We start from the raw sequence: 71,590 nt of genomic DNA on the forward strand, positions 1-71,590 counted from the left end.
TTGTTCTTGAGAACATAATGTGTTTTCTTAGTGTGCATTCAGAATAAGTTAGCTTGATATCGACCATTCTCTTCTGGATATAGATATGGTTGACCAAATATTTGACATATTTTATTAATGTGATTGTCATCTTCATGGGGAATATTGTTTTATCATGGCAATACTTGGATGGTGCTACACCTTGTCAATAAGAGAAATTATTTAAATTAGTTTCTCTTATTTTGATTGGTTTAGCCACAAGTTTCTAGTGTTTTTGGCATAAGTTCAAAACCCTTCTTCCGATTGATGTAATTCCAATGGCTAATAGAGAATTTCCAGGGATGCCTTTTTCAATCAGGATAGTCCAAGTCCTAGAAAGACTCCTCAACGAGTGGAGGCTCTTGAATTTGCAAATTGGAATAACTACTTATCAATAGGCAACTCTTCATGGTTTTGCAGCTTGCAAGCTACTACCCCAATACTCTTCCACACAAAATACAAACTATTGTAGTAACACCAAACATTCTTTTATTTATGTTTTACACAAAAGGGGTATTTTGCTCACTTTGAAATGTTGGGGGTATAGGCTAGTAAATATCCAAAGAGAGTTATGCTAATCAAATGAAGACATACAACTGGTAATTCAAGTGGCCAAAACTCTTGCATAGAAGGATATGTCCTCCACCTTTATCTAGTACATATATATGCTAGAAGCCATAGATATATATGCTAGTACATATATACTAAGTTGAAGCCAAAAACAATATTGGACTAGAAAAGAAAAAAATGACTCTTTATTATAACAAGAATAACAAGAATAACAAGAAGTACAATTGCAATTTTGAACATATTAGCCAAAGATTGTGTTAAACCAAAATGATATGACAACCTATGAACTTCCTTAGCTATATAGTCTTCCTCTTCTAATGTCTATGGATGCTCACCACTATCCTTAATCCAAGGGCACATGTCTTGCCATCTCTCTATCATGCCTAGCTATGATATGAGGTGGTGTGATAACTATCACATTGAACGATAGAATAATGTGGAAAGTTATACTCTATGTGAAATGTAATAATGATTATCAACGTATATCGAGGTGTTTATGGGTTCAAGTTTCCCTAAGAATGTATGAAATTTTGTATTATTATGATACCATCCCCCTCCTTTGATCACAAGTCACAATGCAAGAATTGGAACGTTTCTTATTAGAATATTAACAATGAAAATTTTCTACAAGAGCTTGGGCATTAGCATGATTCTCTACAAGTTCCAAAGACTAATTGCTAGGTGTATGACCTAACCAAACCACTAATAAAGGTGGTCATGCATGACCTTGGAGTCCAAAATGTCTTTAACATCATAATCCAGTCCATCAACAAATTGAATCAAAGGTGGTGGATGATTAGTGTGATATGGAATGGAGCTAGAAGCACAAGGTTCTAAAAGTGAAACATGAAACACTTTATGAAGATGCATATATGAAGGGGGATGTAGATGAAATGCAATGTCATTGTCATTGTTTGAGTGAGATACAACAAATGAACTATCACATTGCATCTCAACAAACCTTGATCCTCAATTTGAAACTTCGGTATTTCTTCAAAATTAGACACAATCTTCAATGGAAAACTAAAGTTTTTTGGTGAGGAATCAAGGTGATGATAATTTCTAGCAAACTTGAGTATTGTGTGAGCGCTATGTAATTGGTGAGAAAGCTTGCCTTGATTTGTGTATTTAGTTTGGTTGTCGCTTTGCAAACAATAGTACAAAGAGTTACAAGAAATCTATTAGCTTGGACCAATGATTTCAAATTTTTGAGATGGGAGACATTCAAGCAATCATCATTTTCAAAATAATATTATAATAAATTTGTTGCCTTCTTACTTGTGCATAGAGGTAATGTGAGTCGTGACATCTTAGTGAATTAATCCATTATTGTCAGAATGAAATCAAAACCTTTGGAAAACAATGGATTTCCATATACTTTTTGGAACCAACAATATCTAGAACAACCCATGACTAACACCAAATATATATATCATGTGCAAACATAATCCTCAATAAAATTATAAATATGTCTAAATGAATCTAAAAGTCACCCCAATATGTCTAAATGTGGTTGTTCTATGGGGAAGCAAGAAACAAAATAGTGTGGCATTATCAACAACAAATGCAAAACAGAGGCAAAATATATGGCATTAGCATATGGCGTCAAAAAAACTTTTGGGCATCCAACTTGATCAATAAATTAGGTCTATATATTAATAAACCCATTCCAACACTCAATGATAATCGAGCTGCAGTGTTTATGGCCACACATTCAAGAAGTACAAAGTGTGCTAAGCATACTTTACTCAACCATCGGATACACATAAATTTACAAAATGTAGGGACATATTGGGCTTGAGCTCTCACAACATGCTTGAGCATCCTCCATGTGGGGGGATTGAAGTACCATTTGCGCCGTGGAGGATGTGTCACCTGCCTCACGTAGCTCCCACAATTAGGGGTTGCAATCTCACTTTCTACATCCTCTCCTTCCTAAATCATCACCTTCAACTACTTTTCTATCCCTTCTTTTGTAATTATCAGCAATCTTCTTAGCACACCCACGTGCAATGTGCCTCTTTTCTTGGCAATAATGACATACCAGTTGAGATGGATCCATTAGTCGAAAGGCACCTCCATTTCCTTCCCATCCTTTTTGCGAAGTTCTCTGAAATTTGTCATGCCAATTCTTAATATGATCATGTCTCTTACCTAGATGTAATCGGAGGGCATGTTCAGTGATAGAACCCTCTTTTTAGTGTAAACTTTGTTGTTGCTCCTCTTGTTCTAATACTGCCATAAGTTTGTCACTTTCTTGAACCACATCTGAACCATGCATTGAAAAAACCACAAGATGCCCGCCCATACGAACTAGGCAAGCTGTTAAGTAAAATATATGTTTCCTCATCCTTGGGAAGTGTATGGCCAATCACTTGACGTCGAGACACAATATTTCTAAGTTTTTGAGAATGTTCACAAACTTTATCTCTTGGCTTCATTTTTTTTGCTAGGAATTCTCTTTCGAGTCGGATGACGTTTGCTATTGTGCTTGATTCATTCAACTTCATCAATGTATCCCATGCCTCCTTAGATGTTTTGGTGTGTCTTTAGCTTGTCCAACCCCTAAGTTAGAGTCCAATGAGTGCATATGCCTTCTTCTTTGTTTTGGTGTAGGCTTCTATATCTTCTTTTTCTTTTGTCGGTGTCACTTCCTCCCCTTTCACTATGTATCTTGAAGAGTCCCTTATCATCCAGTAGTATCTCCATCCTCCATTTCTACAATGGGAAATTATCACCTCTGAACTTGTCAATAATACAATCTTTGAGGTTTGTCATCTCAAGCTTCAAATATTATGGATGCTATAAATAATGGGTTACTAATGGAGGGCTATAAGTGATGGATTACAAAATTTAGCAAATGGTGCTTCGATCTGGTTGTGCCATTTGAGATATATTTAGAGAGAGGAGCAAAGTTTATATATAAGCTTACCATAGAAAATCTGAACAAGAAGTCCATCACGTGTGACCCGCAGGGAAGTCTTTTTCTACATCTTCTTATCCGACTCCTTCCCAGAAAAGAAACGGTTGAAAAGAGGGACAATCAGTGGAAGCACTTGAGAAGTCCTGCAAAAAAGGAAAGAAACGGTCGACATCTCATTCATGATTATAAGAAAAAAGAAGAAGAAGAAGAAGCAGAAGAAGCTGATGATGAAGAAAACAGACGCACGTAACCCTAATTTGTTGCTTCGCTGAAGACTGAAGTCTTCTTCGTTGTGTTCTTTCTTCCCCTGTTTTCGTTTAGGTGTTCGAAATTCAAATTTTCGATAGAAATGGAATTCCTTCTCCATAAATTATACTCGAATGCATTGGGAAACATTCTTTTTCATACGAATGCGTATGTTATCAAAACATTCTTCTTTTTACACTTTTTACCTTCATTTTCTTACCTAATACATAATAAATAATAATGAATACAAAAAGTATGATAAATACCATACTTCGAGGGTGTTTAGCGTACGCGAATGGTTTAAAAGTTCGAGAATGCGAATGAACGTATGGTTCATACTATGCATAATATCATCAATGCGAAGCCACCAAGGATCGAACCTGCGACCTCTTGGCTCACCGAACTAAGCCTTGCCTTGATCAAACCAAAAAGAAGCTTAATAGGTGCCAAATTTGGAAAGTTGGCTAAAAACGAACTCTGCCCCCCCCCAAAGACAAGGAACAATAAGGACCTTCCCATGACTAAAAAAACATGTCTATCATAGCCAATCGATCCTATCATCAAAGCAAACCATAAACTCTATTATCAAACGCAAAGTAGCCCGAAGCTCTCGAGATCGCAGAGAACTCTTGAGAGAGTGCCCAACACATAGAGCAACGAAGAAACCTCGGTTCTAGGAACACATGTTTCCCTAGCGAGGAACTTGTATTGAGCAAGGCTCAAGGCAAAGAAATAGATTTGAAACCGAGAATTGAATCCATCTGTATGACAGCCTTTGTCGATAGAGTAATCACCGGATGGTACAAAATACACATGTCATCATAACAGGAGTGAAAACCCAAATTAGTAGCCAACACAACCATGACCGAATCATATACATTGTATTACAACTACATCATTATGGCTTTTCTTGTTAAAATTGTCTCGTTGATGACTAGTTTAATTTATTGCCACATCGTGGGATGTTTATTTATTTGAGTCATGAATGTATATCAATGGCCAACTGTATGTCTAGGCTTTGGAAACCCTTTCGCAAACATAACTAGTGCCTAGAAAACATTATAAATATCTCGATCAAAGACAACGCTCTCACTTTTTAAGTAAACAAGATACTTTATTGTAAGGTACATTTGCCAAATCATCAATGATTCTTTATTTAACTCCTATGAATAAGAATATTTCACTAAGCCAAACCTCTTTCAAGTTCTTAAGTTAAGTCCTCAACATATTTTACTAGGCTAGAGCAACTCTAGTAGTGATTATCTTCTTGAATGTGATCACAAAAATATCAATTCCTTTCCAATTGAATCAATCGTGAAGTAAAGTCTATTGAACTACTCAATGACTCAAGACACTACGATGAAACTTTCACCCTAATTGTCATAGTAAAACTTTCAATATCCTAATAAAAGGTTATTTCTTCCTTAGGCGTTCTTCATGAGAACCACCTCGAGCCTAGTTTGTGGGGATGTAACCATCATGATCTACACTTTTGTTTACAAGACGATCTAGAGTTGGCATCAATTGCTTTCAAGCTACTTATGTGCACACTAGGTACCAAACCAACTCTAATCCTGCTCCATGACTTAATCATACATGCAAAACAAAACTTTATATTTAACCATGAAGAGACTCCACCAATTTTGACATGCTCAATAGAAAAACAAAGAGACACAAACTCGATATAGCTTCCACTAGTCCACTTAATGCGATTACAAGTTACTAAGGATACAAAGAGCAACCCTTTTACTAAAATTTAGAGAAAGGACTAAGGAAAGAGAAACGCTTAAACTTTGACTTTAGAGACTTTTATCAAATGAGGAAGAACCCCTATGTCAAAAGTTTTATAAATTCACCTTTTTTGTTCTTCCTTTTTTAACTAAATTGCAAAGATGTATCTTTACACTTGTGAGGGTAGAAATATTTACAGATATTGCCTTTATACCCCATTACAATGTTAGGCTCTCTCACAATTGCCTTCTATAACGAGCTTTCATTGTGTCATGGACCATATTTATTGGATGTAGATGTCTGATGGATACTTAACAAGTTACACTATTACTGTTTTGTGGCCTCCGCCTTTCTAATTACAATATATTACTAGCTCATCTACATGATGATAGCATTATTGTAGAACCATGCCATAGAAACATTATTGATAACATAAAGCATAGTCCAAAGCAAATGATCATTGTCTTTGTGTCCAAAGTGGTTGGGTCATTGTGTGTTGTCTTGTGGACAAGCTTGAGATTGTGGCATAGGTCCAACATGCAAGGGTGTGCATGGATTTCATCATTGTCATTTTCGTTGAGCGAGTCACGAAGGGACTCGTAAATATGATCATCTACAAAGAAACTAATGAGGGAAGATAGTTGGTAAGAGGCAAAAACACAAGGCACAAGAAAGCAATTGGGCACGGAAGTAGGAGCTCTATGTGCCCAAAGGACCATGATTCATGATGGGTTGTATATTTACCAAAGCCAAATGAGATGCCTCACCTAATATTTACTTTTTTGCATGTGGAATCTTGACGCAAGCCTTTGACACTTCACAATAATGATTCCTTTTTGTTTGTGGAGAGGTTGTCTTGGTCTTTCCCAAGTGGTTAACTATCTAACATTTTACTTGTAAGGTTTAAGTTTTATCTTCCATTGTATGTAAATTGGTGGTAAACATTTAAATGCTTATAACTCGTTTCAAGTTTAAGTTGATGGGAATTGGTGTTAAATATAGTATTATGGAAAATTTCAAGTATATCCCTCATACATATTGGGGGTAATTCAAAAGTACCACAAATTGTTTGAGAACATCACTTAACATATTATCTTTTAGTTAACAAATATATATGATTTGCACTTGGTTAGAGAATTGCTTTGGTTTTTTATGCTATTTATTGCATTATTTTAGCTAATTATGCATGGGCCTTTCTAATGTTAACTATCGTGTTATTTCAATTATTTGTCGTGTTGTGCTTTATTGCTAATCATGTTGATGATGATGCTGGCCTTTTCCGATATTGGCCCAAACATGTGTTTTATGTTTGAATATAGCTTAGGTTTTACACAGCCATTTGTCCACAATTGTTTCCATACAGGATATACTTGATGTTTTCATAAGCTTCGATAGGCTAGACATTCAAAATAAAAGGAAAAGGAACTTGCAAGAACAAAAGTAATGCTTTGGCAAAAGTCTTTCACCGGCCAATTTAATGCGTGAAAAGGCATCACACATGATTGAAGAAATTTATGTACCCTTTGATGGATACAGAAAAGAAGAAGAAGAGGAAACATGACAACCCACACTAGAATGTTTCGACCATAGTACATGAAATTCATGTTCGTCTAGCATAACATTCGTTTTCCTACATTGGAAAACGAATGCGAATGTTTGAATTATTCAAACATTCTTGTGTTTTTTTTTGTTTTCCCCCCTTTTTTAGGTTTATTTACCTCATAATAAATAGTTAATCCAAAAGTATGGTATTTACCATCCTTTGAGGGTGTTTACTATACTCGAATGATTGAAGCATTCACGAATGCGAATGTACGTATGGTTCATAATATGGTTTTGACTATTTATTTTTATAGCTCAATATGTAAACAAGCATGCAAAATAACTATCCTTTGTTTTGATCTATGCTCGACTTTGTTTTTTCTCATCTCCCTTACACACAACACATTGAACACATGGATAAACATTATATATACATGTGTATGCAATGCAAGTGCATGTTGTGTTTTTGGAAGCCCATATATTGCGCAAATCAAGCTTTTTGGGTTTTCTACAATGGTGCCATACTTAGAACAAGAGAGATCATTCTAAAAAGCATTAATAGGGCATTTAGGGTTTATGTTCCAAGTACGTATGTTCCGACAAATGTGCCCCACCCCATGGTCATTCTAAGGAGCATTAACAAATTGACAATTCACATACATATATAATAAAGTGAAACTAAATATCTCGATACATTTTCCTTTCCTATTAGACTTGCATACCCTAAAGAACGTGGGAGGAGAATTGAATGCCATTTATTGCTTGTGTTTCATAATTCTAGTTTCAGCTTAGTTGTGGGACGTGGATCAAATGCTTCCCAATAAAATTGTATCTAGTTTTTAAGGTCTACCACCTTTTGAAACAAGGATAAGGAAGCAATTGGCCTTCAAAAGGGAAGGATTCGAAACCCATTGAATATCTGTGATGAACACTATTTTTAAGCATATACAACCCGATCTTTTTATGGGGATATCACGATAACAAATTACGTTAAACGAAAAGGGGTCAAAATGTTATTTGTAAAAGGTGGTTGATTGTCATAAAGTTTTAACCTTTACGAGAAAGGAGCGGATGACATAAGATAAGGATGAAATCACGAGAATGAGTTAAGTGAGGGTGTTAACAGTTATTGAAGAAGGGGGATACAAACATTTTCTATGTTAAGGGGAACGTCGAAGCAGTACACTAGTGATTAAAAACTCAGGTACTCCAAAAGCTATCGTAGCTGGTTAAGGAGCAAGTGCTCAACAATGGACTACACATTTATGTGAATGGTTACGAGCGAAGCGAGTTTAGTAAATTGCATGAAGCTCGATATGATGAGAAAGGAGAGTACCATCCGTCCATTCGTCCATCCGTTTGTCTGTCTGTCCATCCATCTGTCTGTCCGCCTGCCCGCCCGTCCATTTGCCCACCTACCCATCCATCCATCCATCCGTACCATCCGTTTAGGAGAGTACCATCCGTCCATCCGTTTGTCTGTCAGTCCATCCATCTATCCGTCCGCCTGCCCGCCCGTCCATTTGCCCACCTACCCATCCATCCATCCGTTCGTCCATCCATTTGTCCATCCATCCGCTCACTTGCCCGTCCATTCGTCCACCTACGTGTCCATCCGTCCGTCCATCCATCTGTCCGTCCGCCCGTCCATACATTCGCCTGCCCGCCTCCTAGGGTTAGGGGTTTCCGGTCCCGATAAGGTTTCCGAGGGGGCAGAGTGAATAAAAATAGAGGTCACATGGAGAAAACATAGGCACACGGATCGAATCCTGACAAAGCCATGATCCCATCGATTTCCTGTAAAAGAGCAAGTACCTCCTCCCTTTTTGGCTCTTCTGTTTACTGCTCGCTCGGCGCCACGATCTCTCCGTTCTTTTTTGTCTCAATCTCTAAAGCTTTTATAGATGTATATATATATATAGAGAGAGCTTGCTTTGGGGTGAGACTCTTTGTACCTTCTTCTTCTTCTTCTTCTTCTTCTTCTTCTTCTTCCTCTTCTTCTTCTTCTTCTATTGGAAGCTTTCATAGATGTAGACTCTAGAGCACAGAGTCCCCTCATACATAGGTGAGCAAGAAAACCTTATCAAAGAACAGAAATGGTTCCCAGTTTTCCAGCCCTTGTAAATGGCTCACAAGCGAGGGCTTCTCATTCTATCTCTGACCTCCTTGGTAACACCGATCAAAGCCTGGTCATCTCAATCACTCTTATGGTTAGCTTGCTCTGTTTGTGTATGATTATTGGTCATCTCCTTGAAGAGCACAAATGGATGAATGAATCCATAACCTCCCTCATCCTGGTATGCAATCTATCCTCGGTCGTTGAAAAGATTTCAAATGTATGTTAGGCAATGGATAATTTACTCTCGATCTCATGGATATGAGTAGACTGTTGTGAATAATCACTGTTTCACTCTAATTACACATTTAATACTACTATACAGTAGCTAAAATTTCATAAATTTAGCATACATTCTAGTCTCTTTAGCTAATTTGTAGGAGTACTAGTTGATTTCCTCCTATGACCTTCAAATTTTATCCTCTGCAATTATACATGATGTAGATAAGATAATCACACTAAACAGAAGAAATAGAGAAGACAAGATAGGGGACACAACTGAACTCTCCCAGAAGGAAGCCGAGGTATGTGATTAAGATTGTAAAATTGATACATTGAGAGGAGAGAAAAAGATCTCAACTAGAGATGGGCTATAATTAGAAACAGAGGACTGAGAATGATTAATGTCTGAAGGAGAAGAGATCTCTAATGTTCAAACAGATATGTGATGCTGATTGGTAGAGCTCGTATTTAAGTGGGTATGGCTTTTGATTATACAATTCTCTAGCATGGTTGTTTAGGTACCCATATTTAACGTTTAAATACGTATAGTACCTCATGATTTGTATAGTACATACTATACCTCAATGTTGTTCAGGCAAATATCATGTACATTTGTCCATATACGATATTTAACGTACATTTGAAAAAATAGGTATAATACGTATTCATAAAAAAATATAAGTAAAACCCCAACAAAAAGAAAAAGAAAAAAAAAGATTTTAGTGAAAAAGAAGAACATATGAGACGACAACAAAGAAGAAGAAGAGAGAAAAGAAGACAGAAACCTGTCCTGACTTTGAGTGTGATAATCAGAGAAGATAGAAGAAGAAGAAGAAGAAGGAGAGAGAAACCTATCCTGAATGTGATAATCGTAGATGATTCCTTAATCTATGAAGGCATAATCGTACATAATTACAATTTGAAGTAAAACATTATGATACACACTTACACTAATTTATAGAATAAGTGAATGTCAACATCCATATTATTACAAGCATAATACGTAAATTTTGTGTTCATCTAGCATAACATTCGTTCCTACGTTGGAAAATGAAATGCAAATGTTATTCAAACATTCTTGTGTTTTTTTCCCATTTTTTAAATAAAATTTTTTTTTCTTCCTTTTTTTTTAGGTTTATTTACCTCATAATAAATAGTAAATCCAAAAGTATGGAATTTATCATCCTTTGAGGGTGTTTACCATACTGAAATGATTGAAACATTCGCGAATGCGAATGCATGTATGATACGTATGGTTCATACTATGATTACAAGTATTTTAGGATGTGAAATGTTTGAATGTCTTATATGCATTTTAGGATGCAGAACTATATTATGCATCAAGAATTTGAAAATTATTTACCTTTTTAAAAAATATCTATGTTTACACAATTTTGTGATGCATAACATATTTTATAAGTATTTAACATATTAAAAAACATTGTTAACGTATTTTTAAATTGGGAGGTACTATACGAGTATTAATATGTTATATACGTATGGTATCCGTACCGTATCTAACGTACCTAACAACCTTGTTCTCTAGAAGGATTTATCTAGTTTGGCTAATGAGGCACACCCAAATATTCATAAGGCAGACTTTTTAAAAAACGATTGGAAAGAATTTACGTGTCATGATGCTACAAGCACCCCACCCACACTTATCATCAGGGACACACACAAGCAACTGAGATTAGTTGAAGATGTGTGGGTAAAGTTGTAAATTGTATTGCATTGGGGAAGATGATGATGGCATTATCTGAAGAGACACAATATGTGAGAAAAAGTCTTCAACAATCTCACACTCCCCAACATAATCATATTGTACTTCAATGTGCGTGGTGTGGGCATGAAGTATTGGATTCCATGCAATAGAAATAGAGCTGCAATTATCACAATGGAGAGTGGTGGATCTAGATTGTAGACGCAATACAAAGAATGAAATGTCATTGTTATCATAGTTTCTGCTTTTGGCTGGTTTAGGGGGTGGGATTTATACTATTTTACATTGCTTATCTGACCTCAAATCATTAATTTAACATTGCTATTCAAGCTAAAATATATGTTTTACCATAAGATTTAATTCCTTTGGATGTATTTTACTTAATGTTCTATCTATTTTCATTCATGGAGTTTATATGTAAACCAGGGAATACTATTACCATTATATTTTGTCTGACCTTCGACAATGCATTGCATTGTAATATAGGTACGACATAGTCTCTTTAGCTGGTTTATTTACTCTTTGTTTCTTGTATAGGGCCTATGTACAAGTGTCTTTGTGTTGATTATAACCCAAGGTACCAATTCTCTACTCCTTCGGTTTGATGAGGAGTTATTCTTTATCTACCTGCTACCGCCCATCATCTTCAATGCAGGGTATTTTCCATTTAATATTTTCACTCCTTTGTTTGGTAATTTTTGGTCCCACTTGGGTTGTGAATTGATAATGTGTAAACAAAGCTTGTACTGGATAATGTGTTAAGGTGACATACCTTTATCTATGCATATCCTTAGTACTTACCATGACATATCGACGAGAGATTCACTAACAAGTTACAACATTAATTGCGTGTTAAGCACATACACTTCCATAGATCCAATATTATAACTCAATGTAGAACAGTATGTGGCTTACTTGACCTAAAATCTTGACCTTAGCACAAGTGGGCAAAACTGTATGATTCTACTCAATTCAAAGAATTAGAAGTTAAGAACAATAGGCAGGTAGGCCAAAAAGAGAAAGATCGAGAACTGTGCTAATTTTACTACTCAAAATTCAAATGTATTTGCATAGGATGTCTTGTTACTTTGAGAATGGCTCTGACAATGTCCATTCATCCCTCTAGAACGATACATATGCTTGTATGGAATGCCTGCCAGCTTCACTACCATCGACCCACTCTGATCCACAATGAGAATCTTCTAGTTTTCTCAACTGCCACTGAAACGGATCTGATTATTACAATCGATTGATTCTATCACTACAATCAACGACTTCTGTAGGCCTTTATCTGCCACTCTGAAGCAAAGGTCCTCAAATCCAGAATTTGTCTCATTGTTGTCAGTTTTATCTGTTGAAATGTTAATTTATATCTCTTGTCAAGAAGTTTCTAAGGTTGCATTAAATTTACTGGGAATTTGGAAGGTTCTTAAATCCAAAGATTCTCATACAGGTTCCAGGTAAAGAAGAAACAGTTTTTTGCAAACTTTGTAGCGATAGTGCTATTCGGAGTTATAGGGGTCTTCGTTTCTTTTGTAATTATTGGGGGAGGTATATAAACCCATGTTCTTAAACTCTATTAATGGGATTGTCATATGATGACCTAGCATATGTTGTCACTTATCTCATTTCTCTTGATATCCATTATTTTTAGTGATCAACTTGACACGCTAAGATGGTATATATGAATTCCTTGCACAGGTTGTAGTCTGATGTTTCCACTTGTGGGTTTTGAGGGTTTGGAACTCCGAGATTATATGGGTGAGAAGAAAGTGTTGTATATTTGGCTAATTATCTTTACCATGTGTACCATAATCTCACTAATGTTGAATCATTGGTCACTTCTTTGTTTTTGCCTTTCATGGCAATAGCTCTTGGGGTAATATTCTCTGCTACAGATTCAGTGTGCACTTTACAGGTAAAAAAACACCTTAACTATTCATTAACCTCATCAGCTTGTTTTGATTGCATTTGCAATTTGTAATAATGTTTTCTACATTCAGGTTCTTCATCCAGATGAGACACCCCTGCTTTACAGTCTTGTATTTGGTGAAGGTGTTGTTAATGATGCAACATCTATTGTGCTATTTCGAGCTGTTGAAAGTATCGACTTGACACAGATTAATGTTTTTACTATCCTCCAAGTTCTGGGGGAGTTCATATATCTCTATTTTTCTAGCACAGTGATGGGAATTGTTGTAAGTAAATTTGCAGAGTGATGATTTTTTGTTACTTCATTCTTTCAAATTAAGGAAAATCGATGCTTTACTAAATAAGGAGGTTCTTTTATGCAGGTTGGACTTGCGAGTGCTTACATAATAAAAAAACTATATTTTGGAAGGTAATTGCTTTTGCCAAGTGGTTTGCATTTGCATGATATGGGAGGCAGATCATGTTCAATTCAAACTGTGGATGTGATTTTGGAACTCGGACAAATCATTATATTGTCATAGGATTAATGATTTTTACTTTAAATAGTTTTACAGTCATTTTATTTTCGTAGTTGCTCCATGTACTCAACAGGCATTCAACTGATCGGGAGATTGCAATAATGATCTTGATGGCCTACTTCTCCTACATGATTGCCGAGGTAAATGTGCTATGATAAGTCAAAATATTCCCATTTCCAAAGATCTAGTCGATGGGTTTTTACATATAATGGCTATTAAGCATACCATTATTGCAGCTTCTTTACCTGAGTGGGATTCTTACGGTCTTTTTCTGTGGAATTTTTATGTCTCATTATACATGGCATAATGTGACTGAAAGCTCAAAGATAACAACAAGGTTGGTACCAACATAAATCCTTAACAGTCATTGTTTGATGAAACTGAGCCTAAAAATTTAAAGTATTTGTGATTTGCTTGGTGGCTACTACAGGCATACATTTGCAACTCTGTCGTTCATTGCTGAGACCTTCATATTTCTTTATGTTGGAATGGATGCTCTCGATAAAGACAAATGGAAAAGAACAGATATAAGGCAATGAATCGTTATATGAATGAAAAACAATATGTATATTGAAAACATGTCTGGACACTGAGAATGTTTTATATCCAATGTAGTGCTGCCACATCGGCTGGTCTCTCTGCCATTCTGATGTTAACAACATTGCTGGGGAGAGCAGTTTTTGTTTTTCCACTATCTGCCTTGTCAAATCTATTAGGGAGAGGTTCACGTACGAAGATAAGTGGCCGTCACCAGGTAAATTTTGATCATATAGGGTTATCTCTATTTGGTGTACAAGTGCAATGAAAGCAGTTACCTTGAAACAATGAAAAATAGCAAGGAAAGTTAACCGTCAGAAACCAGAAGTTGCAAGGATGAAAGTAACCTACTGAGATAGATAGATAGCTAGATATCTTTTTAACATCCTCAGGAGATGAATTGTGATCAATGGGGCAGGGCCTAGCCCATGGTAAGGGTGACCTTGTGTTCTCTCAATTTTATGACTTTGATGCTATGGTGTAAACCACCAAGACAATGATCAGAGAGAGAAAGCCCATATGGTTGTAGCTCAATTAGTAAGGTTGTCCAACAGAGACCAGTGCATTTCAACCTCTGCATTTTGCAGTGGCATCTAGTAAAGTAGTGCATTATTGAGATTTTGAACACAGCTTAGTAAGAACTTGGGATACCACTAGGGTACAGCCCTGAATGACAAAGAAGAAGAAGAAAGAGAGCCATTTGAGCCAAATGGCTGTCTCGACTTCTCGGAGGCTGTGAGGTCATTAGTTTGATACACTGATGTCACATGTAATTTAGGAAAAATGATATATGGCGTAACAAAGGCATGTAAAAGTAAGGATTTGAATCCATGACTTTATGTTAGATATACTGGTGTGGCATTTAGGATTTATGGGGTAACAAAGATGTGTGAGAGTAAGGATTTGAACTCATGGCTTTGTGCTGATAACCTAATAGTTTACCATTATGGTAAGGATTATAATAGTTAATTATCTTGAAGAGAGAATGCTAATAAGAATGTTTACAGCTAATTATCTGGTGGGCTGGTCTCATGCGAGGGGCTGTGTCGATTGCTTTGGCATACAACAAGGTTTACTTCTCAAATAATTCCTTTTAATGGAAACACAAACATGTTTTAATGGCAATTTTATTTGGGATGTTTGTTTGGCTTTTGCAGTTCTCAGCCATAAGCTCAGTCAATGCAGCGATGCTCACGAGCACTGTAATTGTTGTCCTGTTCAGTACAGTGGTAGGTTAGGACTCTGTATTTAGTGTGTTTGTGCCTATATGCATACACTTATATTAAGCCGTAGGTGATTTTCTTGTGTATGATGTTCTATTTGTTCCAAAGACATGAATTATTGATCTATGATTGAATGTCTCATTTAACTTCCACATTCCTCCCTTTATGTATGAATATGAAAGGCTTCAAGATATTTTATTTCCTTCTAATTTTTGCTTTGTATTACTTTATGTAGGTCTTTGGACTTCTAACTAAACCCTTAGTGCAATGGATTCTTCCCCACCATGTTAGAAGTGAACATTCTGACTCGATGAGTCCAAAGGACTCGTTTAGCTCTGACATTCAATCGCCTCTGCTCAGGCATGAAGACTCGGAGCCGGAGATTTCCATGAGAAGTAGTTTACAAAGGCTATTGAGAACTACGAGATCCTCTACGATTCACAACTTTTGGAGGAAGTTTGATGACTCTTATATGCGCCCGATGTTCGGAGGTAGGGGGTTTGTTCCACATCTGCCTCGTGTCGTGACGGTAGACACCTTAATTGAATCTCAAGTGATGGAGAGGTCTTGATGTTTCTTTGCTATGTACAGAAAGTCAATTCTTTCATTTGTTCAATTTCTTGGGTTCAGTTTTGAACTTACCCTAACCCCTAAACCTTTGGTATTCTATCAAGATTTGTTATTATAAACCATATTGTTTTGTTCAGTTTGAACTCTGCGCTCAAAACTCAAAAACCATAACCAAAAACCCAAAACCAGCGTCCAACCCAAAACCTAGGTATTGTATCAAATATTGTAATTGTGATACAGTACAATACCTATTCTAGAAATAGTCAATCATGCCTTTATGTTGAATATTCTGTTTTGTGGTTGGCCTTATGGCAACTCTCCCTTAGAATTAATTCATTGTTCATTTGTTTGGCTTGATGAAGCCTTTTATGTATATTTCTTATCTAATTTGTTACAAATAAAAATACACTCTTTCGCCTCTAGGAGAAGGTAAAAAATCTCTCAAGGTATCCATTCCATGGAAGATCCTAGCAACCATTTCCTTAAAGAGGATGTGTGAGAGTGGATGAAAATTGGCTTTATGATGATTGATCTACATGGCAGTGATGGAATGTAGAGATTCAACACATGACCAGATGGATGTACCTCGGTTGCTAAGATTGTTCAGTGGGAACCAGAAGGTTGTGTGTCCAACTGCCTGCATTCTGCATTGAAATCTAATACATCAGAACAATTAACCAGATCAGAACCCAGGTTCATAGGTTAAAGAAAACATAATGTAAACCTCAAGTTTTTTATTTTATTTAAAAACTATCATTATACACTAGAGTAATCACCGTTGTCATGTGTGCTACTCGAGCGGGACCACAGGGGGTCTTGGACGAGGGAATCAGAAGGGGCTTGACCTTCAACCTTTTAGCTCGTCGACCTTACACTTGTTGACTCTTTCACTCGTTGACCTTTCACCTACTTGAGCGGGACCATGGGGATCTTGGACCAGGGAGTTAGAAGGGCTTGACCTTCGAGCTTTTAGCTCGTTGACCTTTCACTTGTTGACTCTTTCGCTCTTCGACTTTTCACTTTTGGTGACCTTTCACTCATCGACTTTTCAGCTTGTTGACTTTTCACTTGTCGACTTTTCAGTTTGTTGACTTTTCATTCTTGTCAACCTTTCACTCGTCGACCTTTCTTTTGTTGACTTTTCAGCTTGTCGATTTTTGAACTCGACTTTTCACTTGTTGGCTCTTCAGCTCATCGACCTTTCACTTGTCGATTTTTCACTCATGTCAGCCTTTCACTTGTTGACTTTTCAACTCGCCGACTTTTCACTCTTGTCAACCTTTCTCTTGCCAATTGAAGGATTTGATATGAACATCGACGCGCTAAGCGTGTCGGCTCAATGAAAGACTAGCACAAGTACGAGATGAGATCAACTCATGACAAACGATTAAGCACTAGATCAAGCACACAAGTTGTACAAGAACTACAAAGAGATTACACCGGGGAGTCCCTTAACATATATTAGGGCTTACTTGTTACAAAATATGATAACAACAATGAAATGGAATACAACGGAGGTAACCTTGAGCTAATCTCTAACGTAAGTGGGAGAAAGAAGAGAGAGGGAAAGAAAGAAAACTCTAGTGAGTGCGAGTTTAGAGAGTTGTTGAGACCATGGCTACGTTGCCTTGAATCGGAGTAGCTCTCGTGCCACTATATCCTCCCCTTCCAACCACTGGTACGCTTGTCGACCCTTCTGCTTTCCTTCACTTGATTGCTGACACTCTAACCCCCAAAGAGTCTAAATGGAGATGCCCCCGAAGAAGAAGAAAAAAGAATTTGCCTTAAGCACCCAAAACCCAAAACACCAAAAGAGCTTTTAACCTCTCCAAAACGCCCAACAACCCTCCAAAAAAAATGACAAACCCCTAAACTGAACTCCCCCTTCACCTTTTATAGGAGAAAGCTTCCTCATTTTCATTAAATGCATTTATTCCTCCCCCCTTTCAAAAAAGAGGAACGGAATAAAGCCTCCTTAATCCACGTTGCATCGTCAAAGATTCAAAATCTACACCCATAGTACTTAGCGAAAATCATATAATTATTCACATAACTATATGTGCATAGTCTGTCCCCCTTTTTCTCTTCACATGTTGCACATTCTCTCTCTTACTTTTTCTCCAGCTCACACTCCCTTCTTTTGCCCTCATTCACCTGCGTTTCTTATTGTCAGCACGCCACATCACGACACCGCAAATGCAACTCGATCATATCCTTGCAAGTTGTTATTGGAGGCATGTGCCAATATTGGAGAAATTCATAGCCTACGATTTTTGCCCTACAACTTGATGAATACATCTTGTTGAGAGACAAGCTCAACATTTGTGCGTAATCCGATGTGTAAAACCGGTACGCAGACCGGTGTGTAGGAAGGCCGTATCGGTGCGTAGACCGAAAGGCCGTTAGAAAGATATTCCTCGTAAGGAATAGTTTTGGGAGTAAGAGTCGAGGCTCATTTATAAGCAGTCAAGTACTGTCAGTACTTGTGTCAGCCCATTGTCAGGGCTTGTATAAAAGTGCTCATTGAGCACATCCTATGTACAGATTGAGTATTATCGTTTTGAATTAAGCTCTTGTGCTTACTCTCTCTCTGTCTCTCCCGTGCATACTGTGCAAACCTAAGCTTTCCATTAAACCTGCGTTTTCTGTTGTTCTGATTTCCTATATTGCTTCCGCACACCATTCTTTTCATGGTATTAGAGCGCGAGGGTTGAGAACCTCTGCAACCGACTTTGCGTGAAGAAAAAAAAAACCAACGAAGAAGAACAAGAAAACCGATGGAAAGAGGTATGGCTAGCTCGCTTCCAACGGAGAAGCTCGACAGAACCAACTACGCATCTTGGTCCTACAAGATGCACCAGTACCTGCTCGGATACGGTTATTGGAGCTATGTCAATGGAGCAAATGACACAGCACCCGATTCGACACACAAAGACTTCCCGGTGTGGGAACAATCGGCGAGCAGAGTGCTATACTGTTTCGCGTCTTGTGTGGGTGAACAACTATTAAGCTACGTTCGGGATGCAAAAACGCCGAAGGGTGCATGGGAAAATCTGAAGAAGATCTTCGCCGCAAGCACCACAACCAGGAAGCTTCAGCTTCGACAGGAGTTGAGTAACCTACGAGAACGCGATTTGTTGGTGGCTGACTATACCTCGAGGATTAAGAACATATGCGACTCCTTAGCTTCCATCGATGTGAACATCGAGGAAAGCGAGATGGTCCAAGTCTGTCTCGGGGGTTTGGCGTTGAAGTTCGGGGCGTTCCGAATTGCTGTGTGTACCCGGGAGAATACGCCGTCCTTTTTTGACTTACAGTCGATGCTCATGGTAGAGGAGAACCACGCGGGTGCGTCAACAAGCATGCACACCGACAACAAGATGTTGTACACGGAGGGAGATAGGCCCCATGGTCGTGGCGAACGAGGCGGCCGGCGGGATCAAGGAAGAAGGCACCGAAGTGATGCCGACAACAATTCCAGACCTTCCGGAAACAGGGGGAGTTGAGGCGACGAGAACCGGCAAGGGAAATCTGTTGTGGAATGCTGGTACTGTGGCAAGAAAGGCCACAAGGAGAGCGAGTGCTGGAAAAAACGCGCTGATTCGGAGAGAACTGGGTCCGTAACATGCTCCGGACAGACCGAGAGAGGAAATCGACAACGATCACACTACGCCGAAGGATTCGGAGAACCCGGAAAAGGGTTGGTCTTCGTGACGAGATACGAAGCAAACTCAATGAAGCAGACCACCCCGAAATTGGACGAGGTGTGGTACGTTGACTCCGGCACGTCAAATCACATTACGAGCCATAAGGAGTGGTTCTCGTACCTAGAAAAACTGATGCAACCGGGAGTAGTCGCAACCAGAGACGACACTCCGCATCCGATCGTGAATGTCGGAGAAGTTCCCCTAAGACATGTCGGGCAGAAAGGGAAACTCATGAACGTGCCACACGTTCCGACAATAACGAAGAACTTGGTGTCGGTCGGATAGATCGTCGACCAAGGGATGGAGGTCCAGTTTACTCACCTCAGGTGCTTCATTGAGGAAGAAGACCGTATTATTGCGCAAGGGCGCAGAGATGGGAGGATGTTTATCCTTGACTCTACTGACGGTGGCACCGCAATGTTCGCGAAGGGACAAAAAGTCGAGTCGGACATCGACTTATGGCACAAGCGGATAGGCCACGTCAACTACCAACAGCTTCAAGACCTGCAATCGAAACAAGTGGTGTTTGGATTGCCGAAATTTAGTGGCCGGAAGGCACAAATTTGTGAAGCCTGCCAGCTTGGGAAGCAACACCGACTTCCTTTCCCCAATGAGCGTAACCGGAGCTGGAACAAGCTCGACTTGATACACTCTGATGTGTGGGGGCCGACACAAAATGTTAGTCTTGGTGGGAGCCGATATTTTGTATCCTTCATCGACGACTACACGCGGCACACGTGGATCTACCTCATTGATAGGAAAAGCGAAGTCTTCGACTGTTTCCGGGACCTCAAAGGGTTCGTGGAAACGGAAACAGGAAGAAGGATCAAGTGCCTGCGGTCAGATGGCGGAAAAGAATACTTTTCCGGTCAGTTCACCTGCTTATCTACAACAAATGGGAATTCGGCACGAATTCAGTTGTAGATACCGCCAGAGCAAAACAGCGTGGCCGAGAGAAAAAATCGGTCGGTTGTGGAAGCGGCACGGGAAATGCTGGAGGAGAAGAGCTTGCCCAAGTTCTACTGGGTTGAGGCGGTAAGGACCGCGGTATACATCCAGAACCGGATCGGAGAAAAAGTGTCGGCGCATGAGCTTTACTTCGGAACGAAGCCGAACTTGCGACACCTACGAGTTTTCGGTAGCATTGCGTATGTGCATATGCCGAAGGAGAAAAGGAGGAAGTTGGACGCAAAAGCTGAGAAGTGTATCTTGGTCGGCTATTTGGACAAGCAGAAGGGTTATAAGTGCTATAACCCGTGTACCAAACAAGCGCGCGTGAGCCGCAACGTTGTGTTTGATGAGTCCGCGTCCTGGTACTTGCCTCCGACTCCGGACCTCACCTCCAATCTGAGTTCTGACAATGAGGACAGCGAGGCCAAGGTGCCTTCGGCTCAGCCTGAAACCGGGACCCCCGAAGCGAGTCCGATTTCGTTTCGGTTAAGTGGACCGAATGGACGACTGAGTCGGTACGACCAGTCCGATGAAGAGCCGGGGAGTAGTGAAGACTCGGTCGTGCATTCCCCGCATAGGAAGCCGAGGAGATGGCTTACGCGCAAAGAGAAAGGGAAGAAGAAGATGTCGGATTCCAGCACGGATAGGAACGAATCAGACCGATGCAAGTTCGACTCCGAGGGAAGCGGCGACGGGCCTTTAGGAGCGAAGTCCGCGTCGGCCGAGAAGACCTTGACATCGGCTAATGACCGATTACGCCGATCTACCCGCCAAAAGAACCCAGTTGTGCGGTTCGGATACAACGAGTACATGGCGCATCATTATGCCTACATAACCCGAGTAGTGGAAGTGCGTGAGCCGGAGAGCTACGCAGAAGCGGCGAAGGACGCGAATTGGCGCGCTGCGATGGAGGAAGAGATGCACGCATTAGCGGAAAACAGGACCTGGGACCTGGTTGACACACCGAAGGATGTGAAGCCGATCGGATGTAGGTGGGTGTACAAGGTCAAGTACAACACCGACGGCTCGGTCAACCGATAGAAGGCCCGATTAGTGGCAAAAGGCTACGTGTAGAAACACGACATCGACTACGATGAGACGTTCGCGCCGATCGCGAAGATGACGACCGTCCGTGTTTTGCTCGCGGTAGCCGCGGCCAAGGGGTGGCACTCACATCAGATGGATGTAAAGAATGCGTTCCTACAAGGTGACCTTGAGGACCAAGTCTACATGGTACAACCCTCCGGATTTCACTCCGGAACGAACACGTCGGTAGTGTGCCGATTGAAGAAGTCCCTTTACGGACTGAAGCAAGCCCCGCGTGCCTGGAATGCGAAGATCACGCATCGGCTCCGTCGGATGGGCTTTGCAATGTCAAAATCAAACTCCTCGTTGTTCATTCGGAAAGGTCGACTCGGGCCGGTCAGTATTTTACTCTATGTTGATGACTTGGTCATCACCGACGCCGACCTAGGTGAAATCAACCGCGTGAAGCTCCAGCTTGCGGCATCATTCGACATGAAGGATCTAGGGGACCTTCATTACTTCCTCGGGATCGAAGTGATCCGCACCCCCGAAGGCATACTGATCAGCCAACGTCATTATGCGCTGAATATGCTCTTCAAATTCAGGATGGCAGACTGTAAGTCCGTGTCGACTCCTCTGGATAGAACTGTCAAGCTTCGCCCCAATTCCGGCAAGGTTTGCGATCCGACAAGGTTCTGACAAATTGTCGGAAGCCTTATCTACTTGACAATCACCCGACCCGATCTCAGTTATCTGGTCGGGTGGATCAGTCAGTTTATGGCGTGACCTACCGAGGAGCACCTTCAGTGTGCGCAACGCGTACTGCGGTACGTAAGCGGCACTAAGGACCGGGGACTGCTATATCGGACCGATACAGCCCCGCAGTTGGTCGGCTACACCGATGCCAACTGGGCCGGCAATGTCGCTGATCGCTGATCCACGTCCGGATACGCGTTCTCTCTTGGGAGTGCCGCAATCGCGTGGAGTAGCAAGAAGCAACCGACAGTTGCACTGTCGAGCACCGAAGCTGAGTACCGAGGAGTGGCTATCGCGATATGCGAAGACATATGGTTGAAGCGGCTACTTAAGGATCTGCAGGTGGAGGTGTCTGATCCGACGACGATCTACTGCGACAACCTCAGTAGCATCCAACTCGCGAAGAACCCCGTCTTCCACGCACGGACCAAACACATTGAGGTGCACTACCATTTTGTCCGTGAGTGTGTCCTTTCTGGTGAAGTCGAACTTCAGTATGTTCCGACAGATCGGCAGACCGCCGACATCTTCACCAAGCCTCTTGGTCTGGACAAGTTGTGGCAATTCTCGGTTGCTCTTGGGTTGCGTCACCTCGACGTGTCGAACTTGAGGGGGAGAAACGTCCCAAATGACCACGAAAGGGAGCAGGAAAGGAGCGGAAAAGACCGTGGTGCCGAGTTGGATGACGAATTCGACCTCGGATCGGCTGAAGAAGCCGAGTGCGGATCCGCGGAAGAGTCTGAAAGCGGACATAAGGGGAGTAGCCGAAAGAAAATGCCGGAGCCAACCAGGCATGGGCGAGATGACACCGTCAAGGGCGAGAAAACCGAAGACGAGTTGGAGACAGCCAACTCGGACGAGAGCGAAAACCGATCGGAGGTAGCCGAGTCGGTTTGGATGTTTGATTCAGGTACACTGAATCAACCGAGGACCAAGCGGAAAAGAAGGCAGCAGGAGAAGCGCCAACACTGCATCAGCAAGGGAGTTGTGAAGGGCCATGGGAACAGACAAGCCGACCAGAAGGGTCGAAGCGCGCGGAGTCAAACAAGCCAAGGAGCGCGAGCGATGCATGGAGCCAGGAGAAGCTGGAGCGTAGGTCCGGTAGAGCAAGTGGAACCTCAAGTTGAGCTTGAGGGGGAGTGTTGAGAGACAAGCTCAACATTTGTGCGTAATCTGATGTGTAAAACCGGTACGCAATGTTGGAAGCGAGGTCGTCAGTGCGGAAGATCAAGTAGCATTCGAGTCTTGCTGAATACCTGCGTATGACAGTTTCTATGTCGTTGCACAGAGAGAGAGAGAGAGAGAGAGAGAGAGAGAGAGAGGCACAAAAGAGTTTCTTATTTCACAAAGCAATAATACAACAACCAACCTTACAAATAGGTTACAAGGTCACTATATATAGTGACCGACTTAGGGCAACTACCCTTTATGCTAATTACATAAATGGCCAGAACAGGATAGTGTGAATACGTCCATTATACATATGTATTCGACACTCCCCCGCAATGGGCGTATACATGGGTTATCTAAGATTACAGGTATAGACTTAGGTTCTCGGACATATCAGCTTTGTTCGAGTCGGCAGGGTCCGAAGGCAGAAGACCGAACTGGTCGGGTTGGAACAGTTGAAGCCGATCATTAAGGAACTGATGTCGGTTGTCGGGAACCATCCTGCTCTGTGTCCGGCTCTAACCGGACTGGTTTGTCGTTACGCCCATCTGATGCCGAAGAGACCGAAAACGGTCTGCCGAAAGACACTTGGTCATTCCATCTGCGACATTGTCGGTTGTGGATATTTTCTCTAGACCGATTTTTCCTGAAATGATGCAGTCCCGAACGAAGTGATATCGAACGTCGATATGTTTGGAGGCGTTGTGGTGAACCGGATTTTTCGACAAGGCAACAGCACCTTGACTGTCGCTGTAGACAACTGGAGCCGAGTCATGGTCGACTTGTCGAAACGTGTGCGCCAGCCGACCGAGCCACAAAGCTTCTTTTGCTGCGTCGGACGCAGCTACATATTCTGCTTCGGTCGTTGAGGTCGCTGTGCACTCCTGAAGTTTCGACTTCCACGAGATTGCTCCATTGCCGAATTTGAAGCAGTATCCGGTTGTTGATTTCCGACTGTCTATACAGCCGGCGAAGTCCGAGTCGGTGTAACCGACTACGCCTGAGGTTCGGTTCGGACCGAAAAGAATGCCATGGTCTTTTGTGCCAGCCAGATATCTGAACACATGCTTGACTGCGTTCCAATGCGATCGGCCAGGATTGTGCATAAATCTGCTGACGACTCCTACGGCATGAGAAATATCAGGCCGTGTCGCGACCATGAGGTACATAAGGGAGCCGACTGCCGGTGCATACGGTACCGACTTCATATCTTCCCCCTCCGGACCGGATGTCGGGCAGTCTCGCTGAGAGAGCCGAAGATTCATAGGGAGCGGGGTTGAAGCAGATTTGGCTGATTGCATGTTGAAGCGTTCTAAGACACGTCGGATATAGTCGGTCTGAGACAGAAAAAGATGTTGTTTATCGCGATGCCGACTAATCTTCATGCCGAGTATGTGTCGTGCCGGACCGAGGTCCTTCATGGCAAACTTCAACCGCAGTTGCCGAATGAGATCGGCAAGTTCGCCCGTGTGGCGTCCAGAAATTAGCATGTCGTCCACGTAAATGATGAGAAAGATGGGTGATCCATCTTGAGCTGTGTTGGTGAAGAGACAATGGTCCTCATCGCTTTTTGAGAAGCCGATCGATTGGATGAAGTCGTCGAACTTCTTGTACCATTGTCGTGGTGCCTGTTTGAGGCCGTATAGACTCTTCCTGAGTCGGCAGACTAGATGTTCTTGACCGGTGGCCACGAAGCCTTTTGGCTGCTCCATATAAATTTCCTCCTCAAGATCACCATGGAGGAAGGCTGTTTTGACATCTAGCTGAATCATCTCCAAGTTGTCGGCTGCCACTACGCCGAGTAGGAAACGAAGGGTTGTCATTTTCACCACTGGTGAAAAAATCTCGTCGAAGTCGACGCCGTATTCTTGTCGGAAGCCCTTCGCAACTAGTCTGGCCTTGTACTTTGGGGTGGTCGAATCAGACGTCTCTTTTAGTCGATAAACCCACTTGCAAGGAAGAGCACGTCGGTTCCTAGGTAATTCGACCAGATCCCAAGTCTTGTTTACCCGTATGGAGTGCATTTCCGACTCCATCGCCAGATGCCAGGTGGCGGAATCGACAGATGTCGATGCTTCTTCGTAAGACGTCGGTTCGCCGACGTCGGTGAAGAAAACTCCAGGAGAATACCTCTCCGGAGGTTGCGACAGTCTCTCGGATCGGCGAGGTATGATTGGACTGGTCGCATCGGGTATCGAGGTCGGATGGTCCGAAAGCGGATTGTTCTGCTGTGCCGAGTCGGAGTTGTCCGAGTCGGTAGTGTAAGGTTCAGCTACCCGTGAAGCTGACCGTGTGTTGAGAGCGGGGCCTTCTTGAAGGGTCGGCACATCGGAAAACGTTACCCTTCGGACTTCGATCGGTTTTTCGACTGATGGATTCATAGCCGACTCGTTGAACACAACGTCCGAACTTCGAACGATTTGCCTGCGTTCGGGGTCCCAGAGTCGGTATCCCATTTCGCCGTCGGATCCGTATCCAAGGAAAATGCATTTCCTGGACCGAGGTGCAAGTTTTCGGCGATCATCTTTCAGAATAAGGGCGTACGCCTCGCATCCGAAGATCCTCAGCTTGTCGTAATTCGGCTTACTGCCGATCCATAGTTCCTGAGGAATTTGAAGTCCTAGAGGTCTACTTGGCGACATATTGATTATGTGTACTGCCGTGAGTAGAGCCTCTGCCCAGAAGCCATCCGACAGTCCGGAGTGTTGGAGCATGGAAACTATCCGTTCTTGGATTGTCCGATTCATGCGTTCGGCAATCCCGTTTTGCTCCGGACTGTGTGGTGTCGTAAATTCACGTCGGATGCCGCGTTGTCGGCAGAATTTGACGAATTCTTCTGATTTGAACTCTCCCCCATTGTCGGTCCGAAAGCATTTCAGTTTTCGGTCGGTTTGATTTTCTACCATAGCGAGCCAATCGGAGAAGATCGAGAAGACCCGATCTTTGGTGCGAATTGGATAAGCCCACACCTTTCGAGTCGAATTGTCAATAAAAGTGACGAAGTAAGAGGCACCGCCTAGAGACTGATGCGGCATTGGGCCACAGACGTCCGAGTGGACCAAATCGAGAGGTCTCGTTTCTCTTGGTGCTGATGTCGGGTGTGATGCGGCTGCTTGTTTGCCATACTGGCAATGCTCGCAAAATTGATGGTCGGAGAAGGAGAGTTTGGGGATGTATCCGGCTCTAGATAGGTGCGTGATGCCGGCCTTGCTGAGGTGTCCTAATCTTCGGTGCCATAGAGATGACACAGGAATATCCACCAAAAACAGGTTACCCTCTCTGAGCGTAACATGTAACGGATACAGGGAGTGTATCTTGGGTCCTCTAGCAAGCAGGAGGTTCCCCCTGTGGAGTGTCCACCCTCCCGAAGAAAAACCGGCACGAATGCCGTCTTCATCTAGTTGTCCGACTGAGATCAATGGCCTTGAGAGCTCGGGTACATGTCGAACATTGTGGAGTACAAGTGTAGAGCCACCTGCAAGGTTGAGCTCTACTGTGCCGATTCCGATGATGTCACAGTGTTGTGAGTTGCCGACTCGAACTGAGTCGGAGTGACGGATCGTATATTGCCGGAATTGGGATCGATGAGGAGTCACGTGAAATGACGCGCCCGAATCTAAGAGCCATGTGCTCGATTCTTCAGTCGTGAGTAGAACTTCTGATCCGACTGGATTTTCGATTGATAGTATATTCGGGTCGTCCGGTAGTACATCAGCTGAGAAGCTGACGTAATTGATCTCCTCATGCCGGCCACTCTTCTTGTTGTTCTTGTTCTTGAGTGCGCGGCAGTCTGCTTTGATGTGTCCGGGTTTCTTGCAATAGTTGCAGATTCGGTTATCCCGTGACTGGCTCCGTCTTCGCTGATTGCTCGGCGGTCGTGAGGAATCTCTTCCTCGTATGTTCGATCGGTCTGTCGAACCTTGTACTACGTAGGCGTCGTCTGTTGAGTCTTTGGCGAAAGACTTTCTCCGAGCTGCTTCGGTCAGGATTGCGCTCGTGACTTCGGAGTATTTAACAGCCGTGGTTGACGCGTTGCACACGGTTGTAACGAAAGTTTCCCATGATAAGGGAAGGCTGCTCATGAGTATCATTGCTCTGAGTTCATCCTCGATTGCCGTCCCCTGAGATGAGATTTGGGAGCTGATGCTTTCGTACTCATTGAGGTGTGCTTGAACCGAATCAGATTCTTTCATCCGCAAGTTGTAGAGGCGCCGGATCAGAAACATCTTCGTTGCGGCGACCTTCTTTTCGTAAGTGTCCGACAGTGTTTTCCACAGTTCGAATGCTGTCGTACACGATTGCACCGTAAAGTATACCGATTCCGATAGGTGCATCCGAATCGTGGCGCGGACGATTCTGTCCAGCTTCTGCCACTCAATTGGTTTGTATCCTTCTGGAGGTTCTTCATTTTCGATGGGATCGATTTGCCCCTTGACTATGAGATAGTCCTGCATTTGTTCCTTCCAGAAGTTGAAGTTCGATCCATCGAACTTTCGTAGACTCATTTCTGACGAGCCGGATGTTGATGCCATCAAATTCGGTTCCGGTTGACGAAGCTCGGTTCGGAGTTGACTACGAACCTTGTTGGAGTGCAGCCGGTTGGCTCACCCGATATCGTTCTAGTCGGATTTGAACCCGAGTCGGTTCGGCTTCGGATATATGTATTGTTGAACTTGCTCGAATTGACTCCGGTAGCTTGAGGGACAGAACCGACTGGTCTTCCCGAATGGTTCCGAGTCGAAGTGAGCCCGGTTCGCTTCGGATATATATACCGAATACCGATTATTGAAACCGATTATCTGGACCGATTCGGCTTCGGGTGACTGCAGCGACGAGAGAGATGGATCCAATTGATCCTCTCGAATGTCGATCAGCCGGATGAAGCACGAATTTGGGGTTGTTGTCTTGAGACCGATCTGCACCGAGTGGTTACAACGAGCGGCGTTTGATTACCTCTTCGGATGCCGTTTAACCGGGTGGAGCACGATCGTGTCAATGTTGCACAAGGGGATTTCACCTCGAGCGGTTACGATCACAAGGAACAGAGTACAACCTGATGGCTTACTCCAAGCAGGAGGATCTAACGCGATGAGGTGCAAACCTCGTTTTTGTTCTTCTTCTCTCTTTCTTCGAATGACGCAGGAAACCGAATGCTGTGAAGGCTGAGACGACGACCGACAGCGGATTGAAGGACCGAATGCTGTGCAGGCTCTGATACCAGATGTTGGAAGCGAGGTCGTCAGTGCGGAAGATCAAGTAGCATTCGAGTCTTGCTGAATACCTGCGTATGACAGTTTCTATGTCGTTGCACAGAGAGAGAGAGAGAGAGAGAGAGAGAGAGAGAGAGAGAGAGAGAGAGAGAGAGGCACAAAAGAGTTTCTTATTTCACAAAGCAATAATACAACAACCAACCTTACAAATAGGTTACAAGGTCACTATATATAGTGACCGACTTAGGGCAACTACCCTTTATGCTAATTACATAAATGGCCAGAACAGGATAGTGTGAATACGTCCATTATACATATGTATTCGACACGCAGACTGGTGTGTAGGAAGGCCGTATCGGTGTGTAGACCGAAAGGCCGTTAGAAAGATATTCCTCGTAAGGAATAGTTTTGGGAGTAAGAGTCGAGGCTCATTTATGAGCAGTCAAGTACTGTCAGTACTTGTGTCAGCCCATTGTCAGGGCTTGTATAAAAGTGCTCATTGAGCACATCCTATGTACAGATTGAGTATTATCGTTTTGAATTAAGCTCTTGTGCTTACTCTCTCTCTATCTCTCCCGTGCGTACTATGCAAACCTAAGCTTTCCATTAAACCTGCGTTTTCTGTTGTTCGGATTTCCTATATTGCTTCCGCACGCCATTCTTTTCACATCTAAATGTGATAATGTTTGCTTACAAATGTGTGGTGTTGTCAGGAGTTCTTCCTATGAAAGAAAGATATATTAATGTCTTCTAAGGCCAAAAATTGGCCCGTGAGACAATTGGTGTATAACAAAAATAGGGTATTTACCCAATCATCAAAAATAAAATAAATAAAAATAGAACTTAAGCTAAAAGAGTTCTAGTATTGTACAAAACGTGTTATGGTGTAACATATTCGATAAAGGAAATGAGTTTGTGCTAGGCCTAGTTTCATTTCCATCCAAGATTCTCGAAAAGAAGTGGGAGGTCAAAGGGTTTTGGTGTGGGTGTGACCCGTGGTCCTGGTGTAGAAGGTACCCCAACCATGGCTTCTAGGTTGTGTAGCTCACGTTCCCTTATTTTTTTAATTGCTTCTACACCACGTCGAGTTGCTTTAAACTTGACATCTGAGGGCGTTTGGTTCTTCTTTGGTTTTTCTGCTTCATCAAGGAAGAGGTCGAGTGGTGCAGGTGTGTCCACATTCGTCATCTCCCCCTGTCCTTGAAAAACTTCATTTGTTACATGTCGAAAAGAAGTGGGAGGTCAAACAGTTTCGGTTTGGGACCCGTGGTCTTGGTGTAGAAGGCACCCCAACCATGGCTTCTAGGTTGTGTAGCTCACGTTCCCTTATTTTCTTAAGTGCTTCTACACCACATTGAGTTGCATTGAAACCCGACATCTGAGGGTGTTTGGTTCTTCTTTGGTTTTCTGCTTCATCAAGGAAGAGGTTGAGTGGTGTAGGTGTGTCCACATTCATAGTCTCCCCCTGTCCTTGAAAAACTTCATTTGTTACATGTTGGTGAATATTAGAAACGTCATTGTCAACATTTTGTAGCTTATTCTCTCTATGTTGTTTTAGCTCTATGATATATCTTCCTAATTTCTTTATATCTAGAGTATCTAATAGTTTAGGGAGGGTGGGAGAGGGACAGAGTATATCTCAGTATTTTTCCCTTATCTTGGCATAAGTTGGACACTTGCATGTAAAGTGGTACTAATCCTCTATCTCTATTGACATAATCTACATATCCTTTCCTCTCTAGGGACTCCATTAGTAAGACCATTGTCAATCTCAAAGAGCAGTTCCTTTTCAAAGTCCCATGCACCTTGTGATGATTAACTGAGATTTGACATGTGTCAACCTTGTTTTCCAATGACATGGGTAGGTACAAATGTCAACTTGTTCTTAAACTTACTGGTTAAAGCTAATGAGCAGAGTGGTACTTTGCTTAACCATGCTTAAAACTCATAATTAAGAGAACATTAATCTTGGTTGAAAGAGTTAATTAACATTAAAAAATTAGAATATACAAGTGCATTAGGCAACACACTTCAATTACTGCTTACCAATCTCCATCTCCATCATCCTTGTCATTACATGGTTATGATAATGGGTTCTTTATTTCAGGAAACCATCTCCATCATCCTTGTCATTGTCATCATTCTCGTCCTTTTGGACACTGGTGCAAGTTCGTAAGTAGCATTAATGTAGGCCTCTTCAAAGGTCATGATATTATATGCTATTGCTTCATGTTGGTATGCCAAAAGCACTTGAATAATTTTGTCCTTCATGGTTGCTGCCCAATTGTGGAAGTCATTGCATAAGCAAAACTCATTCAACATGCAAGCTTCATCCCATGGTTATTGCCATTACGCACATATGGGTACTATAACCCTAGAGGAAAAACATAATCTTCTTCATTATTGGAAGGTTCTATTGTAAATCCTTTTGATATAAATTGCTTCAAAAGGTACAAAGGTTTCTCTCAAATTCCTAGGAACATGAAGTCAACCAAGTTAGAGTTGTCTCGAGGTGGTGAGATTGTAGTGTACAAAAGGGCCATCTACCTAGGTAAATATTTTGTACAATAGCTTGGTGATGGTTGGAGGTAGGTTTTGCAATGGTGAACTTTGGGGCTCTATTAATGGAAAAGCAATGACACTTGTGAAGAATAACTACTCGGAGGTCCTAACTAAGCAAACTTTGATTAACTATTTCTATAATTGACCAAGATGTTGGTGGGGTGACAATGAGGTCAATCAAGGTTGGTTGACACAAAGATTATGTATATTGTGACAACAAAGATTATAGCTTGGATCATAATAGTTATTGGTGAGTTTGGCTTTTAGCCGTAGTAGCTTGGCCCCTTGGATGAGGTGTGCTCGATATATTTTTAACTGGATCTCTTTTGATGCAACAAGTCTTGTGTCATGGAATTGGTTCTTTGATTTTGTGTTGGATATCAATTGGAGTTGAGTGTGCATTGCATGACTAGAGAAGGTCAATGCAACAATTATTTCTTGCTCATGGCTATTGCTATTGTTAAATATTCGATAGATTTTGAGTCTCAAAGTTCTATGACATGTGTAGTCGAGTTGATGAGGTGAGTGATGTGTCAGCAAGGGATATGACAGTAGGTGCCTTGTCAAGTACAACAATGATAATGGCATTGGTACCTAGTAATGCAAGTCTAGATGCAAGATAAAGGTAGAGAAAAGGCACAAGAGAAAAGGTAGAGTTTAATTTCTTGAGGACAAACTAGTCTGGAAAGGGCAAAAACACTGCAAAAGGCTATAAAGCTCATTTTTGCCCCCCCTCCCCCTCGGATCTCCTCTAATTTATTCATAAGATTATTGTTAAGAACTTTAAGCCTTAAACAAATCTCCTTGTGGTGTATCCTCACCACTTGAAGCATGGTTGGTTAATTGCATATTGTTTTATTTATCCGATTTAATTGATTTTTATTTTTTATTTTTTTAAAGACAAGATTCACCTTGGTATTAATGAAAAGATGCCCAAAGGCTACAAAGAATCCATACAATAAAATATAACCCTCCTACCCACTTCAATGAACATGTCTAGTAGCGGAAGCTCTCATGTAGGGTCAACACTTAAAGCCTAGATAAGGTGTAACTAGTTAGTTTCTTGGTGTTGATAACTATTTAAGAGCAGAGGAAGAGTTCAATTAGGTCATAATATCTAGTGTCAGTAGCTTGAGAGTATTGCTTCATGAGCATTCTTGTTGTTTCACCAATGAATGGGTAAATGACAATCCAACTTAGACAAAGGACATCGAAAAGGAGATAGAACTCCTACCAAGATAAAGATGTGCAGTTAGTGTGAGGCACCTAAAAGCAACACATCTACCTCTTCTATCTCCTTGGCATTTTCTAAATGTGAGGGTGGGATAGTTTCATCTTCAATTCACTAGTTATAGGAGTTTATCTTACATTGGTGACCACCTTAGCCCATATCCAATGTGAGTGGCTCTTCATGTTGTTCATTAAGCATTTCGTGTTCTTGTGACACATTTGCTTTGACAATGACATCAAGTTGTTGATGTTGTAGGCATAATCTTAGGGACCAATTTCTAAAAAGTAGGATAAGTGGGAAACTAGTTATCCTAGGACTTGGGACAAACCCATAAGGACCCATCACACATGGGAACATGTGCTGGTTTAGGAACCTTTAGAATTGCTCCATTTTCCCAATTATCCAACCCTTAAACAATTGAAAATAACTTTGAGAGTTGGTTCCTAAGCTTACGCCCATGGGCCATGGCCCATAATAATGAACAATGGTAATGAGTTGTGGGAGATGTGGTGTACGTGGGCAAGGTAAGATAAGGTCAATGTGTAAATTTAAGAAGTATTTATTTATAATCAAAGTTACCAATATTGCTAAAGAAACGTGTATTACTAAAAGTAATGTATCCATATGGTGGGGGTGGAATTATCTCATAAAGATCCCCCCTCCCAACAATGTGATGCTCTTTTTCCTATAATTAATAATAATAATAATGGTAATACACATTACGAATCGTGGAGATATTTTTCTATAAACTTCTTTGGTTGTGTAAAAAGTTGTTTGTTTGTTTCTCTCATGTAGATTTAATTTTCGCCCTTTTTCTATTTTGCCATTCCATTTTGTAAATAAAAAACCTTATTTGTTGTGCTTGAATCTTTAGTTTAGGTTTATGAATGAACATTTCATGGTTTAGTTGTGTCAGATTTTGTTGATATATTCTCTATACCTTATTCATTGTTAAGCCACTTAGGTTGGTAGTTTATTTCCATATTTGTATTGGTAATAAAGTAACTCGAGTTCATATAGAATCTCTTTCTCTTATGCTTGTGCATGTATATTACTCTCATCCAAATACTTATAGCAAGTTGTTCACGACAATATGATTCCAAGAACAAACCTCTCCGTACACTATTTGTAATAATTTAGTCAAGACCACACATCCTTTGTGAGTTTGGTCCTTTTATATACAACTAATGACAATGAGAAGTTTTTTGTGTAAACAATGATCCGTGAAAGGATTTCCTAGTGCATTTTTGGTACCCACGGAATGATAAGACATGTGCTCCATCATGGTGCAACATTTTTGAGATAGTTGATGTACTCGTAGCTTTGCAAGTGTCTACAATTATACCTTAAGTTCTAATGTTTGTTACAATGATCACGAGTACATGTATGAGATTCTTTATTCAATATCTAAGTTCCAACTTCTATATATTTCCTTTATTGTGGTTGCGTTGATATTCTAAATTCCAGGCTCATGTAATGATTCAGATAATGTTCATTCCTAATAGAATATGATATCCTCTATGTGTACCTAGGATACTCTTGCTTAGTCTACATAGCCAATGCTATTGATGTTGTTGGGGTCTTTTCTTAAAAACAAGTTTTAAAATAAACATACGATTTTTTGTTGTTTTGAGTCATTTTTCAAATTTCATATCCATATATTTTCTACTTTGGATATCGATTGATAGCGAGTTAAAATTCTCTTATCTACTTTTTGGATATATGCATATAATAACAATATCCCATCATGATAAGGAACATTCATGTGCTCTAATATTGGGTTGTAGTACAACCATCCTTGTGTTAGCTTATCTCTAATGAGATAGATAGTTTTGTACATGGTATAGAAACTCATATTTGTTGGTTGTGCACTCTATACTTTACGAGATTCTCTACAACTTTTGACTCACTAATTTTTATCTAATAGAATTTGTCATAATGTTTAATGCATGTATGGCCTCTCCACTTTGCAGTTTATATCGTACATTATGATGCTTGGTATTGCCTAAAAGCCACTTTAGGTCAATTTGCTTGAACCTCTTCCAAATTGAACCTAAATGTTATACGATGTTTCTTATGTCCTTGGATGTTTGTTTCATCAAAACATATGTATGAAAGATATTTGCCACTTTGACGTTAATTTCCAAAATAAGTAAAGATCAAAGGATTCTAACGTACAAAAGGGAAAACGATTAAAGATCTTATGATGTACAAGGTCATTGTCTCTCAATGGTCACCAAGATAGGTGAGAAAATATTTTCCACATTTCACAACATGTTGGATGATATTTACAAATTAAAATTATCATCAATTTAGTGTGAGTTTGAGCTCTATTCTAGTTTAGTTTTGTGCCGTAGTATGTAAAATTATATTCATTGATAATATGTTAGATATAATCCTTTTTAGGCTCTCCGTCAAAATACCTAACAATCAATGGAGGTTAGAGTTGAAAGTTGTAAATGTAGCTACAACTTATTTCCTACAAACATTGGCTTTACGAATTCATTTCCCAAAAGCCAGGGATCGTCAACAATAACATTGCCTTTTAAAGCACAATAGGATAATCATTTTCTTTAATCATGAATAAAATAACAACTAACACGCACTTTTCTTCTATTACATGGCTTGCCAAATTCACTTTCTATGGTTTCAAAATGGTAATTATACAAACACAGAAGGGATAAATGCTTTTCTCTAGCTGTAGACAACATATGCCAATTGTCATTCAATCTAAAAGCTTTCAAATGGTTCATTTTTATGAGTGTTTGAGGGAGGAAATCTCGATGCACATACATAAGTCATGAACCACGCATAAACAATGGTCATTTTTCACTACCAGATATACACATAGAATTTGTGGCTCAATGATGTAAAGTAAAAAAAACGGCCATTTTTCAAAAATACCCATCGAAAATTTTGTGATTGTGTATTAGATGTCATGGCCATGCCCCCATAAAACGGCACACCAATTTTGTAAGGATAGGCGATGAGAATGAATTAGAGCAAATTAAGAATTTCCTATGAGCATAAAAAGGACTCTATGTTGCATTTGAGAACAAATCTTCTTTGGAGTATGAATCAACGTGTAAGCAAAAAACTCATGAAATATCGAGAATAAACTTACATATCATGCATAAGAAAGATGCATAGAGACACTAAGAGTTGACATAGCACAAAAAGAAACTTTGAAACACATAATAATATGGTATTATCTCCCTTGTACTTATAAGCCAAAACCTAAGGAATAAAGCAAATGTAGTTATTTCTTGTAAAAACAAACAACAATATGTATAGCAAATGTTCCAAAATAAACAACAAGTTGAACAACAATATAGCAAATGTTCCAAAGTAAACAACCCCCTTGTGCGATTATTCTTTGGGTGGGGAGGGGTATACATGTTGGGGTGTTTGAAACTCAAACTTGGCTTCATGAAACAATAAGGTACCCTTGTGAAAGACACACACACACACACACACACACACACACACACACACACACAAGAGTTCGAGTAGAGGACCAAGGGGTAAGGAGGGGCACACTTAGGGGGGTGGTGGATTGGGGACTAGAAGACCACTTCAGTCTACATGTGGTGATTAGTTATTAGTAAGGCAATATAAAAATAGTGATTGGTACTACTACATACATTACATTCCATACACATTACAAACATTGGCACTTAAAAGAGTGTTTGGGGGCCTCTTAAAGTGGGTTGGAGTTTTATGGAGACAAGATTTAATAAGTGTGTTGTGGGTTAGAACTCTTTTTCTTTGTTTCTAAGTGTTGGATGAGGAGGAAGCTTGGATGGCACGGGCGAGGCCGAACGCGGCGGCCGACGCGAGGGCCCCGATGACCGACGTCTGGACCGCGCTCTTCAACGGGTTCATGCCCGTCATGCGGCCCTTCACGAGGCCAAACACGAAGAGCGCGGCGAGCGTGATGCCGATGGACACGAATAGCGCGGCCCGGAGGTGTGGCATGGCCATGTACGGGCTGAGCGGGATGAGGCCGCCCACAATGTACGACATGGCGATTGTGGCCGCGCTCTTCAGTGCGCGGCCCGGGTCCGGCTTCTCCAGCCCCAGCTCGAACCTCATCATGAATTCCAGCCAGTCGTCAGGCCGCTTCTGTAAGGCCTCCACTACTGGCCGGTATTCGGCCGGCTGAAGCCCGAACTGCTCGAGTATCTCCGCCACCTCCTCCGCCTCTGCCCGCCCATATACACCACACCACACCCATCATCTCATCTCATCTCATATCACCACTAACATCTCTCTCTCTCTCTCTCTCTAATCTAAACCTAAAAAGAAACCACATCCTAATTTGTACATATTCCTCAGATTTTCTTTACTTCAAATTCTCCTAACTTAAAGAACAAAAAAAACTCTCCTAAATTTCATTTGTTTTGTTTCCTGAATTAATCTCGATTTTGTTTATTCTCCTTTTTTATTTTATTTGAAAAAAACCACAAATTATTTGTTTTATTTTCTTGAATTAATCGGTTTATGTTTAAATTCTTCTATTTTTTCAAAAAACAAAATATGAATTATTTGTTTTATTTTCTTGAATTGATCGGTTTTGTTACTTCACCTTTCTCAGGACACTCCACCATTTCCCGCCTCTCTCTCATCTCCTCCCGCTTGTAGTGATCCATATCACTCTTCGCTGCCAGGTACCTGTAGCATCCATGGCGGGGAGGGGGACCGATAAAAATCATCGAAATTTCAAATATACATACATACATTAATATATATATATATATATATATGCGTATTTAGCTTTATTATAACTGTTCTTATAGTCTTCCCAAGCTGATTTGATCGATACGAAAACCTCCAATCCTATCTATCTATCTATCTATATATGTATATAATTATGTACCTTCATGATCAAATACCAAATTACCGTTATTTTCTTTTCTTTTCTTTTACTTGGAAGTGGTACTTGCCACTTGGGATGAATTTAGCAGGTACTTCTAAATCAAAAGTAGTCATTAGGTGAAACCCTAACCTTTTAGAAGGTTCTGGAGAGTAGTAACTAGATGAAACGTAACCGACGTGACTGCAAATATCCATTTTACGCTAAAGTAAAAAAAAAAAAAAAAACATTTAAATTTATGGTAAGACCTCAGTCAGTACCTGATGGGAAAATTAGTGATCGAAACAAAACCCTAAACTGAGCGTGATACAAAATAAGATATAAGTCGAGCCCTAATCAATGGAAGTAACAATAGCACGGAAACCACCCTAACCCTAACTGATGGTGGAAAGAAGGAATTAGATGCGAGCCGAGGCCTGATTCGTGTTTGGAATAACGTGATATTACAGGAAAATTTTGAACAAATAGAAATATATGTATATATACAGTATCCATCCATATGTTGTATGTATAACAGTTTGTGCTTTAGTAGGAGTGGTGTACCCGCCGAGGCCCATGGCTATGGAGCCAGCGGCTACTTCGGCCAGACCGGCAGTGACGACGAGCCTCGAAGAGGCAGAATTGGAGCCGGACAGGCCTGCGGCCAGGGCGAAGGGGACGGTCAGGCCGTCTGACATGCCGATGATGATGTCGCGGATGAGCTCGCTGGCCGTGAAATGCTTCTCCACGTGGGGAACGCCTGCAGAGATGCTGAGAGCACCGGAAGGCGGCATGATTGGCGATGGCGATGGCGATGGAGATGGCGATGGATCGATCGGCAGGAAAAAGGAATGGATCAAAGGAAAAAAGAAGCTTCTGTGCAGTGAAGGATCTGGTGGGGCGATGAAGCATGGTTCCACTCAGAAGTAGAGGGGGCTTCTTGTAGCAGGGCCTGCCCCGGGGGGGGGGGGGGGGGGAGGATGACGTGGCATTTCTAGGGCTTACGTGGCACTTGCCTTTCAAGAAGCCGCGCGTGGAAGGCACGGGTCTTGCCCGCTGACGTGGCATCGCGATGAATAAACAAAGAAAAAAAAAACAGAAATAAATAAATAAATAAGGTTTACATACATACATAATTCTGGATGTTGGGTTCGCTTTTGGCTTTTTTGCTTTTGCTTTCCCCCCCCCCCCCACTTTCATCCTTATCTTTTCTTTTTTTTAAAAACTAAAACTAAAAAAATGGATCTGCTCTCCTCTACTAATTTAGTGGCACTCTGAAGATTTTTGGCTTTATTTATGTTTTTGTCTCTTCATGTTGTTCCTTCCACACACACAACCCCCCCCTTGCAAAACCTAAATAAATAAATAAATCAGCATTTATTAGCACTATACACAACAAAGGAAAAAGCTAAACATTCATTATTATTAGTGCACACTACTACTAGTGCACACCCCACCACCCCAAACCCTTCGCCTTCGCCTTCTTTGGCCTTTGCTAGCTCAAAAGTACCTGCAGCTTGTCCGTCGATCCAAACCCCACTCAACATACATATATCTTTTTTATATATATACATATATTTCCCTCCTTGCTTCCTCACTCGCTCATCACCGATGTTCCGCACGACGTGTCACAATCGTCCTCCCCACACTTTCTTGCAGCCAACGATTCTTGTTCGATGAATGCGAATCTTCTAGATTCCTACGGGCCACCATTCCATCCTAGAATCATGTTGATGTCAAAGGAAGGCGTCCGTTGCTTTGAGAAGTTGAAAGCTCTTACACTCGCGGAAGAAAATTTAATCGAGTCGGGTATTTGAGCACACCGTTTTTATAGTGCTAGTTCACTTGTAAGAAAAGCAAGCGTGTGTCCTTCCTCTTATTTTGGTATTCATGCACAATGGTGATTATATTGACATTCGTTGTGCACTTGTTCAAGCTACTAATTCCTTATTCATGTGCAACTCTGAATTTTATGCATCGAATCATAATCAATGATCACAAAGATTGCAAAATAAGTGGTTATACATCATGTTGTGATATGTTTTTCAGGGAGAGTTAATTGAAGGGATTCAAACGTATTCATTGACATGAAAATTAGAGATTGCATCACATAGACTAACAAAATGCATATATCTAACACAATAGTCATGTATGTACAAAACTAATGGACTTAGGAACTTGGAAGGATAAAGCTCCCTATATTCTCAATGGGAATGTAGCACATTTAAGATTACTGGAAATAGACTTGTCAATTGATAGAATGGAACTTGATATATATTATTACCAAGCTATATGGCTACAAGTTGCAAGTTGAAACCAAACTATGTAAAAACTATTTTTATAAAATTAGAGGTTAAAGTTAAAGTTAGACATATAATATGTACTAAGCCATGAAAACCAAAGTATCTGGAAAAAGATCAACTTTAGAGACCACTCATGAACCATGGATATCCTTTTTCCTTAAAGAACATACATTACAATCATTGCTCCTCATAAAGAATGATGTTTAGTTTGCAACAATTCGATACTTGAATGGATAACCAAATGAAGTAACTTTTGAAGTACAACTAGGACTCGAGATTGAGGTTCAAGATTAACTATCATCATTAAAGAGTTCGCAATGTAGTTTGATGACAATGTTACTTACACATGTATGATTGTTTAGACAATCATAGAACTTTATAGATTCCAAAGGATAACAAGTCGTATTCTAGTGCCCTTGAAACCTAAATTATATAGTACCTATAACATTCTAAGATAATGAGAAATTCTAATGAAGGTTACATGATGCATATCTCAATACCAAAAATAATGAAGACCAATATACAACTCTTAAGTGTCTTTGTAAGTGGTTGTAGGTAAATAGTTACATTTGGTTGGCAACTACGGCTTAACATTCTAGATTATGTGATGCTTGCAAAAATATCTCCCTTAATCATTGGGGAGTGAATACCCAATTGGTGATACATGAAATGCTTGAGTGATGTTTAAATATTATGTGTGCCCTAGTTTCATTCTAGTTATTGTCGTGTTATATATTCTAGGGGTGTCCTTGTTTCATTCTAGTAACTCTTGCCATGATAGGGGTACCCATGATAGGGGTCAAGTTTGGTGTACATGATCAATTCCATATTGTTCGTGACATGGCTAGTTCTTGGTCTTTCGGAACTTCCTCCATATTGAGGTCTCATATTTCTTGTATTGGCTATTGTGATGAAGCTTCCTTCTTGTACATTTGTGTTGAGTGTGGGAATATGAACATACTAGAGGAACCCCTCTAGGATAAGCAATCTTTTCTCTATTCTCATTAGTAAGGATTTGAGTACACCTTTAGTGCTCAATGGTATAAAAACTAAGTGTGAAAACAACGTAAAGTAAACTTAAGGATAAAAATTGATGAAGACCAAAATTGGCCCATAAGGCAATTGATTACAATAATGGGATGTGTACCCGATCAGTGGAAAAAAAACACATAAATAAAAGAGTTCACATGTGGTACAAAAAATGTTATGGGTTGTAACATGTTCTATAGAAGAAAAGGCTATGCGTTGAAACTATAGTTTCATTTCCATCCAAGTCTCTTAAAAAGGAGCGGGGGGTTGAAGGGTTTTGATACGGGTGTGCCCCATGGTCCCGATGTAAATGGTATCCCAATCATAGCTTGCTTCTATGTGGAGTAACTCCCATTCCCATATCTTCTTAATTGCTTCTACATAACAACTAGTGATTTCGAAGCTGGATATTTGAGGGTGATTGGTTTCTCTTTGGTTTTCTGCTTCAATGTGGAGAGCCCGAATGGTGCAAATGTGTCCACACTCATCGTTCCTCCATGTCCCTTAAAAGATTCAATGGTTAAGTCTTGGTGAATATTAGAAAGGTTATGGTTAACATTTTGTAGCTTATTCTCTCTATGCCATTTTAGCTCTAACATATACCTACCTAGTGTCTTGATGTCCGAGGTATATAATAATTGGGAGATGGTCCAGTATGTCTTTGTATTTTCCCCTTATCTTAACGTAAGTTGGACATTTGCATGTAAAATGGTACTCATCCTCTATCTCTTTGTGACATAATATATATATATATCCTTTGTCTCAAGGAACGCCATTAACACAACCATTTTCAATCTCAAGTTGGTGTTGATAACTCTTAATGCATTCAGTAAGAACATATCTAGATATTTTAGTTGTATAATAAATCCGCGAAATGTTTTTTATAGTACAAAATTTTAGATGGGAGTGGCTCTAATGGGTAGATCCATGTCGAGTATAGATTTACCATATTTCTTTTGAGCCGCAACTACATCTCCCACCTCTTTGACCCCCAAACAAAACAAGCAATTGAATTGAGAGCGCAATCTCTCCTTTCTAGGTCCATGTAATAATCGGGAAGACGCAACTAACTCTTTTTGCAAAGAATTATAGTTCTCTCTAATAGATGATGATTGTCATATAAATAACAAGAGCATGTCATGCCATGAGACAACCAAGTGGTGAGAACATGAAGTGCAAGGGATCCTAAGTGAAATACACCCATCCAATTATTGCCACCATGAAGCCTTAATCGTTGTTCTCTCATGTGTTATCCTCTCATTCGCAATGAAATATTGAGCAATATATATCCATTGTTGAGAGTCTGAACACATGTCTTGCAATAATGAAAATCTATGGGTCATCATATGCATTGATAAGTCCAATATTGCAACCCCCCCTCGTCAAGAGAGAGAGAGAGAGAGAATTTAATGGAAAGTATTATATTGCACTATAAGATGGAATCATTACAAAGAGTAGGCAAAACATGGAGCTCTAAAATGGTCTTGAACCAATTTGGTTTTGAGATGATTAATAAATGCTTATTTATAAGTCCCTCTACAGAGTAGTCTAGAATATTCTTATGATACCTTATATATTTAGATTATATATATTTTATGTTATATATATAAACATATTATAATTTATTACAATGGTTAAGGATTTTACATGTATATAACAAGGTTGTGGGTTCAAATCCTTTTGAGGCATCATGTGAGTGTCATCATGACAAGACATCATCATTATGTGAGTGGCATCATATTTAAGAAGTTGTAAAATAGAATGCAATGTCTTCTTTGTCAATGGAAACAATGGCAAATAATATAATATCATGGGTTCCATAATACATTGTACAATATTTAGTCATTACATGAAATGACCAAGATTGTGACTTTCAATACATGAACTTATCCTTTAACTTGCTAGACATCCATTCAATCAATTAGCTATTCGTAACATTCATTCCCAGTGGAAACCCAAAATGTAAAAAAATAAACTCTGAGCCTTTTCTAAGAACAAATCCTTGCCATCCTATACATTAATGCATTACATGAGAATTGTTGAAGAAGACTCCACCTTGGGCATTAGTTAACTTAGACATATGATGAATGATCTTAATGTTTCACAATGTTATATCCCATGCCTTTACTCCCATATAATTCACATTTTGTGAAAAGCTCACCAAAATTTATTCCATGAGAGTATCAAAGAAGTTGAAGCAAAAGAAAAGAGTTAACGTGTAATGAAGGTTTTCCAAGGATTTATACATGTCAATTGCATGATTCTTCTCTCTCTCTCTCTCTCTCTCTCTCTCTCTCTCTCCGACTCTCAATATTTCTTCATGTAATTAGTTGGCAATTAAACAAAAGTATGCTCAAGTAAGTAAAAAGAATTTCAATCAAATCACGAGGAGACTTGAAATTCTCTTTTTCTCTATAATTGTTCTCTTTCTCAATATCTAGTTCCTCCAAGCCTCTCCCTTGTTGGCCACCTCTCATGTTGTCTTGGTCTCTTGCCCTCTAATTGTCCCGTTCGATCTACAATCAACACATACTGGTGCATTTGAATTAGCTGAATAATCCTCTACATTGTGGATGGAATGGATATCCTCAAAATGTTCCTTAGTTTATTTGTATTTCTCAATCAACCTCCTCATGGTGTTGGTACAATGAATTTTCTACATATTTGAAAACACAAAATATAAGAAACTAATTTACATGCGAAATGGGTTTAGGAGACAAAAAATTCAAAAACACTTAAAACATTAGGCATTGAATTTTACAAAACCTATTGTACTCCAATCCAAGTCTTTGTTTTTCAATCCAAAGGTTTTGAATTACGCCAATCTAGATTTTCACTCTAACATAGTGTGAACCTTGATATCCCTGAAGTATTGTTAAGAAAGATTATTGTTGAAACATACCAAATGATGATGCATTAGTGGTTTTTAGCACTACCTCAATTAGAGGATGCATGATTCTATTATTTTAAGAGGCCCACGATTAGAAAATGGAGGCCGATGAACCAACAACTCAAAATGGGTCCATCAACCATCAATATTTGTGCTTCAACGTCCAGAGAATGGAGAATAATTACAACTCAAAATGGGTCCTTCAATTATCAATATTTATGCTTCAACGTGACTCTAGAGAATGGAGCATAAATTTTGCTTCGATAAACCACACAATGCTCATAGATGTTATTGCTAGATTAAGCATTTAATTTAAGCTAGTCTTACTAGAATGCCTTCAAGAAATATAGAATTTCTAGCGTCCTTGGTTGAGAGCCATGAATGGAGTTGTTATTACTTGAATGCCTTATATAAAGATAATAAGAACAATGAACATGTGTTAGTATGGTGAAATTTGGATATTGTTATTCTTATTGTTTTTTTTTTTCCCAAAAAGATTTCCTTCATTAGTATTAAGAAAAAAACGCCATAAGGCTATAAACTGTACAATTTAGAGAGTATTATATACAAAAAGGATAATCAGGGGAAGGGCCAAGGATGATGATACTTCCAGATTGGTCCTTGAGAGGAGATCGTGAATAGAGGCAACTTCCTCCATAATTGTAGTAATTTTTTCCTTTTCTTAAGAACAACCTCCGAAGGGCCCAACATATTGTCATACTGCCCACGCACTACTGCTAGTAAGTTGTCCCATAATTCTAGCAATATATCTGAGAGAAGGGGTACAATGGAATCATATCGTCTTTTACATCGATACTTCCATAAGGTCCATAATGTAACCGTGGCTATTGTTTTCCATACTTGGGTTGCACGCATTTGCTTTCGAGGCTACTGAAAAGGCGAGACAGATATTAGATGCCTGTTGATGACAGTCTTAGCCTCTAGAGCATCATCCGCCTCATACAATAATAGACTGGAATGGAGAACCCCCCATACTGCTGATCCCTAGGAGAATAGGCAACCTACATTAATTGTCAGGAATAAATAAAGAACTTTATTCCATACTTGTTGAGCTAGTGAATAGGACCAGAGAGCATGCTTGGTAGTTTCCTGGAAGTCACCACAATAACTACACTGTCTAAGAACGGGTGCCACATTTCCTTTCAAAGCTTGACCTACCGGCAGTGTTGCATGTAACAAAAGCCATCTGAAGAGAGTGTATTGTGTTGGTCCCCTAAAAGACCAAATCCATTTCCAATAAGCCTTCAAATGACTGCTTGATACACCCCACTTATTCCAGTGCTTTTGAGCTATAGGAGTTGGAATATTCTTAGACATGAGTAAGGTTCTACCAAATTTCACAGTATACTGAAAGAACGGAACTTTTTGCATTGGATCCATCATGGGACTAGTCCAAGACCATCCCCCTGGGTCCCACATTAGCCTACTAATTGGTTGGCATGCATATAGCCAAAGCATATCCAACAAATGGGTTGTTGACGGTTGTGGATCCAGGAGCCATTTCTTACCAGTTTTGGCAATCACCCTAATTGGAACAACACGTAGGTTTTGTAGCAAATTATCAGAGGGTGTGGTGTATAAGGCTGCAATTTATTATCCAATTAAATATGGAAATAAAAAATACACCTGTTTATAGAAATTCCCTTAACAAAGAGCATTATGCCATTCATTAGGCAACCAAACCACATATGCTCCTGCATTGGCTGAAGTCGCGATGAGGCCTGAGAGAAGGCTATTGAAATATCCATTGTCATTGTCTTTGCCCCATATGTCGAATGTAACTACTTAAGGCGATCCACTTCTGGCATCTCTGAAAATGAATCTAGGATCCTACTGATGTTGCTGGCCGATTATCAAGTTTTCCCCATGCAAGACGAGGACTAAGGCCCAATACATTTCCAATAGAATCCCGAACGAGAGAATTAGCCAAAAGCGGTTGATTCATCCAACCATCCCATGTGTTAGGCATCTCCTTGCGTAGAAAAATCTTGATTGCATCCCATGCTCTGACAATCCCCAGTAGAAATCTATTGGATGTTAGATTCCGTCTCGGTGTTTGAATATCCGTCAAGAACATCCATTTTAAAGAAGGCAACCAGTTTCCTCCCGTCTTGGGATATAATTGCATCAACTGATTAAGCAAAATACCCTTCCATGCCTCTGCCCTTGGCAATAGTCCTCTGACTACAAACTTTATCAAGAGAGCTCGAGATTGTATCAAGGGATCTATTAGAGCCAACCCTCTCTAACTTTTTGGCCTAATCAAAACATCCCATGCCACCTTGGCCATTGCACGAGATCCATTTTTTCCACCCCAAAGGAAGTTACGTATGAGGCTTTGAACTTTCATGATTGCCGACCGAGAGAACAACCAAGCTGATGTGATAAGCCACATTGAAGCCAACAACACCGAATTTGCAATGACAACCCGACCTGCAAGGGATAACTGCTATCATGATAACAATCACATCATGCATCGAAAGGATCATGACACTCACATTATGACTCAAAAGGATTTGAACCCACGACCTTGTTGTACACATGTCAAATCTTTAACCATTGTATTAATTTTCTTATATGTATAATCTTTAGAATATGAAATCTAATATCATAGGAATATTCTATATTACTCTACATTCTAGAATGACCTAGAATATTCTAGAGTGTTCTATACCACTAGAACCTTCTAGAATACTCTAGAGATCTTCTCGATTACTCTACATTCTAGGATAACCTAGAATATTCTAGAGTGTTCTCTATTACTTATAAATAGGGATCTACCACCCATCCCAAACCTAAATTGGTTCAACGCCATTTTGTGGCCTACTCTTTGTAATCCATTTTACGCTTCAATATAATAATTCTCTTTCAATTATCTCTCTATCTCTTTCTCTCTCTCTTTCTCTCTCTCAGTCTTGATAGTTTGAACCAATTTTTTTCCTTTCATCTCTTCGTCTTCCACAAACCCTAACAAGTTCTCTTCTTCCTTCTCCTCTCCCCTCATAAGCTATGGAGTCTGTGAGCAAACAAGAATACATGCGTGTTCTTTCTGAGCTCGACATGCTCACGAATAAATTTGTGGCATTAGAGCATGAGAATCAAAGGCTACTTGGAGATCTACAACTGTACGTGAGCGCCGAAAAAGCTCAACAATATGAAGAGTTATCACAGCGGGTTCATCAACTTGAGGCGACTATATTGTCATTACGAGAGCAAGCGTCGGGGGCTCAGAACTCCCCTAGAGAGCCAAAGATCAGCCTCCTTGCCAAGTTTGATGGTACGAGGTCTTTATTTCGAGGCTTTTTGAATCAAGTTTGTCTAGTTATTCAGCTACATCCCAATCGGTATCCAACGGATGCTGCTCGTGTGGGATTAGTGGGAACTTTGCTATGCGGTACGGCGTTAGCATGGTTCACACCACTTCTCGAGAAGAAATCACCATTGCTGGAGGATTTCGAGGCATTTGTTAAAGAGTTTCAAGCTAGTTTCGGAGACACCGACAGCACTAGGACAACGATAAACAAGATTCGAAGGCTCCGACAAGGAGATCGTCTCGCGTCGTCTTATGCAGCCGAGTTTCGTCTCTTGGCATGCGATATCCCTTGGGATGAGGCAGCTTTAATGGATCAATTCCGTCAAGGTTTGAGAAATGATGTCAAAGATCTTCTTCTTACTTTCCCTAAAGATCCGAAGTCACTTACAGAAGCCATTAGTCGAGCTGTGCGATGTGATAATCGCCTATTTGAGCGACGTTCTGAGCGCCAAAAAATGTTACGCCGCCAACCTGAGCAGACTTACGCTTCCGTAGTCGCAACGCCTTCTAGACCCATTACAAGGGATGTCCCAACTCCGATGGAAATAGAGTCAACACAACGTCGTGGGCCGTTATCAGATGCTGAGAAGCAACGACGTCGAGCGCATCGCCTCTGCCTGTATTGTGGCGGTCCAGGACATATAGTTGTAAATTGTCCACATAAACCTAGGCGTCAAGTATACCAAGTAAGTGCCCATGAAAACCCTACATTGAGTTCTATTGTTACTTCTAATAACATAAATAAGTCTTATAGTCCATGTCATGAGAATAGATTCGATGTCTTGAGTCAATTAGAGGATGTGTTAAACGAGTAAGTCCGGCCAAAATAGGAGCCATTTGGCTGGACCATCCTAGCTATGTAGAGTTAGTTCCTAGTCGTGGTTCCATTTCATCAAATCAAGTGAGTCGAGTTTTTTCAGCACAAGTCGAGCTTACCACATCTACATGTCATCGAGTCCTAGCCTCTGCCCTTCTAGATTCTGGAGCCAACTCTTGTTTCATGGATCGTGAATTTGCCTTGTCACAAAACATCCTCTTATATAAGCTTCCTAGCCCAGTAGCCGTAGGAGTCATTGATGGACGTCCCATAGTATCAAGAGATATAGTCGAGGAGTCCGAGCCAATTAGGATAGTTCTTGGCAATTTGGCAAGCATAATCTCTTTCAATATTATTCGTAGTCCGGACCACCCAATAGTTCTAGGTCTCCCCTGGTTTGAACTCCATAACCTGAAGATTGATTGGATGAAAAGAACAATTGAGGAGACCCGGGAAAAAAGCACAAATCCCGCATCCCTCTCTCCTACATGTGCTAATAGATCCCCAGAGTTATCGCCCATCTCTTTACGACAGTTGCAGGAGGAAGGGGGGAACGAGGCCATGTTCGTCTTCGCAATAATAGCAACTCCATCATCCACTTCACGTGAAGCGGATATTAAACTACCAGAGAAATACAAGGAGTTTTCAGATGTCTTTGATAAGGTGAAGGCCAATACATTGCCGGAGCATCGGCCATACGACTGCCCTATTGACTTACAACCAGGGAAAGAACCTCCATGGGGCCCAATTTATAATCTCTCCCTTGTAGAGCTAGAGACTTTGCGGGAATATATTGATGAGAATCTGGCAAACGGATTCATTCGGCATTCTAGATCCCCTGCTGGTGCACCTATCTTCTTCGTTAAGAAGAAGAATGGGACTCTTCGGTTGGTCGTGGATTATCGAGGGCTAAACAAAGTGACTATCCGAAATAGATATACTCTACCATTAATCCTGAATCTTTTGGAACGTCTCAGTGGTGCAAAATATTTCACGAAGTTGGACCTTCGCGGAGCATATAATCTAGTTCGGATTCGCCCGGGGGATGAATGGAAGACAGCTTTCCGCACTCGCTATGGACATTTTGAGTATACAGTGATGCCATTTGGTCTCGCGAATGCACCTGCTGTTTTCCAACATATGGCGAATGATATTTTTCGAGATTTTCTTGATATCTTCACTATAGTTTACCTAGATGATATTTTAATCTACTCAAAGACCCAAGAGGAGCATGATGAACATGTTCGTCAAGTACTGCACCGACTCCGAGAATATGGTCTCTACGCAAAATTAGAAAAGTGTAGTTTCAGCCAGAATCAAGTGGAAATTTTGGGGTATGTTGTATCGTCAAATGGTATTGCTATGGACCCCATGAAGGTACAAGCAATTTTAGAGTGGCAAACGCCCCTTTCAGTGCGTGATGTGCAATGTTTTCTCGGGTTTGCAAATTTTTATCGAAAATTTATTAAAGATTATTCCAAGGTTGTGCTTCCGCTTACTCAGCTCACACATAAAGATCAACCATTTATATGGAGTTCAGATGCAGCCGAGGCATTCGAAAGCTTAAAACGAGCATTTACAACAACACCTATCTTAGCACATGTCGACCCAACAAAACGCTTCATCCTCGAAGCCGATGCATCCGATTTTGCACTAGGGAGTGTCCTCTCGCTGACTGGAGATGATGGACAACTACACCCAGTCGCCTTTCATTCACGAAAGTTTGAAGCTGCAGAGATCAACTACGAGATCCATGACAAAGAGCTTCTTGCAATCGTGGATTCGTTTCAACAATGGCGACATTTCCTAGAAGGTTCTTCTCAGCAGATCATTGTCTACAATGATCATAAGAACCAGACTTATTTCCAAAATGCTCGAGTCTTGAGTCGGCGACAAGCCCGGTGGGCGCAATTTTTGACTCACTTCGACTTTATCATCATATATCGCCCTGGGATGTAGCAAGGCAAAGCAGATGCTCTTTCTCGGCGCTCTTATATGGAACTTCGTCCAGGGGAACCTGCATTTGAGCATAAAAAACAAATCCTTTTGGGTCCTAATCGATTAGGATTAATGGTAGTTAACGCCATAACAACTCTTGAAAATTCCACTCTTCTTGATTCCATTCGAGATCATATGGCCATTGATGATTTTGCCAAGGATGTTTTGGATCATATCGTCCTGGATCGTGCTTCTTGCTCACAGTCGAAAAATCCTCGTAATGACTATTGTCAGTTCTATTGGCATGATGGTTTTCTATTTCGACAAAATTTATTGTATGTTCCTGATGGTCCCCCACGACTACAAGTTTTGCAACATTGCCATGACTCACCAATGGCTGGTCATTTTGGAGTTCACAAGACTCTAGAATTAATTTCTCGACTCTATTGGTGGCCTCGCCTTCGTCAATTTGTTGAGGAGTATGTTCGGAGTTGTGATATATGTTGTCGATCAAAGAATCCTCGTCACCGACCCTATGGCTTACTACAACCACTTCCCATTCCGGAAACACCTTGGAAGTCTATATCCTTGGACTTCATTACTGATCTCCCAGTTTCAAAAGGTTTTGGTGCAATTCTCACAGTGGTTGATCGATTTACCAAAATGGCACATTTCTTGCCATGTACAAAGTCGATTACTAGTCAAGAGACGACTGATCTCATCATGCGGGAGGTATTTAAGCATCATGGTCTGCCGGATGATATTATTAGTGATCGTGGTCCACAATTCATCTCAAAGTTTTGGAAGCACCTGTTCAAACTTCTCCACATTTCAATTAAGCTTTCTTCGGGCTATCATCCTGAAACAAATGGCCAAACAGAGCGTACCAACCAGACATTGGAACAATATCTTCGTTGTTTCATCAACTATCAACAAGATGATTGGGTTGCTTTTTTGCACTTGGCGGAATTCGCTTACAACAACTCAGCCCATTCTTCTACAGGATATTCCCCATTTTTCGCAAATACGGGCTGTCATCCTTGGTGGACGATAAATGCGCATCTAGAAGTTCCTACCAACCCTGCTGCCGAGGATCGTCTTAGTCACCTCCAAGAAATTCAAGCTAACATTCTCCACAATTTGCACGATGCTCAATTTACACACAAGAGGCTTGCTGATCGTCATCGTCTAGACTCCTCAAAAAAGTTCCGCATTGGGGATCATGTATGGCTTCTCCAACACAACATCGAGACCACTCGACCTTGCAGTAAATTGGATTACCAACGTTTTGGCCCTTACATGATCACTGGTAAGATAAGTGATGTTGCATTTCGTCTTGACCTCCCTCCGCACATGCATCTTCATCCGGTGTTTCATGTATCCCTTTTGGAACCTTATACTACAAGTTCAATTCCGGGCCGTCTTACGACACCCCCACCACCTGTCGAGTTCTTGGACGAGCCTGAATTTGAAGTTGCTGCCGTTCTCGATTCTAAAATCGTGCGCAACAAGCTATATTACTTAGTTGATTGGCTAGGCTATACCCCCAATGATCGAACTTGGGAACCTGCCACAAATCTTTCCAATGCTGCAGAACTCGTCAATGCATTTCATCGCCAATATCCTTGTAAACCAGGTCCTAATACAAACCCTACGACCCGTGAGACGTGTCATCGAAGAAGGGGGATAGTGTCATGATAATAGTCACATCATGCATCGAAAGGATCATGACACTCACATTATGACTCGAAAGGATTTGAACCCACGACCTTGTTGTACACATGTCAAATCCTTAACCATTGTATTAATATTCTTATATGTATAGTCTCTAGAATATAAAATCTAATATCATAGGAATATTCTATATTACTCTACATTCTAGAATGACCTAGAATATTCTAGAGTGTTCTATACCAATAGAACCTTCTAAAATACTCTAGAGATCTTCTAGATTACTCTACATTTTAGGATAACCTAGAATATTCTAGAGTGTTCTCTATTACTTATAAATAGGGATCTACCACCCATCCCAAACCTAAATTGGTTCAACGCCATTTTTTAGCCTACTCTTTGTAATTCATTTTACGCTTTAATATAATAATTCTCTTTCAATTATCTCTCTATCTCTTTTTCTCTCTCTTTCTCTCTCTCAGTCTTGACAACTGCTGCGAGTCCCAATATACCAACTTACGCTTAATTGATAATAGCAATGGTGATAGCATCACTCCAGATGGTAAATCTATACCAACAAGACAACCTAAGTAACAAATCGGCTCCCCATGATTTAGCCAACAGAATGAAGGGCCTGGATACCATTGTGGACGCGGTTCATCACTGGCCCAAAGGCCTACAGATTTATTCCAATTGAGAGAGGCTCTAGTAGCATCTGAAAATATCTGTAAAGCATTCTGTACCCAATCAAGATTAACAACATCTCCGCGAATATAAAGAGTAGTGTCATCCGCAAACTTTGCATCAAGAACTGTTGAGTTTGCAATAGGTAAGGCTATTCCTTGGATGGCCGCCATCGAGGATCTAAGAAAAGCTGATAAAGCTTCCCCAAATAAAATAAAAAGAAATGGTGCTAACGGACAACCTTGTCGAACAAATCTTTATTCTTATTGTTATCATTGCAGGTGGTATTCTAGTTAACCAATGTATTGGATACAATGGAAAGCTAGAAAGGGCAAAGTGTCATGATTGAGCATGCCTCAAAAGGAGAGGAGTGTGGCATTCACATGCCTCAAGAGAGAATCATACCAAGGAGAAAAAACAAAAGTAGGGGCTAATATTCTCCCAAATGTCCATGTTTCACTTATGAGTTTGAAATTTGTTGGCTATTGTGGTATTTACCACTATGAAAGTCTAAAAGTGTCCCCACATTTGCAATTGAATGGTTAGGGTAGTTATATTCGTCGAAAATGAGCTTAAATATCATGAAAACCCAAGAGACATCGCCCAAAATTTCCTTCTCTTGCGGATTTTCATCCAAGCTAAAATGTCACCCGAGCTTCTATACTTCATCGAAATCCTTGAGGTTCCTTATCTTTTACTCGAATGGGAACACACGCACACACGCAAGCTGTAATGTTTGGCTTTGATTAAAAATGCTATCACCACACACTCTCTATCCTTACACCCAACACTCTCATCCAACACTTTCCTAACAATTTAACTAATCCATCACTTATAGTTACACTATTCATCCAAACTCAATTAATCCATCGCTTAATAATACCTACACTATTTAGTAATCCAAACTCAAATAATCCATCACTTATACCTACACTATTTAATAATCCAAACTCAATTAATCCATCACTTCTACCTACACCAATTAATCCAAACTTAATCAATCCATCATTAATACCTACACCAATTAATACATCCATCCATCATGTCTGCCTTACACAGTAGGCATCATGTAGAGAAGCACTTCACTATGAGGGAGCTCGTGCGGGATGTGATCATCGGTATGTCGGATGGCCTAACAGTGCCCTTCGCACTCGCTGCAGGTCTCTCTGCCTCCGCCGATGCCTCATCGTCCATCATTGTTACGGCCGGCATTGCGGAGGTGGCTGCAGGTGCCATAGCTATGGGCCTCGGTGGATACCTTGCCGCAGCGAGCGACATGGACCACTACAAGCGCGAAGAGAAACGTGAGAAAGAAGAGATCCTTGCCCTACCCGACACAGGTATACTTTTTAAGTGAAGCTTACCTAAATAGGGTTAAATTTTTGGCCATAATTAGGCCTAATCAAGCAACCTAATATATGGCTAATGCCCAAGTTTAACAAAGTGATGGGCCAATTGGTAGATCTAAACATGGCCCATGATTATTAAGCTTAACCAATGCTAAGGGGCAATTCTAGAGCTAACCATGACCATGGTTAAAGGTTAAGGAGAATTTGTAGAGCCTAAGTATAATGATTAAGTTTAACCAAGTAAAGTGTTTGCAAAACTATTTAATGGTTCATCGCCAATGTAACTTGTTCTTGCTATTGAACTATGGCTTTCATTGGTTTGATCCTTCAAGTTGTCTAGTCCCCCCATTTCGTGGAACCAATGTTTTTTCGTGATTGTGCTCTTGGTTTCTAAGGCATATTATTTTGTGTCTCAAGAGCTAATTGGATCTCGATTCATCACTCATTTCTTGTGGCCAATGACTTTGTTCCATGTTATAAGCTTGGATTTACATCTTGAGAAAGTAATATCTAATTTACCTTAAGTCTTTGTCCCTCATTTATTCAAGGTCCGTGATTCTTCATCACATGCCGATGTTTGCGGCTCTCAACTAAATGTTTATCTTATGTATTGCTCATGTAGAGGCAGAGGAAGTCGGGGAGATATTGGCTAACTTCGGGGTGGAGCCTACAGAGTATCAACCAGTTGTCGAATCTTTACGGAAAAGACCAGAAAACTGGGTGGATTTCATGATGAGGTCCCTTATCTTTTCATTCCCACTTTCTCTCTCCTTTATATATATATATATATATATAGGGTAAAAGCACAAATAATTTTTTATCTATATAGGCATGATGAGTAGAGTGTGTTATAGAGAGGAAGGGGTGTTTTTGTGGACAACAAACAAGAGACAAAAATTGGGAAGAAATCATTAATGAAAAATAGGTCCAACAAGTTAAAATGAATTTTCATCTATTGAATCCCTATGAGTTAAAAACTCATGAAACTCCGAGTTTTTAAATATGTAAGGGATTGAGTGTGCAAATGTAATTATTAAACCTTTTATGAAACAAAGAATCTACAATTTTCTAATTAAAACTACAGTAACTAACAATACACTAGGAATGCCTCTAATGCAACTTTGAGACCTTAACAGGTTTGAGCTAGGATTGGAGAAGCCGAACCCACAACGTGCTTTCAAAAGTGCGCTTGCCATTGCTATGTCATATGTAGTTGGAGGATTAGTGCCATTATCACCTTATATGGCCATACATAATGTCGAAAGGGCATTGTTTGTATCTATTGGGATCACATTGGTGGCATTATCTCTATTTGGTTACCTCAAGGGTTACTTCACAGGAACCCAACCCCTTAAGAGTGCAATCCAAACTGTGGTGATTGGCACCCTTGCCTCTGCTGCTGCATTTGGGCTTGCTCGTGCCATCCAAGCTTCATCCAAGTGACACAATCCAAAAGTTCTATACAACACTCCATAAATCTTGCTAAACATTACAACATTTCTATGGACCCCTATACATATTCATTATGCTTCTTCATGTTTGATTTTCAAAGCATAACGCACCTGTATAGAAAATTGTGTTATGCACAAAATTGAGGTCACATGACATCCAAATTCGGCACTTAAATAAAATGTAAAGGGCCAATTTATCAACTTTAGATATATATTGTAATGGATATGTCAAAGTTGTTGTCATCGTTGTTGTTGAGGCTCATGAGATGTTTATATGATTATAATCACAATATTATCATTTTTACATGAACACAGATAACTTTGTCTTTCTTTGACTTTCATCTGATTACTAATATTTAGTGATTTTTCAGCTGGTTATTTTGATAAGATGTAGGATGACAGTGCCATCATAAGAGGACATTTTTAGTCCTCTATGGTTTTATTGCAAGGTATCGCTTCACTGCCTATCTTTATAATATGATTGTGATTTTTTTGTGAAACCAGCCCTTACCTTACTTATTATTGGAGAAAATACAATAAATCTGTTGTGGTAGACCAAAGTTGTTCAAACAAAACCATGGCGCACAACTCACTTTGTCACATGTGCCCTCATTACAAGCACATATTTCTTGATCATAATACAGTGGAAATCGAGAATAAATTACAAAAAGTAACCGAATTAGTATCAAATGCTTGTACAATTCATGATTTAAGATATCGTGAATTTTACAGAAGTTCAAACTTAAAATTATACGAGATGCTCCTTTATTATCAAGCTCAACTCATCCAACCACTCCCATGCTATCTCAATCTCTCTCGAAAAGATGAGGTGATCTCATTTTAGAAGAAAATACAAACAACCTTCATAAAATTGCCCTAGAGGCAAGGTGTTGTACCTCATACCAAAATTTGAATCAATTCATGTAAATACCTTTAAGCACTGGGAACATATCTTCCCAATAAACCATCACTTCTAATGGACTAAATCATTTAACTCTTTATAATTACATGTTTTTGGGTCCAAAAGGTCTTCAATTGTATTATACTCCTACACTTTGAGACGTTCCTTTATTAGCATTGCTCATTTGAATGTAGGTAATGGGGTCATTGAATGTACCATATTTAGTGATTGGTTGATGTTGAATTTATACTTGAGCAATTTGTACCTTATTGGTGTCAAGAAGGTTATACTAGGGTTGTTCAAGGGGTGTTTGACTCAAGACTCTTAATACCATTTTTGAAGCCTTCGAGCATTTTTGTAGTACCATATTTAGTAATTGGGTGATGTTGAAGTTTTACTTAGGTGTTTTGTGCCATATTATTGCCAAGATGGTTATAATAAAGTTGTTCAAGGGGTGTTTTACTCAAGACTCACTACACAATGTTTAATTTGTTGGCATAAAAGGCTGACTCTTCTGCTTTGTATCTTTAGTGTGAACACATCTTGGAGTTAGGGTTTGAGTATATAAGCTCAACCCTAACATTGTGAACAATCTTCTTGTTGAGTCTTGGAGAGAAAGAGTTATAGAGATAGAGATAATAAGATTTTCCATTGAAGCTCGTGATCTGGGTCTATTAGACTTTTCTATTTCTCCCTTTGTCATCTATCTGTGTTGTTTGTTGTACATCCTACGACAGGTCCTCACACATTCTTCTGCACATATCTTCCATCAAGTGTATCAAAGTGACTTTCTGTTCAGCGGCAACGAATAGGTAAAAAGTTGAAAGAAAAGACTAGGTCAATAAATCTCACTTTGAAAAGAACATGGCTTCAACGTCTGATACAAGAGTTGAAATGAATCCAAAAGTTCAACGACAAAAACTTTTCTCTATGGAAGGAGATGATGTAAGACGTGTTGATCATTCAAAGATAGTAAGGATCGGCAATGGCTCGGCTCAAGCCTAAACCATTTGGCTAAAGCGGTTTAAAGTAGCTTAGCTGCTCGGCTTGGCTTGAGCCTCACCAAATCGGCTCAAACCGGTTAAGCCGTTTAGAAACTTGAGATAGAGAGAGAGAGGGAGGGAGACTACACAGAGGAGAGAGGGAGAGAGGGAGAGGGAGGGAGGGAGACTACACAGACGAGGAGAGAGGGAGAGAGGGAGAGGGAGGGAGGGAGACTACACAAAGGAGAGAGAGAGAGGGGGAGGGAGACTAGACAAACATGAGAGAGAGGGAGGCAGGGAGAGGGGGAGGGAGGGAGAGAGAGGGAGGTTTCCAAACTGTTTGACAAATTTAGCCAATTTTCAAGCCATTTCCCAAACCAGTTTAGGATCGGTATGGTTTGGTCTGGTTCAGGTTTGAGAACCCCAAAACGGTTTAGGCTTAGCCGGTTTGCCTAAACCAAACCGTTATCGATCCCTAGAAGATAGGTTGAAGCCATCCGGCACAACGAAAAGCCTACTTCAATGTCTGCTGAAGAATGGAGATCCATAGACGAAATCGCAGGCTCCAACATTCATATGCATCTAGCCAAAAATGTCTATTTCAACATGGCTAAGGAGACAACAACATTCTCTTTGTGCAAGAAGTTACAAGCACAACTTTCGCCAACAGTTGCCCTAGGCTAAACTTGGACGAGACAATTGGCCAAGTACTCACAAAGCACATTTGGCAAAAGTCGATGGGACTCACCATTGACAAGTCGGCAGAAGCCCACCACTCGACCAATTCGATTGAGCCGATTGACAGAACCAGTCGAAAGAACAAAAAGAGGGGAGACCGACAACGATCGAAGTCTAGAAATAGTCAACAAAGTGATATCTGCACACATTGCAAAAAAACTGGTCACAATATTTCCGACTGCTCGTCGATCATAGGAAGGAGAACGGTCGACGATTCGAGCAAAACTCAGGACGATCTGACTCAAACCGCTCTCCAATTGGCAACCAAATCAATGTTGCCAACTCCCAATTAGGAGAAATTCTCTCTCTAGAAGTCCTCTATAGTGCCCAAGACGAACAAATGTGGCTACTGGACTCCGGTGCCACATTTCACGTGATCCCCAACATCGAATGGTTTTCGAACAATTCGGCTAGTGCCAGCGGCACAGTCTGACTAGGCAATGGGCAAGAGTGCACAATTGCAAGGATCGGAGAGGTCGCCATCCAATTGCCAAATAGCAATACAATCACTTTGCACCAAGTTTGACACATACCTGAGCTCAAAAGGAGTCTGGTCTCCATTGGCATGTTAGATGAAGAAGGGTACCGAACAACCCTCACTGAGTTGACATGGATGATCTATCGAGGAAATCTGAAAATCAAATACAAGTACAATAACTTGTACCCACTTATGACGATTAGTCTAGAAGGGGCAGTGAACATAGCCGAATCGCAGGACTCAAACTTATGGCATGGCCGACTCGGCCATATGTCTCAAGCCAGATTAGATCACCTGATGACAATCGGCTACATCACACAGCTCTAGACAAAGACAAAGATGGACTTCTGTGAGCATTGTCGTTATAGGTAACAGACCCGAAGTCCGCACTCTCGCCACTACAAGACGGTACAACATCGCCTAGAGCTCGTGCACACAGATATATGTGGGTCTATGCTCGAGCGATCACTAGGAGGCTCATGGTACCTCATCACATTTGTAGATGACTATACATGAAAGGTTTGGGCCTACTCGATTAGGTCGAAAGACGAAGCGTTCGAGGTCTTCACTTGGTGGAAAGTTAAAGTGGAGAACCGATCAAGATACAGAGTGAAGATACTCCGATTTGACAATGGAGGTGAATACCCCTCCTGAATCTTCAAACAGTACCTACTCGGAAAAGGGATCCGACACCAAAAGACCGTTCCATACACACCCATGTAGAATGGAGTGGTAGAATGGATCAATCCAATGATCTAGGAAATGCTCCAGCAACCCGGATTAAAGCTGGAATTCTGTGCCGAGGCACTGTAGACGACAGTTTATATGATAAATCTATCACCGTTAAGGGCAATGCAGCTCGAAGTGCCACATGCACTATGGTCAGGCAAACAATCGACCTATGATAGACATCATATATTCGGATGCAAAGCCTATGCGTTTATCCCCAGGGAGAAAAGGACCAAGTTGACGCCCCATGCAACAAAGTGCATATTTCTTGGTTATGGACCGATGGGGAATTCGGCTATAGATTGTGGAACCCAGAGAACCGGAAATTGATCCGGAGTAGTGACGTAGTCTTCAATGAAGACTCGATTCTCTCTAAGTGGAACCAACAGAAAATAGTTGGTAAAAAGGTCTCCTTCTACACCGACAGAAATGTTGTAGAAGGACTGACCCACCGGGCCAAATCAAAGATTCGACAAACAATCAAAATCGACCAAGCCAACACCACCCCTGTCGACTCCGAATTGGCAAGAGGTCCACTAGTCGAAAACAATTCGACTACGAGATTGATGAAAGCTAATAAGGACAAAGTTAAACTGACCAAGGCAAAGGTCAATCACTCCCGAAAAAGGGTAGGATGACTCGACATTGCCGACATCATATTGCAAGGGCGAATTATCCAACAAGATTCCTAAAGACAATTCAAATAATACCGGTTGATCGACCGAGCCGACTGAAGAAATTGAACCAACAAAATCGGCACCCAGGAGATCCGGACAAGTTAGAAGGCCAACCGAGTTTTATCAATCGAGCCTCGACTACGTCAACTACACAGACGTAGGCGAACCGAGCTCCTACAAGGATGTCATAGCCACGCCGGACGCCAACACATGGCTACAAGCCATGAAATCCGAGGTGGACATGATTCATCAGAATCAAACATGGGAGTTGGTTGAATTACTAGTTCGAAGGAAGTTGATGCCTTGCAAATGGGTCTTCAGATACAAATATGTATATGACTCAGAGAAGCCAAAATACAAAGCTCGGTTCGTCGCAAAGGGCTTCAAACAAGAACATGGGGTCGACTACGATGAGATATTCTCACTAGTAGTCAACATGACCACCCTTCGGCTCCTACTCGGGGTTGTGGCGACTGACGATCTAGAGCTCAAGCAGCTGGACGTCAAGACAACATTCCTACACGAAAACTTGGAAGAAGACATCTATATGTCTCAACCGGCAGGCTTCACGACGACGGGGGAGGGAAGTCACCTTGTATGTCGATTGAAGAAAAGCCTTTACGGCTTACAACAAGCGCCGAGAATGTGATATCATAAATTTGATACAACATCTGACAGCTTGGCTACCGTCAATCCGACACTGACCCATATATGTATGTTCGGCAACTAGCCGACGAGTCCCAGATCTACTTGATCCTATACGTCGACAACATGATGATTGTAGGGAGCAATCAAGCTGAAATCGGAAAACTAAAGCGGAGCCTTCACGAGAAGTTCACGATGAAGGAACTCGGACAAGCCCGACACATACTGGGCATGAGGATTGAGCGAAATCGGAAGACTGACTCTTTGACTCTCCCAGTTCGACTACATCTGAAAGGTGCTAAGGCGTTGTCGTGAAGATTTTCGGGTATGGTGAGAAAACAGGATGGAATGGGCAAATTCGTCGATGTGCAACATGTGCACGTGTACATTAGGAAATGTATACAAAATAATAGGGGATATTTATCCCACATTGTAACGTCCTTCCCTCCTTGGACTATAAAATGAGGGAGGGATCTCTTGTGAGAGGGTTGCCCATTTTGAGTTAGGAGGGTATACCGTTAGATCTAGGGTTTGGTAGCTTTCTTCTTCTTCTTTCTTTTGTGTGTTCTTCTTGGAGTGGTAGTTTAGGGTTTCTCTGGGTTCCTATCTCTCTTCTTGGTTCTCTTCCGCCCAATCCGACATGTGCACGCGGAATACCGTGACAACGCTTCAACATGGAGAATGTGAAGTCCACACCAACACCACCTCCAACGTCAATCTGACTATCGGATGAGACTCTCCTTCGACAGATGAGGAGAGAGAGCTCAATGGAAAGATATCCTACACATCGGCCTTAGGAAATATCATGTACGCGATGGTGGTGACCCGACCTGACCTTGCATATGTCGCAGGGGTCATCAGTTGGTACATGTCGTACCCAGGACGAAAGCATTGGGAGGCCATCAAACATATCCTCAGGTATCTGAGAGGAACCAAGGATGCACAACTGACTTTCGGATCAGCCAACCCGACTGAAGTCGAAGGCTCTACCGACTCCGACTATGTTGGAAACTCCGACAATCGGAAGTCGACATCAGGCTATATGTTCACCTATGGTGGCAGCGCCATATCATGGAGGTCGAAGCTTCAAGAGTGCACAACCCTGTCTACCACAGAGGCTGAGTACATAGCAACATTAGAGGTAGCGAAGGAAGCTATCTAGTTGCACCGACTGTCAGCCGACTTCTCAGCTACACGACAAATCGACCATCCAGTGCCGACCATCTATTACAACTCACAGAGCGCAATACACCTCATCAGAAATCTAGTCTATCATGCGAAGAAGAAACACAATGAGGTGCGGTTCCATCATATCTGGGAACTCGTAACAGAGAAGAAGCTCGAAGTCCGAAAGATCAACACTGAGGTAAACATTGTTGATTGCCTAACGAAGCCACTCCCAAACAACGCTTCGGAGCACTAAGGACAAAGATGGGACTACTACACGCGACCGAGCAGAAGAGTGTCGAACGAGGAGCAGAAGGTAAGTCAAAGACTAGCCCGATCCAATGAGCTGAAAAGGCAAAGTCCATAGAATCGGAATGTCAAGAGGCTGAAGATTCAACATTGATCGAGGATACCGACTGGAGAGGAATTGATCAAAGGACAAACGAACCTAAAGATAGATCGAGGATCTAGTGAAGAGTACATGAGCAAACACGAGTGGATAGCAAATGATCGACCCAAGGCCGAGAGTCAGAATCATACATGAGGCGATCAGACAAACGAACCGGCTCAAACAAGCCGACCTAAATGACATACAATCTGTACAACTAGTCGAATCAGGCTAGATCCCAACTTTACCCGCTATTGATTCGGCTATATGCCTGACTAACTTGTAATTAACTTTAGATTAAAATTGTAATCTAGGTTTACGGGGGAGATAACCCCTTACCATTGTATATAGAAAGAGTAGTCCTTTTATAGGGGAGTTTGTTGGCATAAAAGGCTGACTCCTTCCACTTTGTATCTTTAGTGTGAACACGTCTTGGAGTTAAGGCTCGAGTATATAAGCTCAACCCTAACATTGTAAACAATCTTCTTCTTGAGTCTTGGAGAGAATGAGTTACAGAGATAATAAGAACTTCCATTGAAGCTCGTAATTTGAGTCTATTCTTTTCTATTTCTCCCTTTGTCGTCTACATGTGTTGTTTGTTGTACATCCTACGACAGGTCCTCGTACATTCTTCCGTCCATATCTTCCATCATAATTCCTAGACTAATACTACAAGAGGTAACAAGTGACAATTTTAAACATCAATGTAAACCAAAATGTCACATGTCGATGGTGATGGTGTATTTGAGCATTCCAAGAAAACAATTCTATTATGTTATATGTGCCAACCAAAGAATGAGTACATGGAGATAATAACTATAATTGGATAGTTTGAACCAAACTAGTTTCTCCATAACAACCGTGCAAAGATAGCCAAGCCAAATTATCCTTACCCACAATCCACCATTATTGGTCATTCACATATCTTTTTAAAGTGGCAACGTAATTGAATTCCTCGGTATACACAAGTGGATTAAGTAGAGTTGCAGAATACTTTATATCTAAATGTACCGAGATTGACATTCCATTACTCCACTCATTTGAATTACTATGCTCAATTGGATAGATATCATATATGCTACTATTATTAGTCAATATGACAGTTTGACAAGTAAGATGTGTAGATCATGCTTTTCAACCATATAAACAAGCTCCCATATAGTTATACTTATATTTTCTCCTTCATTTTATTGGTATTTGTTTTCCTCAAAAGTGACTATAGATCATCAATAATAGTTATCTCAAACATGTGCTATTTAAACATATAGCATGCTCTATCATGTTCTTGCCATATATGGAGAACTTCTTGGATATTGATATAGCTTGGAGAAGATTGCTATATTGCATGCTCTATTATGTCCTTGCTATATATGAAGCAACACTTGGATATTGATATACTTGGAGAAGATTGTTTGGGTGATTACAAGCATTCAAGGTTATGTTCAATGGTATGTCTTGATTCAATTGGAAAGTGATAGATGAAGCAAATTTAATGTATTGTTAGTAAATTTGAGAGAAATATCACATACTAGACCTTTATCTACTATAGAAGAGGATGTTCTTTGTAGAGCAAAACGCACATTGTAATTACATGGCAAACAAAAATTAGAAAAGTGGCATCTATAGGTGAAGCAAATGCAATTGCAAAGGTTGTGCTAAAAGTATATTGGAGCAACAAGTCACAATTTCTTGGATACTTTTCACTCTCATTAGGGAAGGTTGTCCTATTAATGCCATTGTTTATGCAATTGCCACTCATTCAATGTTATTATACATGGATAGTCTTATGACATCTAGTTAATCAAATAGGTTGCAACCACCCATACTCTTTGTTCAATGATCTTGAACATAGGCAAACAATAATGGATACTCTTGTTGTTGAGTTCAATATCAAATTTACTAAGTCACAACTTTTACCCTTACATTTATAGGATTGATATGCACAAGTATGACCAAGGTTTATAAATGGCTATATTGAGATAATAAGGCATCTTGGTTGCCCCCTTTTGTAGAATGTGATACGGAAGAAAATTTTTGAATGGGTTTTGCAAAGAGTTACAAAAGTTGGCCTTATTGGAAAATAATCACTTGGTCGTTACATGTCTGGTTATAAATAGTACAATCAATATTTATGGCTTATCTATACATAATACTACTTACCTCTTATTGATTGGCCTAAGGACATGTTGGCAAACCATAATTTCTGAAATGTTCCATCAAATTTGGCGCTCTAAACATTTTAAGAAGACCTATGGCTTTTATTTATCACAAGCATGGTTATGCACACCTAGGCTCTCTAGGGGGATAAAACTTACTATATCTAAAGCTACACATGTTGTCAAGGAAAGCTATGTTGCTACCCACATTAGTCCCAAAAATTATGTGGTGGATGAATATATTAGCTCATGTGTTAGTGTATCTTCAATCACCTATTTTTTATGTTTAGGAAATCTTGTGCATCTTCAACAATCTAGAGGTACACAATTGGAGACATAAGACTCTCACCCCAACCAATTATTTACATTAAAGTTGTGAGCCATGAGCTAGTATGAAGAACGCATGTGTCCCACACCACAACCATATACCTCTATGCTCTTTCTTACCTTGGACGAGTTGCACAAATAGGACATACAACTCATTGTGGAGGTGCAAACCCCAAAAGATATGAGCAAGCAATCCGCAGAAGGGTAGTGAGGACTTTAAAAGGCATTAACCCTACACCCCATATCGAGACCATCAAGGGGCAAGATATACAACCAGGCTACGTCTAGGTGCCAAAAGCCAATCAATCAAGCTGTCCAAAAATAGATGAGTCTATCACTAGACTGCCCTTACTAATTTCCACATGAGACGACATACATATATGTATTTGCATGTGAGCGGGTGCAACCAATGGATGGATGGAGGGGGATATATATGTAAAAAAATAGAATATACATGTGATATTTGGCAAGAAGAAGGGTTGGGTTGGATGGATGTGTGTGTGTGTGTGTGTGTGTGTGTGAGAGAGAGAGAGAGAGAGAGAGAGAGAGACCTCTCCCTAGATAGGCATATGATAGGTAGAGGAGACTAAGAAGTGTTGTAAGTAAGTGGATTTTACATACAATTAATATAATTGTGTGCTTTTACCAACAAAAAGAAAAGAATAAGAAAGAAAATAGAGAGAGAGAGAGAGAGAGAGAGTGAGAGTCTATTGAAGGCCACAAGAGTGTAAAGGAGGAGGAATAGTGAGGGGAGGGAATGGGTGAGGAGTGTGTGGCTCTCATAGCAATGGAGGGATGGATCCTTCCTCTCCTCCTCCTTCTTCTTCTCCTCCTCCTTCTTCTCCTTTATCATATCATATACATATCTCTCACCACTTGGCTTTTGCACACCAGTGAGAATTACTCCCCTGCTCCTCCTCTGCTCCTCCTCTGCAATCCCCCCCTTGCTTACATTGAGCTTTTGTTCCTATGGCTCCTGCAGCCATTGCTGCTCTTTCTTCCTCCGCCATCGCTGCTCCGGCCCAGGTAGTAGTGTGTTATGTTTAATCAAATAAGAATTTCTTTCTTACTCCTCCTCCTCCTCCTCCTCCTTCTTAAGTTCTTGTTTCTTCTTGTTTCAGGCTGCGAGCAGAGGTGCAGGCATTTCCGCGGATTTCTCTGGACTCAAGTGCTCCAACAACCTTCCACTAACGAAGAAGAATGATGACTTTCTCCTCCAAGTGTCTGCTCAAACTGCATTTGTGAGTAAAAAACACACACACACTCAAAAAGAAATCTCAAAACACTGTTTTCTAAACCCACCCTCATTGAGGATTCAGCCATACCAGTTGGAGCTTTGTAGATTCATCTTCAAAGGATCATGACATATTGTCTGGCCAATTGTCGTAACAACATATGCCCAATAGGCCTTGCAGAGTGTATTAGCTTCTCTTGGCTATATAATGTCTTCCATACTGGCAAGGCTGTCACAAGTAGCATATAAGAGAGGTTAAGGGGAGTCAATGTGTATCCATGAAACAATCGAATGAACTTCGGGATGATGGCAGATCTTTAAATACAATGTATTACGTTTAATGTATGCTATGCGCGGTAGCTTAGTAGAGCTTGGCCTAGCTACAATATAAGCACATGCATACATCTAGAAGGCTATATATATGGGAGAGAGTTGGGCAATATTTCTCATATAGTCTCTCTGTTGTCTGCATGGGAACCAGATGCATGGTGAAGTGGGAGGAAGGCTGAACAAGCCCTTGCTCCTACTCAGTTTGCTCAGTCTCGCCTCCAGGAAGTTGCATGCTCACTATTTCAATGAACATGGCTTCTTTTCCTCAATTGGAAAATGTCTATTATCATATACATTGCATTGATGAATAAAGGATTTTCATGAATTTGGCCATGATGGATGTGCAGCCCATCTTCGACAAAGAACATATATATATATATAATAACGAGCACACAATTTCTCTTGCAGGCTGCCTCGTCTGGACAGAAGAGAGCCATCGCTGAGGCCAAGATCAAAGTGGCCATCAATGGGTTTGGCAGGATTGGCCGGAACTTTATCCGCTGCTGGCACGGGCGCAAAGACTCCCCCTTGGATGTTATTGCCATCAATGACACTGGAGGTGTCAAACAAGCCTCTCACCTTCTCAAATATGATTCCATGCTTGGAACCTTCGATGCTGATGTCAAGGTAGCAGGCGATTCCGCCATCTCAGTTGATGGGAAGGTGATCAAGGTTGTCTCCGACAGGAATCCTCTCAACTTGCCATGGGGGTATGTCTATTGCTTTTATTTCTCTATTAGCAAGTTCATTCTGGCAACACAAGAAGTCCTAGACATTTTCCCACTATGATTCCCACATTGCAGATAAGGGCATGACATCATGAGCTTCTATATACAAGGTGAAGCATACCTAGCCAGGTTTACTGTGTTGCCACAAGATGCTCATGAGGGATGTGAACATGGGAAAATGTCTCTGCTTCTTGTGATGTGTGTGTGTGTGTGTGTGTATGAAGACCATATATGAGTTTTGTTCATGTTTCATACAGAGAATTGGGAATCGATCTAGTGATTGAGGGAACTGGTGTATTTGTGGATGCTGAGGGAGCAGGGAAACACTTGACTGCAGGAGCTAAAAAAGTCTTGATCACTGCACCAGGAAAGGGTGCAATCCCAACATATGTTATCGGAGTGAACGAGGAGAAGTATAGCCCAGATGAGCCAATCATCAGCAATGCTTCATGCACAACCAACTGCTTGGCACCATTCGTCAAGGTGCTGGATGAGAAATTCGGTAATGTCTCTAGACCTCTATATACATATACACAAATAGATGAAAGTTTTTGTTAGGTGTGGTTGATATCAAACATATGATTCTAGTTTTTTGTTCTAAAAAAGATCTGTTCCACACCAATTAGTGACAACCAGGTTTTCTCAGTCTGCACTGGAGGCTACTTCTTTAACGCTTCTTTCAAGTAGTACATTATATTATTTATTATCTGAGGTCAAAACCCACAATATGTATCTTAAGAAAATGGTCATCAGGTCACTATATGTATCTTAAGAGTAGAACGAATAAAGAAAGAAGAATATATATAAATTTATCTTTGAGACATTGCATGTGAGGATTGATGGAGTCAAAACATGAATTGTCAATATGGGAAGTATGTTTAACATAATTCAGTTGATGCAAGATGTGCACATATTGTCCCTAAAGCCTAAGGATCTGACCCATTAAAAAATTATCAACTGCCTAAGAGCATGAGGCATTGCGATCAGTTCCAACCCTAGATGCTAAACATATGGATGTTCCATACATCCAATGTTTCATCTTGTTTATATGCAAGAACCTGATTCAATGAATATGTATGTATGTGCTTACAAATATGCACTGAGAACTACAAAGCTGATGTTTGATCTTGTATTTGGTCAAGAACCACAAACATATAGTAAAGATACATTGAGAAGATTTGATGAAACTAAAGACTGAACTTATATGTACAAGAAGCATTTGAAAGTATTTACTGTTGATGCATTGTGTTAAATGTTAGGGATGAGAGTTCTAATCCTTGCTGGGGATGGGTACAGGCATTATCAAGGGAACCATGACCACAACCCACTCATACACGGGTGACCAACGTTTGCTCGATGCATCACACCGGGATCTAAGGAGGGCGAGAGCGGCTGCCTTGAACATTGTCCCTACATCAACAGGGGCAGCCAAGGCAGTGGCATTAGTGTTGCCCAATCTCAAGGGGAAACTCAATGGAATTGCATTACGAGTTCCTACACCGAACGTGTCAGTGGTGGATTTGGTGGTACAGGTAGAGAAGAAGACCTTTGCAGAGGAAGTGAATGCAGCATTCAGGGAGGCTGCGAACAAGGACTTGAACGGCATCCTAGCTGTGTGTGATGAGCCTCTGGTGTCTGTTGATTTCCGATGCTCTGATGTGTCCTCCACCATTGATTCATCACTCACCATGGTCATGGGCGATGACATGGTCAAGGTTGTGGCTTGGTATGATAATGAATGGGGTTACTCTCAGCGTGTTGTCGACCTTGCTGATCTTGTTGCCAACAAGTGGAAGTGAGGATAGTCCTCCTTGAAACCCTAATTTGGCTCCTTTAAGAAACTGTGACTTCAATTCTTGTAATGTTGCACCTCCATGGTATATCATCTATATATATCTCATATATTTGATCCCAGGTGGATAGCACCACCACCCCTGTTGTATCAAGATTTTTAGCTCAAATCGAGCATTGCTCAATTGTTCATTCCTCTCCTAACTCATGTCTACCATTTCTATTCCAAATCATAAAGCAAGATTTTTGGCTGACGTTACTAGTTCAAAAGTAGGGATAAGTGATTCAGACTAGTGCAACATAAGATGATTATACATTTGTCTGGGTTTAGACTGCACTTTTATCACTACTAATCTATGCTAAAAAGCCTCAAGAAAGAAAATAGTGAAACTTACTTCATATCTTTTGCCTGAAATTGCTGCACACTATCTCTTCCCAATGACGCCATTCTTGCACACCTACTGACCATCTTTACCTCTCATACTGTGGCCCCCTTCATTTTCCATGACTCCTATTGCTCACCTTTTTCTCAATGTAGCCTTTTGTATGTCTATTGAGACATCTTATAATCCTGACATTCAACGCTTGCAATACGAATGCACAGCTTTCGACAATTGTGATGTGCAAATACATCCATTTAGAATGGTCTCTTTATGAATTCATTGAGATTTCAGTTTACTCAAATACCTAATGATACTGATTGCCCACATAAAACCGTTGACCTCAAACATGATAATACTAGATAAAGAACAAATGATGTAAAGAATTCTTCCTGGCTCACTTGTCCACTGTCACATACCTGACGCATCTCCAAAACAGTTCTACACGCACAAGCTTTTCTTTGACCCTAGTTGGAATCTCAAAGACTTTCACTTCTTTATATTGCAAGTCCCAAGCTCTTTATATTAGTCTAATCCTCCATGTAGTAATGGTCAATAGTATATAATATATAGAGATGATTATCCATCTTTCTAATCCACCATGCACATCAAAATTAACATAGAACTACTTTCACATAAGGAGCAAAGTGTGGTAACGAAAGCTATGCTGAAGGTTTGAACTACATAAAATATTTTCTTCTTGCCATCATAGCATTATGAGTTCATTTATAACCTCACTTGTTTAACATGAATTGAGCATGTCCACAGTTATAGAAGATGCAGGACTTGTCTGGCAAAGTAACCTTTGTATTAAACATGCCACAAAAACAATCCCTACTGGACGCAAAGTCTGTAAGCTCAAATATTGCAAGTGTAAGATCCTCCAATATACAAAAAATCCTCTCTTTAAGAGAAGTTTATGTGAACGCAATGTCCTAAAACTGGGATAATAATATAATGCGAGTGTAAGATCCTCCAATATAAAAAAAATCTTCTATTTAAGATAAGTTTATGTGAACGCAATGTACTAAAACTGGGATAATAACAACATCGAAAGTCAATTAACATCAGCTGATGCAGAAACCTTGAGAATGGGTAAAATGAGACACTCTATATACAAATTCAGCACCATTTAACAATCTATGCAGAGGAATAACTTCTATACATTATACTTAGATTATAAATCCAGAGCTATGCTTTATATGCCTTATACATTATTCATCTGAAATCAATGAACGAACTGCAAATATTATTTATTTCTCAGTTCACACCAAAAAGGAAAACATCTTTTTGTTTCAAATAGCCTTGGCATTCTGCAAAAGAGGGAAAAGTTGTCCTGCTTCATGCTTTGCAACAGTTGCTGCGAAATATTTAAGAATATGTCAGTCAAATGTTAACTACAAACCAATCACTTACGTAGTAAAGTATCCATGTATGTATAGTAAATTTGGTTTTATAAGCATCAAAATGAGAGTATTAAGCACTCACTATCACAGCCTCCTATATGATTGCCACCTATGAACACATTTGGAACACTTCTTTGTCCTGTCCATTCTGCTAAAGCAGACTGAAGCTCTGATCCATCATCTATATTCAGACAAACATGGATTATTCACAATCGTGATATATCACTTTCTTGAGATGCCGAAATTTTTTAGGATTGTATATGCCAAATATACAAGGTGCACCAAGCCTCCTGAGTGTTATATTTCACTGACAATAGGTGCCATGCAAATATAAGGTAGTGGCGAGTTCAAGTGCACGTTTGATCATTTCATGATATTGATACAGATGAGAAACTGTCAGATAACATTTCCATGAAAGTTGAATTAAGTAATCATCTCAATATCTTCATTTCTATTTCAACCTTATACCATTTCTCCATTTACACTTCATGCATTCATAATTCCCATGATTATTTTCATATCTTTATTCATTTCTATGGATCATAATCGCACTAATCATGAATATCTTGTCTAAATCCACCATTTTTTAAAACTAAAAAAGTAAGCTATTACATTAAAAAGTGGATAAAGACAATGCAAAGTTATAAGCTTTATTTTTCTCCTTCATTTCTTCTTTCTTTCTCGTACAAATCAAGAAATTTGACGCCTACACGTTGCTGTGTTATGTCAACCTTGCACACAATTGCTGCATTTTTCTTCTTTCGACATATTCAAATTTCTACAGTAAATGTTATAAATTCAAGAAGAATAAAGAAGAGAAGATAAAAAATAAAGAAAAAGAAATATCAGGATTAGAATTAGAAGATGAAGAAAAAGGAAAAAACTGAAGAAAAATGTGAATGAAGATTAGGAAAAAAAGAAACATTTAGTATTCTATTTTCACTTTTTAATATAATAGCCAATACTGCGTAACGACCTACAGAACTAGGTGGAAACTGTCTGAAAAATATCCTCTGTAAAAGATACTTGACTGAAATATTTTTAGAATTTGAATTGAATAGCAGAATTAAAGAGATCTTAGAGGAAGGCATAAGAGGAACAAACTCTCTTGATCAAGTTCGATCACTTTGCTTTTCGCACCGAGACTCGAAAGAAGTTGTTTGACACGGGCACAGTAAGGACAATAAGACTTGCTGCAATAGATTACAAAGAAAATCATGTAAATCATCAGGAAAAAAACAACAAATAAAGCTCTCTCTCTCTCTCTCTCTCTCTCTCTTTCTATCAACATCTAGAGTCACGAACTCAATTCCACACTTGCTACGTAAAAATGATAGGCTTTTAGTCCCAGAGGACATATCTGATCTCGGAGGAAGATAATAGAATCTCTCTTTCCTTCTCAGAAGAAGCCGATAAAAACTAAAAACTTTCTATTTCTCTTCCCTCTTCCCAGGAAGAAAGCAAAATTTCCACATCAATCGAGTTAAGGGTTTAATTAAGGTTGAGTGCTGAGAAGGAGAGGGAGAGGGAGAGGGAGAGGGAGTGGCTGACCTGAAGACGATGAGAGGGTTGGAGGAGACGAGATCCTTGACCTTGGAAACAGCCGCCATAGCTAAAGCTAAATAATGAGACAGGCACCTTCACGATTCTGTCTGTCTGTCTGTCTGTCTGTCTCTCTCTCTCTATACATACATACATAATTACAATTTACATATATACATATACAA

General features: G+C 40.5%; 5 protein-coding genes and 1 long non-coding RNA gene across 7 annotated transcripts; 3 read left to right on the forward strand and 3 right to left on the reverse strand.

Annotated features, from left to right (window-relative positions):
- Positions 1-2,236: 2,236 nt before the first annotated feature.
- On the reverse strand, positions 2,237-3,831 carry LOC147865536 (uncharacterized). Its single transcript, XR_015529697.1, has 3 exons — positions 3,758-3,831; positions 3,521-3,654; positions 2,237-3,306 (listed from the first exon to the last, which is right to left on the reverse strand). It is a non-coding gene; the product is annotated as an uncharacterized LOC147865536 (long non-coding RNA).
- Positions 3,832-8,987: 5,156 nt separating this feature from the next.
- LOC147865537 (sodium/hydrogen exchanger 1-like) lies at positions 8,988-15,993 on the forward strand. Its single transcript, XM_087318370.1, has 14 exons — positions 8,988-9,327; positions 11,629-11,747; positions 12,545-12,642; positions 12,793-12,852; positions 12,963-13,009; positions 13,095-13,289; positions 13,386-13,432; positions 13,615-13,681; positions 13,778-13,878; positions 13,972-14,073; positions 14,157-14,295; positions 15,086-15,148; positions 15,236-15,307; positions 15,537-15,993. The coding sequence occupies exons 1-14, from the start codon at positions 9,127-9,129 to the stop codon at positions 15,870-15,872; spliced, it is 1,647 nt and encodes a 548-aa protein (XP_087174496.1). The 5' UTR covers positions 8,988-9,126; the 3' UTR covers positions 15,873-15,993.
- Positions 15,994-36,245: 20,252 nt separating this feature from the next.
- LOC147865538 (vacuolar iron transporter 1-like) lies at positions 36,246-38,197 on the reverse strand. The gene is made up of 3 exons (XM_087318371.1): positions 37,904-38,197; positions 37,073-37,158; positions 36,246-36,689 (listed from the first exon to the last, which is right to left on the reverse strand). The coding sequence occupies exons 1-3, from the start codon at positions 38,131-38,133 to the stop codon at positions 36,259-36,261; spliced, it is 747 nt and encodes a 248-aa protein (XP_087174497.1). The 5' UTR covers positions 38,134-38,197; the 3' UTR covers positions 36,246-36,258.
- Positions 38,198-52,588: 14,391 nt separating this feature from the next.
- LOC147865539 (vacuolar iron transporter 1-like) lies at positions 52,589-55,050 on the forward strand. Its single transcript, XM_087318372.1, has 3 exons — positions 52,589-53,345; positions 53,977-54,091; positions 54,491-55,050. Exons 1-3 carry the CDS (start codon positions 53,048-53,050, stop codon positions 54,795-54,797), a joined length of 720 nt encoding a protein of 239 aa, XP_087174498.1. The 5' UTR covers positions 52,589-53,047; the 3' UTR covers positions 54,798-55,050.
- Positions 55,051-64,853: 9,803 nt separating this feature from the next.
- On the forward strand, positions 64,854-68,281 carry LOC147865540 (glyceraldehyde-3-phosphate dehydrogenase A, chloroplastic). Its single transcript, XM_087318373.1, has 5 exons — positions 64,854-65,020; positions 65,116-65,235; positions 65,967-66,268; positions 66,544-66,788; positions 67,583-68,281. The coding sequence occupies exons 1-5, from the start codon at positions 64,964-64,966 to the stop codon at positions 68,083-68,085; spliced, it is 1,227 nt and encodes a 408-aa protein (XP_087174499.1). The 5' UTR covers positions 64,854-64,963; the 3' UTR covers positions 68,086-68,281.
- A 1,321-nt stretch (positions 68,282-69,602) lies between these two features.
- On the reverse strand, positions 69,603-71,538 carry LOC147865541 (glutaredoxin-like). Of its 2 annotated transcripts, XR_015529661.1 has the most exons (5): positions 71,415-71,538; positions 70,968-71,056; positions 69,946-70,044; positions 69,671-69,817; positions 69,603-69,628 (listed from the first exon to the last, which is right to left on the reverse strand). XR_015529661.1 is itself a non-coding variant. In XM_087318375.1 (4 exons), the coding sequence occupies exons 1-4, from the start codon at positions 71,471-71,473 to the stop codon at positions 69,753-69,755; spliced, it is 312 nt and encodes a 103-aa protein (XP_087174501.1). In that variant the 5' UTR covers positions 71,474-71,538; the 3' UTR covers positions 69,603-69,752. The 2 variants fall into 2 exon arrangements, 1 of the variants encoding a protein (XP_087174501.1); XM_087318375.1 differs by having other exon boundaries at positions 69,603-69,817.
- Positions 71,539-71,590: the final 52 nt, after the last annotated feature.

The sequence above is a fragment of the Azolla caroliniana genome, unplaced genomic scaffold (assembly GCF_043228905.1).
Source record: "Azolla caroliniana isolate FFs.n. ecotype wild unplaced genomic scaffold, voAzoCaro1.0.p SCAF_4, whole genome shotgun sequence".
NCBI lineage: Eukaryota > Viridiplantae > Streptophyta > Polypodiopsida > Salviniales > Salviniaceae > Azolla > Azolla caroliniana.

Coding starts and splice junctions, on each gene's coding strand:
- LOC147865537 (XM_087318370.1), top strand. CDS start 9,127: ATGGTTCCCAGTTTTCCAGCCCTTGTAAATGGCTCACAAGCGAGGGCT. Junction 9,328..11,628: donor CCATAACCTCCCTCATCCTG/GTATGCAATCTA, acceptor TTTCTTGTATAG/GGCCTATGTACAAGTGTCTT. Junction 12,853..12,962: donor GGAACTCCGAGATTATATGG/GTGAGAAGAAAG, acceptor TCATGGCAATAG/CTCTTGGGGTAATATTCTCT.
- LOC147865538 (XM_087318371.1), bottom strand. CDS start 38,133: ATGCCGCCTTCCGGTGCTCTCAGCATCTCTGCAGGCGTTCCCCACGTG. Junction 37,159..37,903: donor ATAGCCATGGGCCTCGGCGG/GTACACCACTCC, acceptor TGGATGCTACAG/GTACCTGGCAGCGAAGAGTG. Junction 36,690..37,072: donor GGTGGAGTGTCCTGAGAAAG/GTGAAGTAACAA, acceptor ATGGGCGGGCAG/AGGCGGAGGAGGTGGCGGAG.
- LOC147865539 (XM_087318372.1), top strand. CDS start 53,048: ATGTCTGCCTTACACAGTAGGCATCATGTAGAGAAGCACTTCACTATG. Junction 53,346..53,976: donor CCTTGCCCTACCCGACACAG/GTATACTTTTTA, acceptor TTGCTCATGTAG/AGGCAGAGGAAGTCGGGGAG. Junction 54,092..54,490: donor TGGGTGGATTTCATGATGAG/GTCCCTTATCTT, acceptor AGACCTTAACAG/GTTTGAGCTAGGATTGGAGA.
- LOC147865540 (XM_087318373.1), top strand. CDS start 64,964: ATGGCTCCTGCAGCCATTGCTGCTCTTTCTTCCTCCGCCATCGCTGCT. Junction 65,236..65,966: donor TGTCTGCTCAAACTGCATTT/GTGAGTAAAAAA, acceptor TTTCTCTTGCAG/GCTGCCTCGTCTGGACAGAA. Junction 66,789..67,582: donor GGTGCTGGATGAGAAATTCG/GTAATGTCTCTA, acceptor GGATGGGTACAG/GCATTATCAAGGGAACCATG.
- LOC147865541 (XM_087318375.1), bottom strand. CDS start 71,473: ATGGCGGCTGTTTCCAAGGTCAAGGATCTCGTCTCCTCCAACCCTCTC. Junction 70,045..70,967: donor GATCGAACTTGATCAAGAGA/GTTTGTTCCTCT, acceptor GTCTGAATATAG/ATGATGGATCAGAGCTTCAG. Junction 69,818..69,945: donor TCATATAGGAGGCTGTGATA/GTGAGTGCTTAA, acceptor AATATTTCGCAG/CAACTGTTGCAAAGCATGAA.